Genomic DNA, 72089 nt, shown 5'->3' on the forward strand with positions numbered 1-72089 from the left:
CCCACCTGTCAGGTTGACCAGGTCAACTGCTGACGGCATGATGACGTCTGCAAACAATATTCTGGATAATGTTGATTTAAATAATTAAATAAATCCTAAAAATGATTTAAATCTTTTAAAATTAGTATAAAATAAACCGTAGCTCTGATGGAAAAACTTTGTACATGAAAGTTGCTCAGAACGACGAGACGAATCCGGATTCGCAGCCCATTCATCGGCGACGCATCCCTAGCATAGCTAACTCGCAACCTTTCCCCTCCGATTCATCTGTCCGAAAATGTGAAACACCGGGGATAATTTCCCGGATGTTTTCCCCTTCACCAGTACTCCCTCATACCGCGTTAGGGCACCCCTAGCACCGCTACTTGTCATGTCATGCATCGCTATGCATCTGTTTGCTTAATATTTATTGTTTCTTCTCCCCTCTTCTCTCGCTAGACACCGAGACCGACGCCGCTGCTACCCAGTATGATTACGGTGTTGACGACCCCTCTCTTGCCACAGCAACCAGGCAAGCCCCCCCCTTGATCACCAGATATTGCCTAATCTCTCTCTACTGCTTGCATTAGAGTAGTGTAGCATGTTACTGCTTTAAGTTAATCCTATTCTGATGCATAGTCTGTCATTGTTGCTACAACTGTTGATACTTTACCTGCAATCCTAAATGCTTAGTATAGGATGCTAGTTTATCATCAGTGGCCCTACATTCTTGTCCGCCTGCCGTGCTATACTATCGGGCCGTGATCACGTCGGAAGAGGATCACGGGTATATATTATACCTACTACACATGATATATGTTGTGACTAAAGTCGGGTCGGCTCGTTGAGTACCCGCGGTTGATTCACGAATTGGGGGCTGGAAGGACATACTTTCCCGATGGCCCTCTGTGTGGATCTTCGTGGCGGAGCGACAGGGCAGGTTGAGACCACCCAGGTGAGAGGTGGGCCTGGCCCTGGTCGGAGTTCGCGTTGACTTCAAGATAACACACTTAACGAGATCTTGGTATTTGATCCGAGTCTGGCTACTGGCCTATACGCACTAACCAACTACACGGGAACAGTTATGGGCACTCGACGTCGTGGTATCAGCCAAAGCCTTCGTGATGTCAGCGACTGAGCGGCGCGTGCCGGGTTGGACCGCGTAACGCAACTTCCTTTGTAATGGAGGTTGCTAGGTCTACTCTCCGGTCGCTCATGCAACATGCAGGTGTGCAATGGGCGATGGGCCCAGACCCCTGCGCACATAGGATTTAGACCAGCGTGCTGACCTCTCTGTTGTGCCTAGGTGGGGCTGCGACGTGTTGATCTTCCGAGGCCGGGCATGACCTAGAAAAGTGTGTCCGGACAAAGGGGATCGAGCGTGTTGGAAAATGTGGTGCACCCCTGTAGGGAAGTTAATCTATTCGAATAGCCGTGATCTTCGGTAACAGGACGACTTGGAGTTGTACCTTGACCTTATGACAACTAGAACCGGATACTCAATAAAACACACCCTTCCAAGTGCCAGATACAACCGGTGATCGCTCTCCCACAGGGCGACGAGGGGAGGATCATCGGTTAGGATTATTGCTATGCGATGCTACTTGGTGAACTTACCATCTACTCTCTTCTTCTGCTGCAAGATGGAGGTTACCAGAAGCGTAGTCTTCGAAAGGACTAGCTATTCCCCTCTTACTCCGGCATTCTGCAATTCAGTCCACATATGATACTCCTTTTCCATTTGATACCAATGCATGCATATGTAGTGTAGCTCCTTGCTTGCGAGTACTTTGGATGAGTACTCACGGTTCCTTTGCTGCCTCTTTTTCCCCTTTCTATACCCGATTGCTGCGACCAGACGATGGAGCCCAGGAGCCAGACGCCACCGTCGACGACGACTCCTACTACGCTGGAGGTGCCTACTACTACGTGCAGCCTGCTGACGATGACCAGGAGTAGTTTAGGAGGATCCCAGGTAGGAGGCCTGTGCCTCTTTTGATTTGTATCCCAGTTTGTGCTAGCCTTCTTAAGGCAAACTTGTTTAACTTATGTCTGTACTCAGATATTGTTGCTTCCACTGACTTGTCTATGATGGAGCTCTTGTATTCGAGCCCTCGAGGCCCCTGACTTATAATATGATGCTTGTATGACTTATTTTATTTGTAGAGTTGTGTTGTGATATCTTCCCGCGAGTCCCTGATCTTGATCATAGACGTTTGCATGTATGATTAGTGTACGGTCAAATCGGGGGCGTCACAATATGCCTCCGGGACGTGACCCCGGATTTGTCTTCCCACCGGAGCTCACCCAGTTGATCCTGCAGCAGAATGCCTTGATGCAGCTACTAGTCCAGAACCAAGGCAACAACAACAACAATAACAACCCACCGCCACCACCTCCAGTAGACAACTTAGCCTGTTTTCTGAGGTTGAATCCGCCGGTGTTTTCTAGTAGCACCGAGCCAATAGTTGCTGATGAATGGCTCTGCAGGATTCGAAGGGAGCTGACCACCGCAGGTTGCACATATGCTAAGAAGGTGCGCTTTGCCACACATCACTTGGACGGACCAGCAGCCTCATGGTGGGATAATTACACAACCACTTTTCCCATAGCCAATGTCACATGGGATCAGTTTCAGCAAGCTTTCTGTACCGCCCATGTTTCAACTGGAGCAATGAGTATGAAGAAGCGTGAGTTTAGCAACTTACGTCGGGGAAATCATATTGTGGGGCAGTACGTGGATGAGTTTAGTAAGTTAGCTCGTTATGCCCTGGACGATGTGGCCACAAATGCTGCGAAGCAGGAGAAGTTTATGGAAGGGCTGAATGATGAGCTAAGCATGCAGTTGATGGTGGCAACATTCAATAACTACCAGGATTTGGTAGATAGGGCCCTTATGATTTAAGGCAAGCAACAACAGATAGAGAGTCGCAAAAGGAAGCATGGACAAGGGAAGTATAATTCTGGAGCTCAGCAGAAGCCCCGTTTTACCCCGAACTTGGGAGGACACACTCATAACCATGGAGGCCATACCCATAATGGAGGTAGTTCGCATAACCACAGTTGCCCTAAGAATGGGAATGGGAATGGAGGAAGCAATGGACATAACCGTTCCAACCCAGCAACACCCGCCAGGAAGGATCTAAGTCACATTACTTGTTTCAAGTACGGGAAGACTGGACACTATGCCCTGAAGCAAAGAATGGAAATGGCAATGGAAGCTCAGGGAAGAAGCCAAACCCTTTCACCAGAGGTCAAGTGAACCACATCAACGTGGAGGAGATTGAGGAACAACCTGATGAAGTGATCGGTAAGTTTTTGATTAAGTCATTTACCGCTCTCGTTCTTTTTGATACGGGTGCATCACATTCATACATATCAAGGGGATTTGTGGACAAGTTTAAGTTTCCAACCTTAGCCCTTACGTCACCCATGTTAGTAATCTCGCCATGAGCAGAGTATATGGCCAGCCGATGGTGTGATCTGTTACCCCTAACCATTGGTAGCCACGTTTTCCCCTTAGACCTAATAATTTTTGAGTCCCAAGGACTTGATATAATATTAGGCATGGATTGGTTATCGAAGTATGGAGGAAACATCGATTGTGCTAGTAAGTCAATTTTATTCACCACCCCAGAGGGAAATAGGATCAACTATATGTCTAGGCATGCGGCAAGGAGGACCCAAGTGAATTCTCTCTCGGGAGTTGTTCAGGAAGAAGTGCCTGTTGTGAAGGATTACCCGGATGTATTTCCAGCGGAGCTACCAGGCATGCCGCCAGATCGAGACATGGAATTTTTGATAGAGTTGTTGCCAGACACTGGACCAATATCGAAGAGACCGTATAGGATGCCCGCAAATGATCTGGAGGAAATTAAGAAGCAGATTAAGGAGTTATTGGAGAAGGGTTATATCCGACCAAGTTCATCACCGTGGGGAGCCCCGGTGCTCTTAGTTAAGAAGAAGGATGGATCTTTGAGAATGGTTGTTGATTATCGGGCATTGAATGAAGTGACGATCAAGAACAAATACCCACTCCCGGTGATCAATGATCTATTTGACCAGTTGCAAGGAGCTAAAGTATTCTCTAAGATCGATCTTCGATCAGGATACCATCAACTGAAGATCCGATAACATGATATACCTAAGACAACTTTTACCACAAGGTACGGGCTATATGAGTACATGGTCAAGTCATTTGGACTGACTAATGCCCCTCCCTATTTTATGAATATGATGAACAAGGTGTTCATGGACTTTTTGGATAAGTTTGTTGTGGTGTTCATTGATGATATTTTGGTGTACTCGAATAATGAAGAGGAACACAAGGAACACTTGCGCTTAGTTCTCGAGAAGCTCAGAGAACATCAGCTATATGCGAAGTTCAGCAAGTGTGAGTTTTGGTTGAAGGGAGTTGGATTTCTTGGACATGTTATATCAGGAGAAGGTATAGCCATTGATCCTACGAAGATTCAGTCTATCACTGAGTGGTTGGCACCCACCTCAATTGGAGAGATCCGCATTTTTCTGGGACTTGCAGGATATTACAGGATTGTGAAACCCATGACAGATTTGTCGAAGAAGGACACCAAGTTCAAATGGACCAATGATTGTGAGGCCAGTTTTCAGGAGTTGAAGAAACGTTTGGTTACAGCCCCAGTGCTGATTCTTTCAGATATACGCAAGGATTTCCAAGTTTATTGCGACGCTTCTCGTTTGGGACTTGGAGGTGTACTTATGCAAGATGGAAGAGTTGTTTCATATGCCTCACAGCAGCTTCGACCTCACGAGTTGAATTGTGCCACACATGATTTGGAGTTAGCAGCCGTAGTGCATGCGCTCAAGACCTGGAGACATTTTCTGATTGGAAATATATGTGACGTGTACACGGATCACAAGATTCTGAAGTACATTTTCACGTAGAAGGAGTTGAATCTCAGGCAGAGGAGATGGTTGGGGATCATAAAGGATTACGATATGAAGTTGCATTATCATCCAGGAAAGGCCAATGTCGTAGCCGACGCTTTGAGCCGCACTTGTAAGCGTAGGATTACTGCAGGAGTTAGTAGATGATCTCAAGGAACTTTGTTTGCAGATAGTTCCAAGAGGCTTTGTTGCAACAATGGAGGTTCAGTCTACATTATTGGGAAAGATTCGATGAGCTCAGAAGGATGATAAGGAAATTGCTGAGATTAAGGAGAAGATGAGCAAAGGAAAAGCCAAAGGTTTTCGTGAGGATGAACACGAGACTTTATGGTCTGAGGATCGTGTATACGTGCCCAATAATGCGGAGATCAGGAAGTTAATACTTTAGGAAGCTCATGACTCGCCATACTCAATTCACCCCGGAAACACCAAGATGTATTTGGATTTGAAGGAGCATTTCTGGTGGACGGGTATGAAGAATGATATTGCTGAGTATGTAGTAGTATGTGACGTATGTCAGAGAGTGAAGGCAGAGCATCAGAAGCCAGCCAGATTATTACAGCCCATGCCGATACCCAATTGGAAGTGGGACAAGCTTGGCATGGATTTCATCACCGGATTACCTAGGACCCGATCAGGATATGATTCCATCTGGGTAGTAGTTGATCGCCTGACCAAGGTAGCTCACTTTATCCCAGTGAAAACCACCTATACAAGCGCGTAGTTGGCCAAGATATATACGACCTGGATCGTATGTCTGCATGGAGTTCCGAGGACCATCGTATCAGATATAGGGACATAGTTTACCACGAAGTTTTGGAATCAATTGCACCAGACTTTGGGTACTATGCTGGAGTTTAGTACAATCTTTCATCCGCAGACAGATGGACAGACCGAGAGATTTAATCGGATTCTGGAGGACATGTTGAGAGCCTGTGCGCTAGATTATGGATCTAGTTGGGATGATAATTTACCATACGCAGAGTTCTCATATAACAACAATTATCAGGCTAGTTTGAAGATGGCACCTTTTGAAGCCTTGTATGGAAGGAGATGCAGGACACCATTAATGTGGGTTGAAGTTGGAGACCGTCAGTTGTTTGGACCGGATTTCATCAAAGAGTCCGAAGAGAAGGTTAAGTTGATTCGAGATAGACTGAAGGTAGCTCAGTCCAAGCAGAAGAATTATGCCGACACTAAACGCAAGGAGGTAGTCTATGAAATAGGAGATAGAGCATATCTTCGTGTGTTGCCACTCCGAGGAGTTAAAAGATTTGGAGTTAAGGGAAAGTTAGCCCTGAGATTTGTAGAACCATACCAAGTTCTGAAATGTATGGGAGAGGTTGCCTACAATTGGAGTTACCCGAAGGATTGTCAGGAGTTCATGATGTGTTTCACATTTCCCAGTTGAAGAAGTGCCATGCTGAAATGGCCGATATTCCCCTAAGAGATACAGTGCCTCTCAAAGAAATTTAGTTGGAGAGTTATCTAACATACGAGGAGAAACCCGTCAAGATTCTAGAGTTTGCCAGCCGAGTTACCCGCAGCAAGGTTATCAAGTTTTGCAAAGTTCAGTGGAGCCACCATACCGAGGATGAAGCCACCTGTGAGCGAGAAGAAGACCTATGGAAAGACCACCCACACCTATTTTCTAGCCAACCCGAATCTCGAGGGCAAGATTCATCTTAAGGAGGGTAGGTTTGTAACATCCCAATTTGCAATTCGGATGTTATACATAGGTCATCATATGCATATCATATTTTATTTGCATATTTGGTTGTGATCCTAGAAATCTTAAGCAACTCAAGGACCCAAGGAGAGAGTTGGGGATTTCATACATTTTCATATTTGAGTTTTTCTCAAATTTGAAAAGAGGATCCATTTGGTTTTAATATTTTTGTCTCTAATTATTTCCAATATTTAAATTAAAAGAGAGAAGATAATATGACTTCTTCAAAAAGAGAGGAATATTGGAGGAGAAATTTTAAAATCAAATTTATAATTTATTTGGTTTTTATTTGATATTTTATTTGAATTAGAAAAATATGCATTTTTGGAAATTGCATTTTAAGCCAGAAAAATGTTCACTTCATTATAAATAATAGGTTTAGACGGTGAAAATTGTTTTTGGCATTTTTAGAACTTTTTTATATTTTATAAGGATTTTATTCGGGCGGAATTTTATTTCAAAAAAATCCTTCCCTCGCCCAACTGGGCCGAAGGCCCAGCCGACCGGTCCAGCAGCCCGCATCGCCGTTGCCTTCCTCCCGTGCGGGGACGAGACCCGCCACCGCATGCCGCAGAGGGGAGTCCGAGCCGGACTCCACCCCGCGCCACCCCCTCGCCCAAGGCCGACCCCCTGGCCTTTATAACCACCGACACCGCCGCTTCCTCCCTCAGCCCGAGCCGCCGCACCACCACCGCCAAGCCACGCCGTCGCCGCCTTTGCGCCGCCGAGCCATGCCGCTGCTGCCCGCTGCTGCCGGCCGCCTAGCCCACGCCGCCGCCTTTCCTCGCCGCCCGTCGGTGTCCGCTCCCGCCGTTTCACCGTTGCCGAGAAACGGTACAAACCGCCCCGGTTCACCGGTTTATTTTCGATTTTTTTTTCGATTCTCGGTTTAGATCGGTTTAGGATTAGGGTTTTCTCGGTTTTTTCCAAATGAATCTATTTAGCGAACGTTCTCTGTTCTGTTTGTTTTAATGAACACGTTCGTTCGTTTTTCCCTGACAGCGAACGTTCGTTCGATAGCCTTTTTCTTTTATTCTATTCTTGGCCAGGGACCTATCCGCGATTATTTTTATTGCAGATTAGCCCCTGATCTTCAAGCCCTCACACCTTTTTGCTCGCTCGTCCAAATCCAGTGAAACCAATGCCAAAATATTCGTATTGTTCCCCTCTTTCTAGTTAGCCAACTTGAATATGGATTTAAAAATTTAAAATTTGGTTGCAAGCAGATTTGAATTCGAACTTCTTTTGATCGTACTTTGAGTTTCGTAGCTCCAATTTTGTTGATTTTTTTGCAAACGAAAGCTCTTCATTTGAACTTTCAATTTGTATCTTTTCTCTTGAGTTTTACCCTTGAATCTATTGCTTGAGTGTTTATGTATGTTATTGTTTGTTTGCGATAGAGTTTCTGGAGTGCGAAGCGTGCTACTACGAGTCACTAGGGTTTTCAGATCGTCAGCAAGGCAAGTAACACTTTGATCATACCCCTTATTACCCAGTTTTTATGCATTAGTTCAATCCTGAAACACTGCATGGTTAGGACTTGAATATTTGTGGGTACTGGGAAGTAGTGATGAGGTAGTACCTATTGTCTTTATTTCAAACCCTGGAAGTTACTTCTACGTTGTGCTTATACTGCTATACTATGCTCGTAGACATGGTTTGGTTTGAGTGATCCATGATAGATGTGAGAGTTTTAGTTAATGGTTAAACTTAAGGTGGATACTTTAATACACATCTAGGTGGATTGGTTGAGGCAACCTAGAACACCCAGTGGTTGTCTGGGCACCAGGAGCAATCCAGTTTTGTCCTGGGATATCCCGGAGTACCCGTGTGATCATCCTACGGTTTGCCACCCAGGCTCAAAGGGATCATAAGATTATACATGCTGAAAACTTACGTGTGCAGCCACAAGCCATTATGGGCTCTGTCATAGTTGAGTAAGTTGTGTGACCTCTTTCAGTGGTATGCTAGCAGATGTAGGGGATGTCGGTGGTACTGTCTACCCAGAGTAAAGAGTTAATGCTTCTGAAAGACTGTGTCTTGGTCATCTATTTCTCAAACATCATGTACTGTGAGAAATACAATGGAGGAGATCGAGTCTTGTGGAGAAAAGTATGTAAACCTCTACAGATTGTATAAACTAATCATGGTTAGCCGTGTCCCCAGTTATGGACATCTTGAGTATCTGGTACTTGAATTATTGATTTGATCTCATCACTCTATTAATTAATTTGTTGGGTTGATGACTATATAATTTGGGATTGAGTTGGAGGAACCTTCTCAATGTTTCCAACAAACTTTGTAGTTAAATAAAATATATTCCTTTGGTGTAGGGAAAAATTAGCTTTCTGCAAAAATAACCATAGAGCTTCCACCAGCCAAGTATGCATATAGTTATAGCTGCTACATGTTCATTGCTCTATAGTGTTATTATTCCAGCATATTCCATGTGCTGACCCATTTCGGGCTGCAACATATTATGTTGCAGACTTTTCAGACGAAGAGTAAGGTGCGCTAGGTCGTTGTCGTGCACTCAGCAATGCCGTCGGAGTTAATGGACTCATTTTACCTTTGAAGCGTCCGCTGTTATCTTCATTAGATGGCCTTCAACCATATTATTGCAATAAGTACTCTCTTTTGAGATATTCGATGTAATAAGTGTGTGATTGAACTCTGTTATAAATCCTTCAAGTACTGTGTGTGTCAGCATTACCGATCCAGGGATGACACTTATACGCAGAGATTTGACCGCTTGAGGTCGGATCGCTACAACCAAGCCGGGCCGACCGGTCCGTGTCGGGCTTTTTCAGGCTTGAGCTGGATTTAGTAGGCCTGACGGTCAGGCTGAGCCAGGCTCGGGCCTAGGTTTTCAGCACTGGCCGTGGTGGAAAGTAGGGGTGGGGCGGTGGGGGGAGGGGCTGGATCTGGTGTCTTGGGTGACAGGGGCGATAGGTGGCAGGGAGCATGGGTGGACTGCCAGAGACGAAGAAGATGGCGGGGATTTGTGGTGCGGCTGCGAGGATCTGTGGGGAGTGGGGCTTGGGGCCGATCGTGCGGGGGAGAGAGTAAGATCGTGGGTGGAGTGGGTCAGGTGGGGTGGTCTTTATGTTTCTTTCTTTGGTGCACCTCAGGGTCGGTTCGGTGGGGGTGTGTGCAGAATAAGGTTTCTGTTGTTAGAATAAGGTCTTAAGGGGTGTTGTTCGAATAGACCCACTCAATTTATATGGCTTGTTCCCTATAACGACTATGATGAGGGATATTCTATGGCTTGTTCCATAGTGGTGTGGGACTTCCAATCTTTTTGATTAATTTCTCATTATTTGACGTGATAATGATTATTTATTTTTCTGTGTCGTGGCGATAAAATGATTTTAGCGACACAATGGAAAAAAGAGGCTAAATCAAAAATTATAAATAGCTTATTATTAATTTACTTGTATGAACTGAATCAGGTTTCACACAAACAATATAAGCATTCACCTTCATGCAATATTTCTAGTACATATATAAACTCATTTCATGGTACTTCTCAGTTCTTTCTGCAGCAGCATGTGCTACTACTGCCTTTAACACAACTGCTCTTATCCTTGTCATAACCTTGGTTAACACAGTTAGCTTTGCACGCAATGTTGCCACTAGCTCGGTCTGGTGGCGAACAATAGTCCACAGTTGTACACAGGTCAGTATCTGTGCACAAATCACAATAGAGATACCTCAATCAACACATATAACTGACCAGGAAAATATATATTTGTGTATCCAAAAACGAGTGAAGAGATTATGAAAGAAAGAAGAAAACCATACCTATGTAACGCCCTGCTGCATGACATGAGAAGACAGTGGTGGCCATGGCTACAAGAGCTACCAAGCACAGGGCCTGTGTGTAGTTCCGGATACTGGACATGGGAGATAGTTAGCTATTCCTTTTCTGCTAATGTTGTTCGTTGATTTTGCCGAACTCAGGTTCTTTGCCTAGGTGCTTGTTTTTATATTGAGCGAAACTAGCAGGCTTGGAGCTTAACACGGAAGAAAAACTTGGAGGAAATTTATTTCTTTCCTCCTATAGATTTGTAGTAAATAAATGCCTCTTTGTACAAAGGCTTGCTATAATCTCCACAATAAATTCTTGCCATTTAATCATATTATGTATTAATGCATCGTTATCTGCATTGTGTTAATGCTTCCTTATCCTCATTAATATATGCTTGGTATATGAGCCTATTATACATGTGGTTTACTTTATCCCATGGTAGTTCTGATATATAGTGCCCTCACCCACACTCATTGATACAGAAAAAGTAGAGTTGTCCTCATGAGTAGGGATGAAAACAAAGCAAAATGCACAAAACTTAGTCCTGCCACATTATGTTTGTATTTCTAAATGCATAAATGAATAACAAAACCAAGCAAACGAATATACAAACATATCATATTGGAAATAGATACATACCAAATATGCTATCTACACAAATAAAAAAGCTATGGATGGGTGGTTGACATGGTGCCATCATGACAGCAATCTGATGTCCTTAATACTTGGTTGCGCTAATACGCCTACTCGTTTACTTGATTTGGCAGTAGAACAAATTAGGTTGAGTTCATTCATCACACGGGGTGCAAAATAAGTTATTCTTCACTCGAGATAATGTTACATAATTTCATAAATAAATTATATTTGAAATACAAGTCGTTACATTCATATTGATTCACCGCGTAAAATGTGGCATAAGAAAAAAATATAGGTCATAATACCAGAAACATTGCATTCTATGTACATTTTACACTAAGTTTTTACATGTATATCTTACATAACATAACATATTTTTACGGCGATTATATATTTTCATACATTCTTTTTTTACATCTGAAATAAGACAAAATTTATGGAACATAAAAGTACGGTGCATTAATAAAATAGAGAGGGGTGAACAATAACTATTCCTCACCAAGGGTGACGAATATATAATTTTACGTTCTGACCACCACGCGCACCAACAAATTAAACTAAACTGTCACGCGTGCCTACACCCACCGTAGAAGCGTCCACTTCATTTGATAGTCAAACAATTACCATGTAGTAAATCTAAGCAACCCGATCATACAACAATTATTGTGTAGTAAAGTTTAAGAAATATTTCCTTCTAGTCGATGTTATTTCCATAAACTTCTAAACCTCCTCCGGAGGCAAAAAGAACTACACTGCAATATTAGCAGAAAAAATTGCATGCCCTATTTGGGTACTGCTTGCGATGTTAAACCGTTCGTTGGAAGGAGGCGTGTAATATACCATTGGAAAGCTATGGATTAGGCGCAACTGTGCCACATTGAACACTTTTCTATATTCATCACAGTTTAAAAGCAGTGTAAAAAATGGTGCGGCACCCGATGAGTTGTAGGGAGCGTATTTTCGTGTTTTTTCCGAATGGCTTGTTGGAATTATGCAAATCATATATTGTTGGAAATATATCATCGAGGCGCAACTTTTTAATATATAATACTCTCTCTAATTCTTTACGGTCTAAGAGTAGTTTCAAATTTACCAAAACACGAAAACTCTGTTTTTCAAATTTTGTGATTTTTCGTTCCGGTTTTTGCTGCAATTTTTTAACCGCGTGACTTTTGGTTGTCTTTTTCATACTTATCTTTTCAAGCGCGTGGACCTACCGAGTGGACAGCATGGACTGAGCGAGCGAATCGCACTGCATCGAGAAGTGAACCAAATTATTATTTTTGTTGTTTTCCTAATATTTTCGCATTTCACATTGGAAACAAGTGAACAACATCACTCTTGAAAGTGTACCACATGGCATAAACTAGTAAACTACATCTGAAAAGAAGTGAGCTTCTCACGATGTTTTTCTTTTTTCCTGTTTTACAAAGTGAACTACAGAAGATGTTTACACTGAACCGCATCCCAAGTAATCTTTTTCTTGTCAATACGGACTGTATCCCACCAAGTTTGGATTATTTTTCTACTGCATACGACAACCGAATTTTGAGCAATGAGCAATGAACCATGGTGGTTTCCCACATTCTTTTGTCTTGTTTTATAGGAGCGAACCACATAGTTGTGGAAAACGAACTACACTTGTGTTTTCTATTAGTTGGCCTGGAATCTAAATGAACCGCATCAGTTCTTTTTGTCTTTTTATAATAAAAAAATACAAATATATATGGACTTCGTGCTCAAACTTAGGAACTGCAATTGTTTTTCATGATTATGTACTATGGGGATCATTTCTATTTTTTTCACTTTTAGTATTTTATATAGAGGGGAAGAAAATGAACTGTAATACTTCTTTTTTTTCTCACGGGTGTGTACTGTAAAAATGGACCTAAAACAAATAATCAAGATTACAATCCGGTACTTTTGGACACGCCTTGGATGTGACTACTCATCACCATCCTCAGTTGCCATCGTGGCCGAACACCATGCCCCCAACTAGACGTCTTAGCGCCGGTAAGTGCACTGTGTCATGTCGGGATTCGAACTACAATGGTGTTGAACATAGAGCTCGCTAGAAACCAAGCCGTTGTTTGTCGTTGTCTCTCAGTGTGCCCATCAACTTCATAGAGACGCACACTGAACCACATCTCAAGCCCCCACTCCACCAGCATGTACAAACCGCATGCCACATGAATGCCATCTTCACGCAAATAGAGCTACAATCAAAATAAGAAGCACACTGTACTAAACATTGCCCAAATTAAAAATAGCGAACTACAAAAAAAATTAAGTTTTTTGGAAAAGGTGACGCACGTACTACACTTGGGTTTCCCTTCACACTGCATTGTCCGGGGTGCCTTGACTGCAAGGGGAGGAGGGCAACTCATCAAGTCATACTACATGGGCGTGCGATGATGATCAGCGAACTACACGTGGCGCGCTACCGAGCTGCACGAAAAAAAGGGGATGGAGGTCAGCAGGATGGGGCGCTCGTCAATCCAAGCTGAACAACACGGGAGGAGTAACCGAATCGCCTACAAATCCAACATGAACCTCGCCGAAGTGGAGGTGGAGTTCCTGCTGTGGTTTTGCCACGACAAATGTCCTTGTGAGAAGACTAAGTTGTGAAGCCATCGCCGCTAGAAGGAAACTTGGATGGGGTTGATCGCAACATGATAAGACTTGATTTTACCGAGGTTCGACCCCTCATGGTGGAGGTGAAAGCCTACATCCTGCTTGATTGCTATTCATTGTCATGGTCTCGATTACAAGGGCGTTATTTTCCTACCTTTGTCTCGAGAGCTATCAGAACACGCATCTGTCTCGAGACCTATGAAAACATCTCTCTCGATATTTATCTAGAAACTCGTGCTTCTCATGACCCAGGGACTCGCTTTATATCATAGTTGAGTCCATGGGGTTACAAGAGATTCCAGGTTATACCCACGGTTGAAGTCCTACTATAAATGCCCTAAATCCTCCATGTCTTCCAGGTCTGGCGTTTCCATCTTGTATTTGGACTCCTTGGTGGAATTTCATCTAAGTCCAGGTGATATAGCATGCCGGGTCCTGTAGCAGGCCAGGTCAAGATTGTAGCCAGGTCAAGATTGTGGTCGGGTCAAGATTGTAGTTGGGTCATGATTGTAACTAGCTGACTTAACTCCATAAATGACTTAACTCTAGAGATAACTTATCCTCAGATCCTGGTCTAGCCACGGGTAACTCCCCCGACAGTTCCTCTCGCTCCCGCCTGCATAGGGGTGCTGCATGTTGGCCACGCATTTTTGGAGGTAGCCTAGGATCTGTGATAGCTTGCACACGCGTCAGGATCCACCAGAGAAGGGGGAACTGGAAAAGGTTGCTTGAGAAGGGACGTGATATTGGGCCGACGGTGGGAGGCCAATACGTCTCCGACGTATCTATAATTTTTTATTGTTCCATGCTATTATATTATATGTTTTGGATGTTTTATATGCATTAATATGCTATTTTATATTATATTTGGGACTAACTTATTAACCCAGAGCCCAGTGCTAGTTTCTATTTTTTCCTTGTTTTTGAGTTACAGAAAAGGAATATCAAACGGAGTCCAAACAGAATAAAACTTTACGGTGATTTTTCTTGGATCAGAAGACAAACGTAGGACTTGAAGACCAAGGCAGAAGAGTCCTGAGGCAGCGGCAAGGGTGCAGGGCGCGCCCCAGGGGGGCTCCCCCTGCCTTGTGGGTCCCTCGAAGCTCCTCTAACCCTAATCTTCTGCCTATAAATTTAGAAATATTCCAAACCATCAGAGGCATCCACAAAAATACTTTTCCACCGCCACAAGCCTCTGTTCCCGTGAGACACATCTTGGGGCCTTTTCCGGCAATCTGCCGGAGGGGGATTTGATCACAGAGGGCATCTACATCAACCTTATTGCCCTTCCGATGATGCGTGAGTAGTTTACCTTAGACCTACGGGTGTAGAGCTAGTAGCTAGATGGCTTCTTCTCTCTCTATGATCTTCAATACCAAGTTCTCCTCGATGTTCTTGGAGTTCTATCCGATGTAATATTCTTTTCCGGTGTGTTTGTCGACATCCAATGAATTATGGATTTATGATCAGAATATCTATGAATATTATTTGAATCTTCTCTGAATTCTTATATGCTTGATTTGGTATCTTTGTATTTATCTTCAAATTATCGGTTTGGTTTGGCCAACTAGATTGGTATTTCTTGCAATGGGAGAGGTGCTTAGTTTTGGGTTCAATCTTGCGGTGTCCACACCCAGTGACGTAGTAGGGGTAGCGAGGCATGTATTGTATTGTTGCCGTCAAGGATAAAAATAGGGTTTTCATAATATTGCTTGAGTTTATTCGTCTACATCATGTCATCTTACTTAAGGCATTACGCCGTTCTTTATGAACTTAATACTCTAGATGCATGTTGGATAGCGGTTGATGCGTGGAGTAATAGTAGTAGATGCAGGCAGGAGTTGGTCTACTTGACACGGCGTGATGCCTATATGCATAATCGCCTTGGATATCGTCATAACTTTGCACGTTTCTATCAATTGCTCGATAGTAATTTGTTCACCCATGGTATGTTTTCTTTCAATAGAGAAGCCTCTAGTGAAACCTATGGCCCCCGGGGTCTATTTTCCATCATATATTTTTGGATCTATAAACCAAAAAAACCCAAAAATACCTTGCTGCAGTTTTTTTATGTTTTAGTAATCTTTTATATCTATCTCTATCAGATCTCACCATTGCAATTGATCATGAAGGGATTGACAACCCCTTTATCACGTTGGGTGCAAGTGTTTGATTTTTTGTGGAGGTGCATAGATTGGAGACTTGCTTGTACCTCCTACTGGATTGATACCTTGGTTCTCTAACTGAAGGAAATACTTTTCTCTACTTTGGTGCCTCACCTTTCCTCTTCAAGGGAAAAACCAATGCAAGCTCAAGAAGTAGCATGAAGAATTTCTGGCGCTGTTGCTGGGGAGGTTCGACATCAAGCCTACCAAGTACCCATCATAAACTCTCATCTCTTGCATTACTTTATTTGCCATTTGCCTCTCGTCCCCCCCCCACTTCTAAAACAATTTTTAGAAAACACCAAAATATTTTCCTTTTTTATTCTCCCTTCTCTTGCTCGTCTTTTCATTTACTTTTTGTTTGCTAGAATTCCCGTATGGCTCAACCCAAAAGCTTTGATCCTTATTTTAGGAAGTTGGAAGAGATTGAAAGTAATGCTAAAAGTTTCATGACTTTACAATATGAGTATAACAATTTCTTTAGAAACGAGCTTAAAGAACAAAAAACTATGATGGGGTATATTAATAAAGATCTTGATGACATGTCTAAGGAATTTTACGGTTTGAAATCTCAGTTTTCTCATTGAAAATTTAGCAGGCAAAATTTATGATAAACATGCTACTTTAGCAAATAAATGGCCGCTAAACCGGAGCCTTTGAATAATGATGAAGATCTTAAAGTGATTGATGTGACTCCTATTGAATCTTTGTTTTCTAATATAAATCTTGATAAAGATGGGACTGGAGATGAGTCAACTTTAGCTAGAAGGCATCCCAATGATTTGCAGTTCATAGATCTTGATGCAAAAATTGATAAAAGTGGGATTGGAGTGGTCAAAACTTTAAGTAGCAATGAATCCGCTCTTTTGGATTTAAAGGACTTTAATTATGATAATTGTTCTTTGATAGATTGTATTTCCTTGTTGCAATCCATGTTGACTTCTCCTCATGCTCATAATCAAAATAAAGCATTTACTGAACATATTGTTGATGCCATGATGAAATCTTTTGAAGAAAAACTTGAGTTGGAAGTTTCTATCCCTAGAAAGCTTTATGATGATTGGGAACCTACTGTTAAGTTAAAATTGAAGATTATGAGTGCCATGCTTTGTGCGATTTGGGTGCTAGAATTTCCACCATTCCAAAAACTCTATGTGGTGTGTTAGGTTTCCGTGAATTTGATTATTGTTTTTTAAATTTGCATCTGGTGGATTCCACTATTAAAAAACCTATCGGAAGGATTAATGATGTTCTTATTGTTGCAAATAGGGAGTATGTGCCCGTAGATTTCATTGTTCTTGATATAGATTGAAATCCTACATGTCCTATTATTCTTGGTAGACCTTTCCTTAGAACAATTCGTGCAATTATTGATATGAAAGAAGGAAACATTAGATTTCAGTTTCCATTAGGCAAACACTTTCTAAGAAAGAAAATTAAGTTGCCATATGAGTGTATTATGATAGCTACTTATGGATTGCATACCAAAGATAACAATACCTAGATCTATTGCAATATGCCTAGCTAGGGGCGTTAAACAATAGCACTTGTTGGGAGGCAACCCAATTTTATTTTTGTGTTTTTGTTTTGCTTCTGTTCTTGAATAAAATACACATTATTACCTCTATAGTAATTGTGTTTTGGTGTTTTTAATTAGTGTTTGTGCCAAATAAAGCCTTTGGGGTACTTTGGTATATCATTGATTTGATCTTGCTGAAAAACAGAAACTTCTGCGCTCTTTGCCAGCATTGTTAAAAATCACATAAGCGTGATAAAATCCTGAAGGTGGGGGGAGATGGGCCGTATCTGGTGGCTTCGGTGACATGGGGCGATAAGTAGCTGGGAGCATGGGTGGACTGCGAGAGACAAAGAAGATGGTGGGGATTTGGGGTGCGGCTGCAAGGGTCTGTGAGGAGTGGGGCTTGGGGCCGACCGTGCCGGGGGGGGGGGGGGGTGAGTGAGATCGTGGGAGGAGTGGGCCAGGGGTCTTGTTAGAATAGACCTACCCTATATATGGCTTGTTCCTTATAACGACTACAATCAGGGATATTCTATGGCTTTTTCCATAGTGGTGTGAGAATTCCAATCTTCTTGATTAATTTCTCATTATTTGACGTGATAATAATGATTTATTTTTGTGTGTCGTGGCATTAAAATGACTTTAGCGACGTAATGGAAAATAGATACTAAATAAACAATTATCATTAGCTTATTATTAATTTATTTGTATGAACTAAATCAGGTTTCACAGAAACAATATAAGCATTCACCTCCAGGCAATATTTCTAGTACATATATAAACTCATTTCATGGTACTTCTCAGCTCTTTCGGCAGCAACATGTGCTACTACTGCCTTCCATGCAACTGCTCTTATCCTTGTCATAACCTCGGTTAACACAGTTAGCTTTGCACGCAATGTTGCCACTAGCTCGGTCTGGTGGCGAACAATTGTCCATAGTTGTACACAAGTCAGTATCTGTGCACAAATCACAATAGAGATACCTCAATAAACACATATAACCCACCAGGAAAATATATGTTTGTGTATCCAAATACGAGTGAAGAGATTGTGAAAGAAATAAGAAAACCATACCTACATAATGCCCTGCTGCATGACATGAGAAGACAGTGGTGGCCATGGCTACAAGAGCTACCAAGCATAGGGCCTATGTGTAGTTTCGCATATCGGCCATGGGAGATAGTTAGATATTCCTTTTCTGCTAATGTTGTTCGTTGATTTTGCTGAATTCATGTTATTTGCCTAGGTGCTTGTGTTTATATTGAGGGAAAGCTAACAGTCTTGGATCTTAGTACAGAAGAAAAACTTGGAGTAAATTTATTTCTTTCCTCCTATAGTTTTGAAGTAAATAAATGCCTCTTTGTACAAAGGCTTGCTATAATCTCCACAATAAATTATTGCCATTTAATCATATTATGTATTAATGCATCCTTATCTGCATTGTGTTAATGCTGCCTTATCCTCATTAATACATGCTTGGTATATGAGCCTATTATACATGTGGTTTAATTTATCGCATGGTAGTTCTGATTTACAGTGCCCTCACCCACAGTCATTGATACAGAAAAAGTAGTGTTGTCCTCACGAGTAGGGATGAAAAGAAATCAAAAATGCACGAAACTAAGTGTTGCCACATTATTCTTTATTTTTTCTGAATGCATAATTGAATATAAAAACTAAGCAAATGAATATAGAAACATATCGTATTGGAAATAGATACATACCAAATAAGATATCTACACAAATACAAAAGCTATGGATGGGTGATTGACACAGTGCCATCAGGACAGTAGTCTGGTGTCCCTAACACTTGGTTGCGCTAATAGGCTACTCGATTACTTGATTTAGCAGTAGAACATATTAGGTTGAGTTTCTTTCATAGAGATTGACAAGGGCCTGCATGACAAGGCCTAATGGAGCCGTAATGTCCACACTATGATGGAAAGTTTTTTATTTGGGGAAGGATAAATTCCATTTCCATATCCATTCCACCAAAAATTTATGTTCTATCCACTTAAAGATTTATGTTTTTGTTTCCTTATTTGTGGAAAACATAAATATTGAACATTTAAGTGTCGATTTCATTCCTACTACTGAGAGTGCGCGTGTATGATGGGATAGAAATTTTTGGTATTTTTTCTGATCAATACAAAACACTTAATGAAGTTTCACGTTGTCGGGGAAACTGATCCTCGAACACCTATGGGGCCGGCGGACCGGGCCCCTTTCGATTCGGCGGGGGGCGGAGATCGCACGAAGAGCAGATCGAGGCGAGGCACACGAGCAGTTTACCCAGCTTCGGAGCTCTCTGGAGAGATAACACTCCTACTGCTGCTTGTCTGGTTGTATTATCTGGTGTTCTTGCTCTCCAAAGCGAGAGTGTGATGTTCTCTGGGCTACGGATGGATCGAAGCAAACTACCTGGGGCCCCGAACCTCTGAGCCAAACCCCCTCTACGTTGCACATGGGCCTCCTTTTATACGCTAAAGGGGTCACCGACAGGTGGCAATGCAGAGGAGGGTAAAAACGTAAAAAGCGAGGTAGTTGATACAGTTGCTTGTACAGTGCACCCTACCTAACCCCGACGACAGGGGACAAGGGCATTAAATGCCTGTCTGAGTCGCCCGAACAATGCAGAAAAGGACCGTTAGGGGCGCCACCATTCACCACGATGGCGATCTTGTCAGCTTCGCATGCCACTGCACACCGCTGGCTGCATAGCCTCTCGCCACGCACGCCCGGAGAGGCCCCTAGAGCGACACGTTGGTGGATGCGCTGGAGCATGGACGCAGAGTGGCCTCCTGCCGCGGCAAGCGCCTTGCCGCTGTTGTTATCTTGTCGGGTCCGGAAGCTTGTCGCTCACCGGGCTTCGAGGTACCTTGGTTTGTCTTCCCGGCAAGCTCCTCTTGCCGGGGCCTTGTCGCCTTGCCGGAGCGCGTGGCGCGTCGCGGCAAGTTCATTGGAGTGTCTTCGTTGGCCTTCCCGGCAAGCTCCTCTTGCCGGGGCCTTGTCTCCTTAGCTTAAATACTTTGTTCTTAGATGGCTCCAAGGGAACCTTGGGGGATCTTGGCGATCACCCGGCAAGCCTTTGCCGCGGGGTGCTGCAACTGCCCGTGCACAAGTTCGGGGTACTAGGGTACCCCCAATCTAGTACACCGACAGGAGCCCCCAGGCCTGGGCCAGACACGGTGCCGAGCGCTGTTGGTCCAGGCCAAGGACAGGGCACGGGCACACGCGGGCTGGGCCACGCCAAATCTTGTTCCGTATCCACCGCACTCTCCCATAACGGCATGCGTTGATTGCGGCATCGTGGGAGAGATCGTGGGTGGTTGTTTAAGCGGAAGGCCGAAACGTCCGCCCGTCCCTCTTTATAAGCAGAGGAAACAGGGGCAGTTCGTTCCCCCTCGCTGCTTGCTGCTACTCCTTCTTCACAAACTCCGCCGCTCCCCTGAAGCCGAGTCGAGCGAGGCCGGCGAGGAGGAGGCTGAACCTTCAGAGAGCTTGCCACAGGCGGAGCCCCCGACCCCGCCAAGGAGGTGCCTTCGCAGGGCCGGGGACGCAGCAGGGCGGCAGCCGGCTCCACAGCCACCGAGCCGCGCGACGCGCTCTACCGCGGCAAGTAATGTTGCCGCGGGACCGCCTCACGCAACAGCGGCAACTGGAGCGGGATCTTCCCGGGCCACCGCCACCGCCCCGCCCAAGCGGGCAAGGGATCCTACTCCTCCACCTCGCCGCACCGGAGGAGGGCCGGACTTCGATCTTTCCGCGCTCAGCTCCGATGAGGAGGAAGAAGAGTGAGTTTCTTCGGCGCCCTTATAATCCTTCAATCTTGCTGTTTATATCTTGTATCTGACTTGCTCCAATATGGACTATTTTCTTTTCAGAACATTGGCCCAGAGAGCGGCGAAGAGGGCCAAGGCCGCGGTGATCGTCATCGAGGATGACCCCATCGCGTCGGCAGGAGGTGGGTCCGAGATCACCTTTACGGACCTGGCAATCACCCCTCGTAGCAGCCCCCAGCGCAGCCCCCAGCGTAAGTTCATAGTTTAGCCTTCTGCTGTCGAGCGCGCTTGAGTGTTTTTTCTTTGTTGATATCTTGCTTGTTGACTTGTGCAGGAGCAGAGCAGCCTCATCAGGAGCGCCCGGAGGCCGGTCCCGAAGTGCCACCTGCTTCGACTGCGCCGCCAAGGGAGGAGTCCCCGGCAAGGGAGCGCTCTCCGGCAAGGGAGGACTCTCCGGCAAGGGACGGCACTGCTGATCCTGCAGCGACCGAGGCCGCAACTAAAGATCTTGGCGCAGGTAATCCACTTGCCCAAAAACTTTCCCTTGGGTTCTGCTTCTTCTGTTTTTCTTTCCTTGAATTTTTGATTGATTTTCCTCCCTTCTTCGTTCTTCAGACCCATCTTCGGCTGAGCCAATGGAGACAGAGGGCGCCGGCGAGGAAGGTGCCGGGGCTGATGAGACCGCCGGCGAGGAGGCCGCCGGGGCTGCTGCTGCGGGAGCCGGCGAGGGATCAGGCGATCGCACTGACGACCCCGAGGCCGCAGGAGCGCCGGGCGCTGCATCGACCGCCGAACCCTCTGCCGCTTCCGCAGAGCCGGGCTCCGAGGAGCCCCAGCCCGGCGCCTACTTGCAGTCCGGTGACAACATCTTCATCAAGCTACCCTGGGCGTCGAGCTCCAGGGCGCCAGTCGAGGGGGAGACTTTCGACGGGGAGGTGCTCGCCTCTGCTGGGCTATCATTGGTTGACGCGCCCGGCAGCAGCAGCGGCGAGCCTGAGGAGGAGCAGTTGCTGCAGAAGCTGCTGTCACTCTACCGCACCCGGCAAGCCAAGCTGGCTTCCCGGGAAGCGCTTGTCGCGAAGGCGGGAGTTGACATGGAGAAGCGCGCGGAGGAGCTTCGGGGACAAAATCAAGAAGCTCTTCGATCCCTGGAGCAGGAGCGGGAGCGAGTAGACGAGGAGCGCACGACCTTTCTTCTTGAGAAGGCCGAGGCTGAGGAGGAACAAAGGCTTGCTGCCGAGAAGCAGTCCGCGCGGGAAGGCGAGCTAGTGCAGCGGAAGGCCTACCTTGACAGCTACGAGGAAGAGCTCGCCGAGCGCGAGCGAGCACTTGGCGGGGCGCTCAAGGAGGCAAAGGATGCCGCGGCAACTGCAGAGGCCGCCAATAAGGATCTAGAGGAGAAGGTGGCGCGGCTGGAGGCCGAAATTGGGAAGAGTGGTGAGGAGATTGCCGGTCTCAAGCGTGAGCGCGAGAAGGATGCTGCCGCCCATGGTGAACTGCAAGGCCTTCTCGCTGAGAGGGGCAAGGAGCTCAGCACCGCCAAGGATTCCAAAGCAGACCTGGAGCTAAAGTTGGCCACACTGACGCAGACGCTAGAGGCCGCCAAGGAGCGGGAGAAGACCTTGGCGGAGAAGGTCAAGGCCGACGCTGCGCTGCTGGAGAGCATTGCAGTCACCCAGAACTCCTTCAGAGACACAGTGGAGCACTGGACCGAGGGTCTGGTGAACACTGCCGCCATCATCAACGAGGAGCTGGCGCAGCTGGGGATGGAGGACTTTGGGTATCCTTCCGACGAGAGCCTTCAGCCCAGCGCCAAGCTCAGCCTATTCTTCAAGGGCGTGGCGACGGCACTCCAGCGACTCCGGGAAAGGATCCCGAAGCAGCTGGCCGACGAGTCATGCAAAATCTGTGCTGGGGTTCTCTAGAAGGTGCTGATGAAAGTAGCCTTCCGCAATCCAGGCCTCAGCTTCACCAACGTCCTCCGATCCTTGCCGCCTGACGCCGATTTGGATGCACTCAAGGCCCTTGTCGCACCCATTGTGGACAAGGTGAGCGAGATCAAGCGAGTCGAGGGCGGACGCGTAGATTAGGCCACCCATTTCTTCTTTTCCCTTGTCGCTGCTAGTCATGTCATGAAAACAGTCTATTAGAGCTGCGACAAGTTATCTTTGTAATATAACTTTATTTCTGTCTATCAATTGCAATGTTATTTCCTCTACTGGATTCCTTCCTTTGTATGTTTTCACCCTACGCTTCTAGGGAACTTGTCGGCGCAGGCGCCCGAGCCGCGAGCGCTGAGTGCGGAACTTCAGCAGCCTGCTGGCGGCGCTGCTTCCGACAAGAAACCTTGTCGCGACTAGATGCAGCACGCTTAAGCTGTTGAGCGGACTCGAAACAAAGTAAGGGCGCAACTAGCCACGAGTTGGTTCCTCCGCGCACAGGTTTTCCATACAAAGCAGAGTCGTTCGAGGAAGATAACTCAAAAATTAAAAAAGTGATTGCTCAAACTTTGGCAACTTAGCTTTTCTGTCATTTGCTTCCCGGTAAGGCAGTCTTTGCTTGAACGACGCCTGGCCCACACCACAATCTTCTCCTTCCCCCCGGCAAACTTGTGTGCGAGAGAACCTTCTTTTCCTTTAAAAGAAAAAGAAAGAAGAGAAAATAATAATATGGAGCACTTCGGCTCGTTACTGCTTACCGGATGTAAGTGCTGCACAAAGTGTCAGATAATCACATGCAAGAAAGGAACTAACGCATGAAATGGACAAGCTGTGCGGAGCACATGGGTTTTTACTTATGCACGGGATCTGCGCCCGGCTTTGTACAAAGGATTACATGCAACAGCGGCAAGACTTGTACAAAAGGTGGTTGCCGGAACGGGTTCCGGCAACCGCGCCTTATGGGAAAAACTTACGAAGATGTTCTATGTTCCAGGAGTTGCTCACTGGAATGCCATCTTCGGTCTCAAGGCGGACAGCGCCAGGCCTTGTGACTCGTCTCACCCGATAAGGGCCTTCCCACTTCGGCGTCAACTTGTTGGAATTCTTGGCGGACTGAACGCGCCGAAGAACAAGGTCGCCTTCCTCGAAGCTTCTGGCTTTAACTTTGCGGCTATGATAGCGGCGCAAAGCTTGCTGGTATCGAGCAGCTCGTACAGCAGCCTGAAGACGATCTTCCTCAAGGAGCAGCGCGTCGTCTTGCCGCAGCTGTTCTTGCTCAAGCTCATCATAAGCGAGCACTCGAGGTGATCCGTATACGAGTTCCGTGGGGAGAACTGCCTCTGCTCCATAGACTAGAGCGAAAGGTGTCTGGCCAGTGGCTCGATTTGGCGTCGTTCTGATCGACCAAAGAACCACCGGCAGCTCCTCGATCCAGTTCCTTCCGCACCTGTGCAGCCTGTCGAAAGTTCTGGTCTTGAGCCCGCGCAGCACTTCAGCATTTGCCCTCTCTGCTTGACCGTTGCTTCTCGGATGAGCAACAGAAGCGAAGCAGACCTTGGCGCCAAGGTCTTGGACGTACTGCATGAAGGTGCGGCTCGTGAATTGCGTGCCGTTGTCGGTGATGATCCTGTTAGGGATCCCGAAACGGCAAACAATTGACCTGAAGAACTTGACTGCTGACTGTGCTGTCACCTTCCTCACTGGCTGCACTTCCGGCCACTTTGTGAACTTGTCGATTGCGACGTACAAGTACTCAAAGCCCCCGACAGCTCGGGGAAGGGGCCGAGGATATCGAGCCCCCAGACCGAAAATGGCCAGGATAAAGGGATTGTCTGGAGAGCTTGAGCTGGCTGGTGTATCTGTTTGGAGTGGAACTGGCACGCTTCACACTTGGTTACTTGTGCAGTTGCATCCTGGAGGGCTGTCGGCCAAAAGAAACCTTGCCGGAAAGCTTTGCCGGCAAGTGCTCTTGCGCCTATGTGGTGGCCACATATGCCTCCATGTATCTCTGCCAACAGCTTTTGTCCATCTTCCCGGCGAATACACTTCAATTTCACACCGTTGAGTCTTCTTCTGTACAGTATGCTATCGACAAACTGGTACATACTTGACTGCCGGGCTACTCTTTCCGCTTCTTCTTGCTCTTCGGGAAGTTCTCCTGTCTGAAGGAAATGGACAATCTGCTGTGCCCATGCTGGAGCCTGTGGCTCGACAACAAGGACTAAAGGCACATCTTCTGCTGCGGGAACATCTGCTTCTACGGCAAGGGACTTGCGGCCCTGCCGGAGCTTGATGTTCCCCGGCAAGCTTGCCGGAGCAAAACTTGTCGGGAGCGTCTGCTTCAACGGAACAAACCATAAGGCTTGCCGGAGCAGACTGCCCCTCAGCATCTGTGGTGTTGATCTTGGGGACTTTCTTGGCGGCGGCTTCGGGGAGCTCTGCCGGAAAGTAGTCACCAGAAACCAACTTCCTCTTTTTGCTTTGTCCAGTTGATGGTGTTACGGATGGTTGAGTCAACTTAAGCACAAAGATCCCTGGTTCCACAGGTAACTTTAGTGCGGCGCACTTTGACAAGCTGTCAGCAATATCATTCTGAGCTCTTGGGATATGCTCCATTTGTAGGCCGTCAAAGTGCTCCTCTAGCTTCCTCACTTCATCGACATACGCTTCCATCAACGGACTCTGGTAGTTCTTGTTCACTTGTCGGACGACAAGCTGTGAGTCACCCCTGACAATGAGCTTCTTAATCCCAAGGTCTGCTGCGATTCTGAGACCGGCAATCAATCCTTCATACTCTACAGTATTGTTGGTTGCTTGCTCTTTGGGAAAGTGCATATGGACTACGTACTTGAGGTGCTCTCCAGTGGGTGCGACAAGCAGCACACCTGCACCGGCGCCTTGCAGCGAGAAGGCTCCATCAAAGTACATCAGCCACTCTTTGCTTGCCTCTTTGACGGGGATGCTCGTTTCTGGAATTTCTTCATCTGGGGTTGGCGTCCACTCTGCTATGAACTCTGCCAATGCTCTGCTTTGGATAGTTGAGATGCTCTCAAACTTGAGGCCAAAGCTTGACAGTTCCAGCGCCCACTCGACAATCCTGCCTGTTGCTTCTGGATTTTGCAGTATCCTCTTTAGCGGAAAGCGAGTGACGACTGTGATCTCATGTGCTTGGAAGTAATGGCGCAGCTTTCTCGAGGCCATAAGGAGGCCGAAAAGCAACTTCTGTACACCAGAGTACCTTGATCTAGCCCCCTGCAGAAGAGAACTGACAAAGTAAACTGGGCGCTGCACCATTCTCCTTGGCATCTTATCATGCTCCTGCGCAAACTCATGTTTGTCGGGGCCAGAGCTTGTCGGTGAAGCCCCCTGTTTGTCGCTGGATGGATCTGCCGTGGTTGCTGGCTCATCATCTGCCTCCCTCTCCGCCACTAACGCAGCACTAACTACTTGATTGGTTGCTGCTATATACAGCAGCAACTTCTCTCGCGGCTTAGGTGCGACAAGCGTTGGAGTGGAGGACAGGTATCTCTTCAAGTCCTGCAGCGCAGCCTCCACTTCCGGAGTCCATTTCATTGGACCCGCCTTTTTCAAAATTTTGAAAAATGGCAGGGCGCGCTCAGCAGATCTAGAGATAAACCTGCTGAGAGCAGCCACGCAGCCGGCAAGCCTTCGTACATCCTTGACGCACTTTGGTGCTTCGATCTGCTCGATGGCTTTGATCTTGTCGGGGTTAAGCTTGAGGTTGATCTTGCGCAGGTTTGCAAATGTCTCATCTAAATATTGAATCAAGGTCGCTTTGTCCTTGCTCTTGACCACTATGTCATCCATGTAAGCTTCCACATTTCTGTGTATTTGTGGCTCAAAAGCATGGTGAACTACCCTTGCGAATGTTGAACCGGCATTCTTCAAACCGAAAGGCATCCGTACGAAGCAGTATGTGCCACACGGGGTGATAAATGCGGTTTTCTCTTCATCTTCTTCTGCCATGAAGATCTGATGGTATCCTGAGTATGCATCAAGAAATGAAAGCAAATCACATCCGGCTGTGGAGTCAACAATCTGGTCAATACGCGGCAAGGGAAATGGGTCTTTGGGACAAGCTTTATTAACATCAGTGAAGTCAATACAAAGTCTCCATTTCCCGTTAGCTTTGCGCACAACAACAGGATTGGCCAACCACGTGGGATGGAGTACTCATCTGACAAGGCCTGCTGCTTCCAACTTCTTGATTTCTTCTGCGATAAATTTTGGCGCTCTACTGCCTGCTTCCTGACTCTCTGCTTGACGGGCCACACATGAGGACAGACGGCAAGGTGGTGCTCAATCACTTTCCTGGGAACACCGGGGATATCAGACGGTTGCCACGCAAACACGTCGATATTCGCCCGCAGGAAAGCAACAAGCGCGCGGGTCAAGAGTGGCGCTGATGGTGAAGGTACCACCAGTGCCATCCTCCTTGGCAGACACCTTCTTGGTCTCAGGTGGAGCTGCCATTGCCTTCTTGCACTTGCCGGTGGAGCTCGATGGTGCGTCCTCGACGGTAGCGCAGCACTCTGAAGAGGTGCGCTTGCCGGAGTGGGCATCAGAGCTCTTGCCGGACTTGGTCTTCTTCTTCTCCCCGGGAGCTTCAGCGGCAAGTGCCCTTCGTTCTGCTGCGGCTGCTGCTTCCCGGTAGATCTTGTCGGCACAGATAAGAGCATCCTTCTTGTCGCCAGGGACAGAGATGACACTTATTGGGCCTGGCATTTTCAGTACGTTGTACGCATAGTGAGAGGCTTCCATGAACTTGGCGAGTGCCGGACGACCAAGGATTCCATTGTAAGGTAATGGAAAGTCGGCAACGTCAAACGTGACCCTCTCAGTCCTGAAGTTCAGCTCATTGCCAAATGTTACCGGCAACGTGATCTTTCCCTTTGGCTTGCTCCTTCCCGGGTTGATTCCTTGAAATGTGCCGGTCTCTTCGAGCTCGCTGTCAGGGATCTGGAGCTTCTGGAGCACCATGGACGAGATCAAGTTCAAACCGGCCCCGCCGTCAACTAGCATCTTAGTGACCTTGAGGTTGCGGATTGTTGGTGAAACCAACATCGGCAAGCACCCGACCGCAGTTATGCGATCCGGGTGGTCCTCAATATCAAAGATGATAGGCGTGCTGGACCATTTCAGAGGCTTGCGTGACTCGACGGGCGGTTCTGCTGCATTAACTACCCGCATCCACTGCCTGAGCTGGCGGTGCGAGGCATGCAGAGAAGCACCACCGTCAACGCACAGGACCTCTGTAGCTTTCTGGAACTCCTGCTCATCAGTCTCCTCATCATCCATATATTCATCGTCACCGTCATCTTCATCCTTGTCGCGGCCGCGAGGAGGTCTGTCACCTTGCCGCTGCTTGGCCTTGCTGCGGCGTCCTCCTCGGCCGGGACGTTTCTTGCCGGATCCACCAGCTCCTTCCTGGGCTTTCTCCTTGTCGCGCCGCTCGTATTCAGCTTTTTGTTGCTCAACAAGCTGCTCGACCCTCTTGCAGTTCTGAAGATCATGGCCCTTGGTGCGGTGAATCTTGCAATACTGCTTGTTGGTGCCGTCCTGCTTGTCGGCGACCGCCACCTCTGCGGCAACCTCCTTGCCGGAGTCACCAGCTTTGGCTTCCTTGGCACCGCCACTGTTGCCGGACTGCTCAACAACTAGCACTTCTTTGCCTTTCCTCCTTTTGTTGTTCCGCCGCCGGGTTTTCCTTGTTAGGGCGGCATCACTGTCAGATCCTCCCGCTCCTATATTTTCTCCGGGGAGTCTCCTACCTTCCTCAGCACGCGCGCACTTGTCGGCCAGTGCATATAACTCACTGACGTCCCTGATCTTGCACATCGCCATTTCCTCCCGCATCCTGCGGTTCCACACGTTCTGATGGAACGCGCTGATCACCACGGCAGGGTGGACATCTGGGATGTTGTGCTGCACGCTACTGAATCTCTGAATGTACTTGCGCAGGGGCTCTCCTTCCTTCTGGGCGAGCAAATGAAGATCACTCTCCTGGCCATGAGGCTTGTGTCCGCCGGTAAAGGCGCCGACAAACTGATGGCACAGATCAGCCCAAGAGGATATGGAGTTGTCCGGCAAGTGCATGAGCCAGGACCTGACATTGGGCTTGAGTACCAGCGGGAAGTAGTTGGCAAGGATCTTGTCATCTCATCCCCCGGCAGCTTGCACCGCAATGGTGTAGATGCTGAGGAACTCTGACGGATGCGTCTTGCCATCATACTTCTCCGGTATGTCTGGCTTGAAGTTCTTTGTACTGGGCCACTGGACTTGCCGCAGCTCACGAGTGAACGCAGGACAACCTACCTCATACGGTAGATCGCCTGGTTCCCCTGGCGCATGCATGTCAACAGAGGGCCCAGCGCGCTTGTCGGATTGACGTCGCGCTTCTCTTCGGCGCTCGATGCGGGTTCGAGCATCTTCTTGTTGTCGATCATGAAGAACTTGGCGCTGATCACGACGAGCTCGTGGATCCGACGATGCAGTGGAGTCGCTGTCGAGGTGGATCCGACGAGTCGGCGATCTTGGCCTTCGGGGCGGTGATTTCATGGTAGTTGCACCTTCGCCCGTTTCGTCGCCACCGGCTCGCGTCCGGCGGTCCTGCCGCGGCGGCGATGCGCTCGGCCGCCGTGGAGTGTCGCCGTTGGCGTAGCCGATGAGACTCTGAATGGTGGCTCTCCATTCGTCGATCTTGTCTGACGTCGGAGGGTAATCTAGGAGAAGTTGAGCTCGCGCCAAAGCTTCTGCTGGGGTAGTGGGTGGTAGTGGCGGACGGCGCGAGGAGCGGGACGTGCTCGAACTTCTAACTATGTTAGAAGGAGCAGTATCCCGTCTAGGCGACCGTGCCCCGCTCGTACCAGCGCGCTGGCGTGCATATTGGTCTTGAGCGCTCCGAGATCCACCAGATTGGTCTTGGGCTATCATGCGTATGGCATTGCTAGCGCCATGACGCTGTTGATCTTGCGCCTCCTGAGAGTGGCGTGGAACATGTACAGTCGCCGAGGTTTGTGCAGCCTTGTTCTTGGACCTGGCGGCATCATGGACTTCCTCGTCGACGTCCTTTCTTCCGCCGGCGTCCATCCCAGCACTCGTTTGCTCCAACGGTGGCGGAAGTGACGTGGATAGAGCGGCTGCCGCCGAAGTCTTCTTCTTCGGTGGCATGTTGATGAAGGGAATAAGGATCTAGCTCGTGTGAACACCGGATCAGGTTCACGCAATCTCGACGTTCCCTACCTGGCGCGCCAGAGATGTCGGGGAAAATGATCCTCGAACACCTATGGGGCCGGTGGACCGGGCCCCTTTCGGTTCGGCGGGGGGCGGAGATCACACGAAGAGCAGATCGAGGCGAGGCACACGAGCAGTTTACCCAGCTTCGGAGCTCTCCGGAGAGATAACACTCCTACTGCTGCTTGTCTGGTTGTATTATTTGGTGTTCTTGCTCTCCAAAGCGAGAGTGTGATGTTCTCTGGGCTACGGATGGATCGAAGCAAACTACCTGGGGCCCCGAACCTCTGAGCCGAACCCCCTCTACGTTGCACATGGGCCTCCTTTTATACGCTAAAGGGGTCACCGACAGGTGGCAACGCAGAGGAGGGTAAAAACATAAAAAGCGAGGTAGTTGATACAGTTGCTTGTACAGTGCACCCTACCTAACCCCGACGGCAGGGGACAAGGGCATTAAATGCCCGTCTGAGTCACCCGAACAGTGTAGAAAAGGACCGTTAGGGGCGCCACCGTTCGCCACGATGGCGATCTTGTCAGCTTCGCATGCCACTGCGCACCGCTGGCTGCACAGCCTCTTGCCACGCACGCCCGGAGAGGCCCCCAGAGCGACACGTTGGTGGATGCGCTGGAGCGTGGACGCAGAGTGGCCGCCTGCCGTGGCAAGCGCCTTGCCGCTGTTGTTATCTTGTCGGGTCCGGAAGCTTGTCGCTCACCGGGCTTCGAGGTACCTTGGTTTGTCTTCCCGGCAAGCTCCTCTTGCCGGGGCCTTGTCGCCTTGCCGGAGCGCGTGGCGCGTCGCGGCAAGTTCATTGGAGCGTCTTGGTTGGCCTTCCCGGCAAGCTCCTCTTGCCGGGGCCTTGTCTCCTTAGCTTAAATACTTTGTTCTTAGATGGCTCCAAGGGAACCTTGGGGGATCTTGGCGATCACCCGGCAAGCCTTTGCCGCGGGGTGCTGCAACTGCCCGTGCACAAGTTCGGGGTACTAGGGTACCCCCAATCTAGTACACCGACACACATCATCACAATGGAAAGGGGTAATAGTTATGAAAATCTTACATGGGTAATAGTTATGAAAAATCCAGTTCATAGGTTCATCATGGTCCAGTAACATGACCTCCAGAATAGGATTACCGTACCACTCTGGTGTGGATCTTACTCTGGTTAACCTACGAGTTTTGGTAGTAACTTGATCAGAAATTTCATGATCATCATCATTAGCTTCCTCACTTACTGGTGTAGGAATCATTGGAACTGATTTCAGTGATGAACTACTTTCCAATAAAGGAGCAGGTACAATTACCTCATCAAGTTCTACTTTCCTCCCACTCACTTCTTTCGAGAGAAACTGCTTCTCTAGAAAGGATCCATTCTTAGCAACGACTATCTTGCCTTCGGATCTGTGATAGAAGGTGTACCCAATAGTCTCCTTTGGGTTTTCTTTGAAGACACATTTCTCCGATTTGGGTTCGAGCTTATCAGGATGAAGATTTTTTCACATAAGCATTGCAGCCCCAAACTTTAAGAAACGACAACTTGGGTTTCTTGCCAAACCACGGTTCATAAGGTGTCGTCTCAACAGATTTAGATGGTGCCCTATTTAACGTGAATGCAGTTGTCTCTAAAGCATAACCCCAAAATGGTAGTGGTAAATCAGTAAGAGACATCGTAGATCGCACCATATCTAGTAAAGTATGATTATGACGTTCGGATACACCATTAAGATGTGGTTTTCCGGGTGGCGTGAGTTGCGAAACTATTCCGCATTGTTTCAAATGAAGACCAAACTCGTAACTCAAATATTCTCCTCCACGATCAGATCATAGAAACTTTATTTTCTTGTTATGATGATTTCCACTTCACTCTGAAATTCTTTGAACTTTTCAAATGTTTCAGACTTATGTTTCATTAAGTATGATTTCTAATAACTTTGTTGCTCGCTCCATTGTTCTGGAGAACAGAGTTTTAGTCATCTTACCTATGAGGCATCGTTCGCAAGTACCAAGTGATTTATAATCAAGTGATTCCATAAGTCCATCAGAATGGAGTTTCTTTATGCGCTTTACACCAATATGACCCAAACGACAGTGCCCCAAATAAGTTGCACTATCATTATCAACTCTGCATCTTTTGGATTCAATACTATGATCATGTGTATCACTACTATCAAGATTTAGTAAAAATAGACCACTCATCAAGGGTGCATGACCATAAAAGAAATTACTCATATAAATAGAACAACCATTATTCTCTGATTTCAATGAATAACCGTCTCACATCAAACAAGATCCAGATATAATATTCATGCTCAACGCTAGCACCAAATAACAATTATTTTGGTCTAAAACTAATCCCAAAGGTAGATGTAGAGGTAGCATGCTGACGGCGATCACATCGACTATGGAACGATTTCCCATGCGCATCGTCACCTCGTCCTTAGCCAATCTTCGCTTAATCCGTAGCCCCTGTTTCAAGTTGCAAATATTAGCAATAGAACTAGTATCAAATACCCAGGCGCTACTGCGAGCATTAGTAAGGTACATATCAATAACATGTAAACCTTTCACTTTTCCATCCTTCTTTTCCGCCAAATACTTGGGGCAGTTCCGCTTCCAGTGACCAGTCCCTTTGCAGTAGAAGCACTCATTTTCAGGCTTAGGTCCAGACTTGGGCTTCTTCACTTGAGCAGCAACTGGCTTGCTGTGCTTCTTGAAGTTCCCCTTCCTCCCTTTACCCTTTTTCTTGAAACTGGTGGTCTTATTGACCATCAAACAATTGCTTGGCTTGTCATCGGGGTTGTGCATGATTTAAATATTTTGTGTGATGAAGATAGAGCATAGCCAGACTATATGATTTTGTAGGGACAACTTTCTTTGGCCATGTTATTTTGAGAAGACTCTTTTTGATTAATTTCTCATTATTTTACGTGATAATAATGATTTATTTTTCTGTGTCGTGGCGATAAAATGATTTTAGCGACACAATGAAAAAAGATGCTAAATCAAAAAGTATCAATAGCTTATTATTAATTTACTTGTATGAACTGAATCAGGTTTCACACAAACAATATAAGCATTCACCTTCACGCAATATTTCTAGTACATATATAAACTCATTTCATGGTACTTCTCAGTTCTTTCTGCAGCAGCATGTGCTACTACTGCCTTCAACACAACTGCTCTTATCCTTGTCATAACCTCGGTTAACACAGTTAGCTTTGCACGCAATGTTGCCACTAGCTCGGTCTGGTGGCGAACAATAGTCCACAGTTGTACATAGGTCAGTATCTGTGCACAAATCACAATAGAGATACCTCAATCAACACATATAACTCACCAGGAAAATATATATTTGTGTATCCAAATACGAGTGAAGAGATTATGAAAGAAAGAAGAAAACCATACCTATGTAACGCCCTGCTGCATGACATGAGAAGACAGTGGTGGCCATGGCTACAAGAGCTACCAAGCACAGGGCCTGTGTGTAGTTCCGGATACCGGCCATGGGAGATAGTTAGCTATTCCTTTTCTGCTAATGTTGTTCATTGATTTTGCCGAACTCAGGTTCTTTGCCTAGGTGCTTGTTTTTATATTGAGCGAAACTAGCAGGCTTGGAGCTTAACACGAAAGAAAAACTTGGAGTAAATTTATTTCTTTCCTCCTATAGCTTTGTAGTAAATAAATGCCTCTTTGTACAAAGGCTTGCTATAATCTCCACAATAAATTCTTGCCATTTAATCATATTATGTATTAATGCATCGTTATCTGCATTGTGTTAATGCTTCCTTATCCTCATTAATATATGCTTGGTATATGAGCCTATTATACATGTGGTTTACTTTATCCCATGGTAGTTCTGATATATAGTGCCCTCACCCACACTCATTGATACAGAAAAAGTAGAGTTGTCCTCATGAGTAGGGATGAAAACAAAGCAAAATGCACAAAACTTAGTCCTGCCACATTATTTTTGTATTTCTAAATGCATAAATGAATAACAAAACCAAGCAAACGAATATACAAACATAGCATATTGGAAATAGATACATACCAAATATGCTATCTACACAAATAAAAAAGCTATGGATGGGTGGTTGACATGGTGCCATCACGACAGCAATCTGATGTCCCCAACACTTGGTTGCGCTAATACACCTACTTGTTTACTTGATTTGGCAGTAGAACAAATTAGGTTGAGTTCATTCATCACACGGGGTGCAAAATAAGTTATTCTTCACTCGAGATAATGTTACATAATTTCATAAATAAATTATATTTGAAATACAAATCGTTACATTCATATTGATTCACCGCGTAAAATGTGGCATAAGAAAAAAATATAGGTCATAAGACCAGAAACATTGCATTCTATGTACATTTTACACTAAGTTTTTACATTTATATCTTACGTAACATAACATATTTTTACGGCGATTATATATTTTCATATGTTTTTTTTACATCTGAAATAAGTAAGATTTACGGAACATAAAAGTACGGTGCATTAATAAAATAGAGAGGGGTGAACAATAACTATTCCTCACCAAGGGTGATGAATATATAATTTTATGTTTTGACCACCACGCGCACCAACAAATTAAACTAAACTGCCACGCGTGCCTACACCCACCGTAGAAGCAATCACTTCATTTGATAGTCAAACAATTACCATGTAGTAAATCTAAGCAACCCAATCATACAACAATTATTTTTTTGAAACCTGTGACAGTGGGAGAGGCTCCCACTGTGATATATTAATTTTCAAATTTACACAGTACCTTGTACAAGAGATTTACATAGAGCACCCCTTACCACTTTGTGGTTATTGGGGGGAGAAAAGGCTAGAAAACAAAACTAGTCATAAGGTAGAGAGTCGATGAGTAGGAAGATGAAATCCTTCATGGTATCTTTCACTCTATACTGAAGTAAGCCAAAATCTGTTTTAAATCTAGTTAGCCAGGAATTGTAGGAGGGGCTGATATTTCTGAAAAGCTTATCATTCCTCTCCTTCCATATACTCCAAGATGCTTGTAGAAAGGCCTCCATGAACATGGGTTGGTGCCAATTACGTTTTGCTGTTTCCAACCATGTCAGTCGAGTGGTATGATGTTCGGGGTTCATCCCAAGTTTTGACCAACAGTACTTGCTGAACGGGCAGTTCAGGATCATGTGGTCCACATCTTCTTCTGTTTGCCCGCAAAGGAGGCAGGTTAGGTCATCTCCCACATTATAGTGTCTTCTCTTGAGCATTTCTCTTGTATTGAGGCGATCTGAGAGGAGAAGCCAACCGAAAACTTTTATCTTGATTGTAACTTTGGATTTCCACAGCCAATGGTATGTCTTGTGAGCTTTGACATCCCTGAAGCAGAACTTATAAAATCTTCGTGCAGTATATTCTGTAGAGCCCCAGGAATAAGACCAGAAGTCTCTAGTGGTCGGGTCATCATTTAAGACAATATTGGCCACAAGACGCTGGATGTCACAAACTTCTGCATGGGCGAGAGGGGTAGTTGAAATGCCTCATCTAAGGAAGAGATGCACAGAAAATTTTGGACTGAGACATCCTCATTATTGGCAAACGAAAAGGCCCGCGGGTGTGAGTCTGCTTGGGGCTGATCAAGCCAGAGATCTTTCCACATGAGTATTTTATCACCACGGTTAACCTCAACTTTGGAGATGCCACGATAGATTGGAGTTAGTTTGAGGACATCCCTCCACCAAAGAGAGCCGCATGGATCAGAAGCATGCGGAATCTTGTCTGTGTAGTATGTGGACCAAACGAGATCAACCCAGGGGAGGTCATGCTGATTATAGAATTTGTGCAAATATTTCAGGAGAAGAGCATCACTTTGAAGTTTTAAATTGATGATCCCGAGGCCTCCACTTTCTTTTGGGAGACAAACCCTGCCCCAGGCAACCAAAGAGTTGCATTTCTCCCCCTGCTCCGTCTTTTTTGTCCAAAGACATCTCCGCCGAAGCTTATCCAGTAGTTCCAAGATTTTTGGAGGAAATTTGAGTGTGCATAGAGCAAAGATGATGAGCGAGGTGATGACTGTGTTTAGCAGTGAAAGTTTGGCCCCATACGACATCATGGAGAGAGTAGAGGATAATCTTCTTTCCATAGAGCATACCATCGGCATTAGATCTTGGACAGAGGGTTTACCAGTCCCCAAGGGAAGACCTAGGTAAGTGAAAGGCATTGTGCCAACTTTGCATTCAAAGATGTCAGCAAGTTCATTTGTAAGGGTATCGTCACAGTTCATCGGTATGAGTGTGGACTTATGGAAATTTATCTTAAGACCAATGGAAGTGGCGAAATCATTAAGGATCCCTTTCATAGTATGTGCTTGAGCTGGACATGCTGGCATGATAATTATTGTGTCATCCGCATATTGAATAACAGGGTAATCAAGCTGTCGTTGTCTTTCAAAGGGCAGGCGGATCTTCCCTTGTCGGAAGGCGTCATTAATTGCAGCTTGAAGGAGATCAGCTTCAATAACAAAAAGGAGTGGGGACAAGGGGTCTCCTTGCCGAACACCACTTTTGCAGTGGAATTGTCTGCCTGGAACACCATTTAGAAGCACAGAGGATTTACCAGAAGAAAAGATAGAACTGATCCATGAAAGCCACTTGTCATTGAATCCCATATGCCTCATAATCTCAAGCATAGCACCATGTTCAATTGTGTTGAATGCCTTGGCGAAATCAAGTTTGAGTAGAATTATTTCCTTCTTGGACACTTGGCATTGATGGATGTACTCGAATGCCCAAGAAAGGCAGTCTTGTATAGTTCTTCGCTTGATGAAACCGTATTGATTGCGATGAACCAGCTTGAGGATGATCTTTTGCAGTCGATTGGCCAAAAGTTTGGTGATTATTTTGAGACAGCAATTTAGTAATGTGATAGGCCGAAAGTCATTGAGGGTCTCAGGCGAGGGGACTTTTGGAATTAGTGTGATGAAACCCTCATTTATACTTTCCAGGTTGATGGTCCCTTCATGAAACTGTTCACAAAGATTGTAGAAATCTTCTTTGATTATGTGCCAGCAAGATTTAATGAAGTGACCCGTGAATCCATCGGGGCCCGGAGCTCTATCAGCCGGCATTTCTTTCACAACATCATCGATTTCTTGTTTGGAGAAAGGAGCAGTAAGCAGGTCCAAGTCATCTGATCATTTGATGATATTAGGGAGATCAAATTTCATAGAGTAGCCTCGAGAGGAGCCCAGCCTGTTCTTGTATGTATGGTAAATAAGGGCCTCTTTACCAGCATGGTCTTCCACAGATGTGCCATTGTCGTGGCGAAGATTGGTTATATTATTCCTTCTATACCTTTCAGAAGCAAGGGCTTTGAGAAATTTAGGGTCCTCATCACCAAACTGAACCCATCTAATTGTGCATCTTTTCTTCCAGTATTGCTGCTGATAGTTTAACAGATGAAGAATGTGTTTTTTAAGGATTGTCCTAAAGTTGCGTTCTGGAATTGTCAAAACCCTTTTATTTTCTCGAGCATTTAGATCTGCCAGAGTGGAGTTTGAATTTTCGATTGCAATGCTAAGTTTAGATATCCTTTTACTCTAGTGCTTGAGTTCATATCTTAGCATTTTAAATTCGCGGCAGAGCACAGTGGCAGCATTTGTAGAGTTAACTGGTCTATTCCAAACCTCTGAGACCAGCTCCATAAACCCCGGGTGTTGCATCCAGAAGGATTCGAACCTGAATAAGTTACTTTTTGGAATAGTAGTTTCAATGGTCACTACACAGGGAATGTGATCAGAGACTAGCTTGCCGAGGGGTTTTACCAAAGTCTTTGGATATGTGATAGTCCAATTAGTGGAAGTTAGAAACCAATCCAATTGTTCAAGTAAAGGTTGTTGTTGCATGTTACTCCATGTGTACGCCCTACCCTTAATTGGTAGTTCAATAAGCCCATGAGACCGTATAAAGTCATTGAATGTGATCATTTCATTAATGTTACCACCTGGTTTATTGCAATTAGAAGGACTTCGTATGTAATTAAAATCGCCCATTAGGAGCCAATCTTCAGAAGAAGGAATGTTTAAGTTCAGAAGCCAATTTGTGTAATCCACTCTGAGATCGCCTTGACAGGGTCCATAAATGTTCACTAGGGTCCATTCTTGGGCCGATTGTGTGGATTTGAACTTAATTACTAGAGCGAATTCTTCCTATATAAGTACCGTACCTGTGAAAATAGAGCTGTTCCAAATGGTTGCAATACCTCCAGAGGCTCCTTGAGAGGGAATATAGGCATATTTATCAAATCTTTTAGGACAACAAGACTTAAGGAACATATTATCAAAAGAGGGCTTTTTGGTTTCTTGCAAGCAAATCACGGCACAGCCACTAGAGGAAACAACATTCGATAAGGCCAAAAGCTTAGGGTCGGAGTTCAGGCCCCTGACGTTCCAACAAAGCACATTCTAGTTCGAAAGAAGTACCATTTAAAAGCTAGATAAGAAACAAGACGAAATTAAGCATTGGATGGGCCACCCTCCTGATCAGCGAGAAGCACCTCTTCAGTGAGTTCTTTAGGGGGAATGGCACACCGAGTGGATCCAATCTGCTGTATCTCCTGGATAGACAGTGGTGGGGGCACTTCAGCATCGTGGTCGTTAGATAATTCAGCTATGACAACTGCAGAGGCCATATTTGGGATCACTCTTGGCTTAACTTTGGAGGTCTTGGCCTTGCTATCAAAGATGAGAGGCACCTTGAAGCTGTCGTATTTGTTCGAGTGGTTGCTGTGGTGAACCTGCATGACAGAGATTGGGGCTTTGTTTTTACCACGCTTGCCCTTAGACACTCCAGCAGAGGAGGCCCCAGGCACCAAATCTGAACCAGTCAGCACTAAATCATCAGAAGGTGCCACCAGATCATCATTGAGCTCAGTAATAGTGACAGTGTTGGCCTGAACATTTGGAGATTCAGTATTAGCAAGAGACCAAAGGTGCGTGGAAGTGCCATAAGTACCTGCAGCATCAAAGGAGGCGACAGTAGCAGAAGCCTCTAACTGTCCATCTTCAGTGTTGGTCACCACTAACTCAATATTCAGACTTGCAGGATTAATACCATAACCATGTGCCCAGGGCCCAAAGGTGGCCAATGTGGGCATGATCCTTCTAGACAAGAAATTTGTAATAGGCACATATGACAAAGGCTCATTCAAATGCATTGAGCTGAGCATTTCAGAATCCGCAGCGAAGCTGATATTGATGCCAGCATTTGAAACCTGAATGTTTAACTAAAGGTGTTGTAGAGCCATTGGAGGGACAGAGAAAATCTCAGCGGGTCTGTTACTGACCACCAACTCCTGAGAGGGAGCAGGACTGAAGACCATGGAGCTGCTGCGCTGTAAGGCATGTAGAATGGTGACTGGGACAAGCACCATAGTCTCAGAGTCAGAACTAGTGGCCGAGCTGCTCTGGATGGAAATGGAGTCGTTCCAGGCTGCAGCAGGGCTGTCCTGGAGGTTATTAGACGGGAGGATACCATCATTAACCTGCAATCCTTCATTGTCTAACCATTCCTGAAAGTTATACAAAGCCGGGGGAGTGTGCGGAGGCGAAGGAGGCCATCCCCCCCAGTTTGGTTGGAATTCCACTTCCACATTCTGAGGACCTTCAACATTGTTTGCAGCAGCAGCATTGTTGGCAGCCCCCTACTGCGCAATCCAGTTATTGAGCTGCATCTGGTACAATTGCTCAGCAGTAAGTTCATCACCGTACAATGGATGCGGAATGCCATTATCAGGGGGAGGATCTTCTCCTGCAGGTGGAACTTCAGGTAGGTGCGCGTTCCAGTCACTGCTACGCAGCATGGTGACGCAAACAGTCCAACAGTGCCTATCGCCTCCCAACTGACGGATTACTAAACTCTTTGGGACAAGGCGAAGGTTAATGACTTTAACACGGACCAGAACAAATTTTCTGTCACCTCTAGGATTACGCCAATGAATCAGACTACCGAAGCTATCCACAGATCTATGCAGGTAATGGTAAGTCTGGTAATCATAGGGGAAGCCTACATACAAGATCCAAACTGCGGGGCCATAGGTGGTGAGCCTCATATTCAGAGCTTCATCATGTGGCACAAAAGAAACGATAGTGTTCATATCTCCTTCAACCTCAGCATCAATCTCAAAGGTTTTTCCCACAACGTTATCTCGTACTAGAGGATTGGCAAACCCAAAGATAGCAATGCCCAGGGGGTGACCATCTACTTCAGAAGGGAAGAAATGTGATTCATGTAGCAGGCCAGTGATTACCTCCCTTAGAGTTGCTTTCTGATGGTGTGGAACATGTCTATTGACCTCGGCAATGGCAAGGAAATCATGGTTGAGGGGAGGCACCGGATGCACCGCCATGTCGCCGCGAACCACTCTGTCCTGAGGCCCCAACTCGATCGTCATCCCCGTGGGGATGTAGGGGACGACATTCATAGGGTAGTTGGCCATTGTTGCAGGTGGAGGAGAGCTCGAAGGGGGGGGGGGGGAAACAGGGGAGGTGGAATGCGGAGCGGCAGGCTGGGTTGATTTGGGTTGCCAAACTAGGACCCCCGCCTCCCTCTTCCTCCAACAGGAGGTTGCCAAGTGTCCAGCCAGACCGCAGGCGGCACAGTTAATGGAATGTGATGATTTTCTTACTAGTTTTTGATGCAGTCCCGAGTGGACATTGAGCGTGGCAGGGCAAGTGGTGTAGTAAAGTTCAGGAAATATTTCCTTCTAGTTGATGTTATCTCCATAAACTTTTAAACCTCCTCCGGAGGCTAAAATAACTACACTGCAATATTAGCAGAAAAAATTGCATGCCCTTTTTGGGTACAGCTTGCGATGTTAAACCATTCGTTGGAAGGAGGTGTGTAATATACCGTTGGAAAGCTATAGATTAGGCGCAACTGTGCCACGTTGAACATTTTTCTATATTCGTCACGGTTTAAAAGCAGTGTCAAAAATGGTGTGGCCCCCGATGAGTGGTAGCGAGCGTATTTTTGTGTTTTTTCCGAACGGCTTGTCGGAATTATGCAAATCATATGTTGTTGGAAATATATCATCGAGGCACAACTTTTTAATAAATAATACTCTCTCTAATTCTTTATGGTCTAAGAGCAGTTCCAAAATTTACCAAAACACGAAAACTATGTATTTCAAATTTTGTGATTTTTCGTTCTGGTTTTCGCTGCAATTTTTTAACCGCATGAGTTTTAGTTGTCTTTTTCATACTTATCATTTTAAGCGCGTGGACCTGCCAAGTGGACAGCATGGACTGAGCGAGCGAATCGCACTGCATCGAGAAGTGAACCAAATTATTATTTTTGTTGTTTTCCTAATATTTTTGCATTTCACATTGGACACAAGTGAACAACATCACTCTTGAAAGTGTACCACGGGGCATAAACTAGTAAACTACATCTGAAAAGAGGTGAACTTCTCACGATGTTTTTCTTTTTTCCCGTTTTACAAAGTGAACTACAGAAGATGTTTACAATGAGCCGCATCCCAAGTAATCTTTTTTTTGTCAATACGGGCTGCATCCCACCAAGTTTGGATTATTTTTCTACTGCATACGACAACCGAATTTTGAGCAATGAACCATGGTGGTTTCCCACATTCTTTTGTCTTGTTTTATAGGAGCGAACCACATAGTTGTGGCAAACGAACTACACTTGTGTTTTCTATTAGTTGGCATGGAATCTAAATGAACCTCATCAGTTCTTTTTGTCTTTTTATAATAAAAAAATACAAATATATATGGAATTCATGCTCAAACTTAGGAACTGCAATTGTTTTTCATGATTATGTACTATGGGGATCATTTCTATTTTTTCACCTTTAGTATTTTATATAGAGGGGAAGAAAATGAACTCCAATGCTTCTTTTTTTCTCACGGGTGTGTAATGTAAAAATGGACCTAAAACAAATAATCAAGATTACAGTCCGGTCCTTTTGGACACGCCTTGGATGTGACTACTCGTCACCATCCTCACTGCCATTGTGGCCGAACACCATGCACCCAACTAGACGTCTTAGCGCCGGGAAGTGCACTATGTCATGTCGGGATTCGAACTACAATGGTGTTGAACATAGAGCTCGCTACAAACCAAGCTGTTGTTTGTTGTTGTCTCTCAGTGTGCCCATCAACTGCATAGAGACACACACTGAACCACATCTCAAGCCCCCGCTCCACCAGCATGTACGAACCGCATGCCACATGAATGTCATCTTCACGCAAATGGAGCTGGAAGCAAAATAAGAAGCACATTGTACTAAACATTGCCCAAATTAAAATAGCGAACTACAACAAAATTAAGTTTTTGGGAAAAGGTGACGCATGTACTGCAGTTGGGTTTCCCTTCACACTACATGTCCGGGATGCCTTGACTGCAAGGGGAGGAGGGCAGCTCATCGAGTCGTACTGCATGGGTGTGCGGTGATGATGAGTGAACTGCACGTGGCGCGCTGCCGAGCTGCACCAAAAAAAAGGCGATGGAGGTCAGCAGGATGGGGCGCTCGTCAATCCAAGCCGAACAATACGGGAGGAGTAACCGAATCGCCTGCAAATCCAACATGAACCTACCGAAGTGGAGGTGGAGTTCCTGTTGTGGTTTTGCCATGGCAAATGTCCGTGTGAGAAGACTAAGTTGTGAAGCCATCACTGCTAGAAGGAAACTTGGATGGGGTTGATCGCAACATGATAAGACTCGATTTTACCGAGGTTTGACCCCTCATGGTGGAGGTGAAAGCCTACATCCTACTTGATTGCTATTGATTGTCATGGTCTTGATTACAAGGGCACTATTTTGCTACCTCTGTCTCGAGAGCTGTCAAAACATGCATCTGTCTCGAGACCTATGAAAACATCTCTCTCGATACTTGTCTATCTAGAAACCCGTGCTTCTCATGACCCTGGGACTCGCTTTATATCATAGTTGAGCCCATGGGGTTACAAGAGATTCTGTGTTATACCCACGGTCGAAGTCCTACTCTAAATCCTCTAAATCCTCCATGTCTTCCAGGTCTGGCGTTTCCATCTTGTATTTGGACTCCTTGGTGGAATTTCATCTAAGTCCAGGTCCTGTAGCAGGCCGGGTCAAGATTGTAGCCAGGTTAAGATTCTGGTCGGGTCAAGATTGTAGTTGGGTCATGATTGTAACTAGCTGACTTAACTCCAGAAATGACTTAACTCTAGAGATGACTTATCCTCAGATCCTGGTCTAGCCACGGGTAACTCCCCCGACAGTTCCTCTCACTCCCGCCTGCATAGTGGTGCTGGAGGCATGTTAGCCGTTGACGCATTTTTGGAGGCAGCCTAGGATCTGTGATAGCTTGCACACGCGTCAGGATCCACTGGAGAAGGGGGAACTGGAAAAGGTTGCTTGAGAAGGGACGTGATATTGGGCTGATGGTGGGAGGCCGATACGTCTCCGACGTATCTATAATTTTTTATTGTTCCATGCTATTATATTATATGTTTTGGATGTTTTATATGCATTAATATGCTATGTTATATTATTTTTGGGACTAACTTATTAACCCAGAGCCCAGTGCTAGTTTCTATTTTTTCCTTGTTTTTTAGTTTTATAGAAAAGGAATATCAAACGGAGCCGAAACGGAATAAAACTTTACGATGATTTTTCTTGGATCAGAAGACACACGTAGGACTTGGAGACCAAGGCAGGAGAGTCGTGAGGCAGCGGCAAGGGTGCAGGGCGCGCCCCAGGGGGGGGCCCTGCCTTGTGGGTCCCTTGAAGCTCATCTAACCCTAATCTTCACCTATAAATTTAGAAATATTCCCAAACCATCAGAGGCATCCACAAAAATACTTTTCCACCGCCGCAAGCCTCTGTTCCCGTGAGACACATCTTGGGGCCTTTTCCGGCAATCTGCCGGACGGGGATTTGATCACGAAGGGCATCTACATCAACCCTATTGCCCTTTCGATGTTGCGTGAGTAGTTTACCTTAGACCTACGGGTCCAGAGCTAGTATCTAGATGGCTTCTTCTCTCTCTATGATCTTCAATACCAAGTTCTCCTTGATGTTCTTGGAGTTCTATCTGATGAAATATTCTTTTCTGGTGTGTTTGTCGACATCCCATAAATTATGGATTTATGATCAGAATATCTATGAATATTATTTGAATCTTCTCTGAATTCTTATATGCTTGATTTGGTATCTTTGTATTTCTCTTCGAATTATCGGTTTGGTTTGGCCAACTAGATTGGTATTTCTTGCAATGGGAGAGGTGCTTAGTTTTGGGTTTAGTCTTGCGGTGTCCTCACCCGGTGACATAGTATGGGTAGCGAGGCATGTATTGTATTGTTGCCGTCAAGGATAAAAAATAGGGTTATCATAATATTGCTTGAGTTTATTCCTCTACATCATGTCATCTTACTTAAGGCGTTACTCCGTTCTTTATGAACTTAATACTTTAGATGCATGTTTGATAGCGGCCGATGTGTTGAGTAATAGTAGTAGATGCAGGCAGGAGTTGGTCTACTTGACACGGACGTGATGCCTATATGCATAATCGCCTTGGATATCATCATATTCGCGCTTTTCTATCAATTGCTCGATAGTAATTTGTTCACCCACGGTATGTTTTCTTTCAAGAGAGAAGCCTCTAGTGAAACCTATGGCCCCCGGGGTCTATTTTCCATCATATATTTTCGGATCTATAAACCAAAAAACCCAAAAATACCTTGCTGCAGTTTTTTTACGTTTTAGTAATCTTTTATATCTATCTCTATCAGATCTCACCATTGCAATTAATCATGAAGGGATTGAAAACCCCTTTATCGCGTTGGGTGCAAGTGTTTGATTTTTTGTGGAGGTGCATACATTGGAGAATTGCTTGTACCTCCTACTGGATTCATACATTGGTTCTCTAACTGAAGGAAATACTTTTCTCTACTTTGTTGCCTCACCCTTTCCTCTTAATGGGAAAAACCAATGCAATCTCAAGAAGTAGCATGAAGAATTTCTGGCGTCATTGCTGGGGAGGTTGGACATCAAGCCTACCAAGTACCCATCATAAACTCTCGTCTCTTGAATTACATTATTTGCCATTTGCCTCTCGTTTTCCTCCCCCCACTTCTAAAACAATTTTAAGAAAACAGAAAAATATTTGCCTTTTTTATTCTCCCTTCTTTTGCTCGTCTTTTCGTTTGCTTTTTGTTTGCTAGAATTCCCATACGTCTCAACCCAAAAGCTTTGATCCTTATTTTAGGAAGTTGGAAGGGATTGAAAGTAATGCTAAAAGTTTCATGACTTTACAATATGAGTATAACGATTTCTTTAGAAACGAGCTTAAAGAACAAAAACTATGATGGGGTATATTAATAAAGATCTTCATGACATGTCTAAGGAATTTTATGGTTTGAAATCTCAGTTTTCTGATTGAAAATTTAGTAGGCAAAATTTATGATAAACATGCTACTTTAGTAAATAAGATGGTCGCTAAACCGGAGTATTTGAATAATGATGAAGATCTTAAAGTGATTGATGTGACTCCTATTGAATCTTTGTTTTCTAATATAAATCTTGATAAAGATGGGACTGGAGATGAGTCAACTTTAGCTAGAAGGCATCCCAATGATTTGAAGTTTATAGATCTTGATGCAAAATTTGATAAAACTGGGATTGGAGTGGTCAAAACTTTAAGTAGCAATGAATCCGCTCTTTTGTATTTAAAGGACTTTAATTATGATAATTGTTCTTTGATAGATTGTATTTCCTTGTTGCAATCCATGATGAATTCTCCTCTTGCTCATAATCAAAATAAAGCATTTACTGAACATATTGTTGATGCCATGATGAAATCTTTTGAAGAAAAACTTGAGTTGGAAGTTTCTATCCCTAGAAAGCTTTGTGATGAGTGGGAACCTACTGTTAAGTTGAAATTACAGATTATGAGTGCCATGCTTTGTGCGATTTGGGTGCTAGCATTTCCACCATTCCAAAAACTCTATGTGGTGCTTTAGGTTTCCGTGAATTTGATTATTATTTTTTAAATTTGCATCTAGCGGATTCCACTATTAAAAACCTATAGGAATGATTAATGATGTTCTTATTGTTGCAAATAGGAATTATGTGCCCGTAGATTTCATTGTTCTTGATATAGATTGAAATCCTACATGTCCTATTATTCTTGGTAGACCTTTCCTTAGAACAATTGGTGCAATTATTGATATGAAAGAAGGAAACATTAGATTTCAATTTCCATTAGGCAAACACTTTCTAAGAAAGAAAATTAAGTTGCCATATGAGTCTATTATGAGAGCTACTTATGGATTGCATACCAAAGATGACAATACCTAGATCTATTGCAATATGCCTAGCTTGGGGCGTTAAACAATAGCGCTTGTTGGGAGACAACCTAATTTTATTTTTGTTTTTTTGTTTTGCTTCTGTTCACGAATAAAATACACATTATTACCTCTATAGTAATTTTGTTTTGTGATTTTAATTAGTGTTTGTGCCAAAAAAAGCCTTTGGGATACTTTGGTATATCACTGATTTGATCTTGCTGAAAAACAGAAACTTATGCGCTCATTGCCAGCATTGTTAAAAATCACATAAGCGTGATAAAATCCTGAAGGTGGGGTGGGGCGGTGGGGGGAGAGGGGCCGGATCTGGTGGCTTCGGTGACATGGGGTGATAAGTAGCTGGGAGCATGGGTGGATTGCGAGAGACAAAGAAGATGGTGGGGATTTGGGGTGCGGCTGCAAGGGTCTGTGGGGAGTGGGGCTTGGGGCCGACCGTGCGGGGGGGGGGGGGAGTGAGATCATGGGAGGAGTGGGCCAGGGGTCTTGTTAGAATAGACCCACCCTATATATGGCATGTTCCCTATAACCACTATAATCAGGGATATTCTATGGCTTGTTCCATAGTGGTGTGAGAATTCCAATCTTCTTGATTAATTTCTCATTATTTGACGTGATAATAATGATTTATTTTTGTGTGTCATGGTGTTAAAATGATTTTAGCGACGCAATGCAAAATAGATACTAAATCCACAATTATCAATAGTTTATTATTAATTTATTTGTATGAACTGAATCAAGTTTCATACAAACAATATAAGCATTCACCTCCAGGCAATATTTCTAGTACATATATAAACTCATTTCATGGTACTTCTCAGTTCTTTCGGCAGCAACATGTGCTACTACTGCCTTCCATGCAACTGCTATTATCCTTATCATAACCTCGGTTAACATAGTTAGCTTTGCACGCAATGTTGCCACTAGCTCGGTCTGGTGGCGAACAATTGTCCATAGTTGTACACAGGTATGTTTCTGTGCACAAATCACAATAGAGATACCTCAATCAGCACATATAACCCACTAGGAAAATATATGTTTGTGTATCCAAATACGAGTGAAGAGATTATGAAAGAAATAAGAAAACCATACCTACATAATGCCCTGCTGCATGACATGAGAAGACAGTGGTGGCCATGGCTACAAGAGCTACCAAGCATAGGGCCTATGTGTAGTTCCGCATACCAGCCATGGGAGATAGTTAGCTATTCCTTTTCTGCTAATGTTGTTTGTTGATTTTGCCGAATTCATGTTCTTTGACTAGGTGCTTGTGTTTATATTGAGGGAAAGCTAGCAGTCTTGGATCTTAATACAGAAGAAAAACTTGGAGTAAATTTATTTCTTTCTTCCTATAGCTTTGTGGTAAATAAATGCCTCTTTGTACAAAGGCTTGCTATAATCTCCACAATAAATTCTTGCCATTTAATAATATTATGTATTAATGCATCCTTATCTCCATTGTGTTAATGTTGCCTTATCCTCATTAATACATGCTTGGTATATGAGCCTATTATACATGTGGTTTAATTTATCCCATGGTAGTTCTAATTTACAATGCCCTCACCCACACTCATTGATACAGAAAAAGTAGGGTTGTCCTCACGAGTAGCACTACAAAAAAATACACTTCCGTGATGATACGTGTTTGTCACAGTAGGTCGCGTTTTTTGTCATGCATGTACATCCATGACGATTTTATGACAGAATCAAGATAGTCATACCTGTGCTGTCGTACAAGTGTTCCATGGCATTGCCAAAATTATCATCACCGAAGTGTCCACTTCCATGATGATAAATCGCGCGTCACAGAAGTGCTTATGTCAAGGGTGACCGACACGTGGCATCCATCGTAACAGAATGCCGTTAAGCTATCGGGTCGGATTTTGGATCCGATTACCCGTTAACAGCCCTGACCAACGGGAAATTTCCACGTGTAAAATTCTGATTGGCCGAAGGAAACATGTGTTGCCTCACCGTTGGGACAGATGTCATCCACTCATTGGACAGGAGGCGCCTATGATAGGTCGACACATGGCATGACCCAACAGTGGCCCATTCTGGTGAAAAAGGCAGGCCTAGTAAAAATTAGCAGGCCGGCCCATATAAGGCCTACTTGTGTCAGGTCCATTTAAGCCCACGGCCCATACGAGATGTGCCAATTCGGCCCGTCAATGACCCGTTAAAGATTTGACGCCATTGCAGCCCATCGTCAGTTCGAGCCCGTTAACAGCCCGCTATATATTTGGGCTCAATATCGGCCAATTTTCAGGATGTACATCTTTCGGCCTTTTAGCGACCCATTTAAATGTTGGGCTAATTTCTGGCCCGGTGTGTCTTTCAGCGTGTTGACGGCCCATAAATCTGATGGGCCATTTGTAGTCGGACCTGAGTTTCGGCCTTTTAGCGGCCCATTTAAGTGTTGGGCCAATTTCTGGCCCGGTGTCACTTTCAGCCTGTTGACTGCCCATAAATCAGTTGGGCCATTTGTAGTCGGACTTGAGTTTTGGCCCTTTGGCGACCCATTTAAGTGTTGGGCCAATTCCCAGCCCTGTGTGCCTTTCAGCCTGTTAACGGACCATAAATGAGTTGGGCCATTTGTAGTCGGACCTTAGGTTTGGCCTTTTAACGGCCCATGCCCTTCATGGTCCAATACCAACCCAGTTTCTCTTTCGGCCTGCTAAAGGCCCACAACACAGTTGGGCTGTTTACAATACGACCTGACTTTCGGCCTCTTAGCGGCCCATGCTATTCATGGTCCAGTACAAGCCCGCTCTCTCTTTCGGCCTGCTAAAGGCCTACAGTATAGTTGGGCCATATGTAGCCCAAACTTAGTAACGACCTATTAACGACCCGGGAGGTAAGAGGGCCGACCATTAACTTTCGGCCTAGTAATGGCCCATTAACTTAATGGGCCCACTAAAGTTCGTTCATGTCTTTAGACCAAATTAGATAATTTGAGCCCATTACTATGAGCAATTATGCACAGGACCAAAACCGATCAAGCAAAGGTACGACATACAGGGAATAACGTTGCACATCCAACATATATTATAGGAAATTACATCCACTGGGCAATCAAAGATTGATGCCTGTGCAAATAAATGAGCAGAACCTAACCATCTACAACGTCACAATCTGCAACCTCAGCACAGATGGCGCCCATAAGCATGTGGGCAAGTTCTTGCTGCTTTGCTACACTATCTCTGAAAACATTGATCATTTGTTGTGTCGCACGACTCTGCGCCTCTGATTCATCCACCATTTCCATCATTGCTTCAACCATTAATTGGTTCACAAACATACATACATTCCGTTGCATTCGAGATAGAGGATACTGAACAGATTCAGATGGCGACTTTGGCAGGCTTGTATTATTGATAGTGGAGAGTGTCTCGACCACTGCATCATAACATAAATTAGGATGGGAGCCAAACAGATTAATCATGAGTTATTGCCATATTACCTGGCCTAGATTTACTGGAAAGAAACAATGGGGTTGCCTTGCTGTTTTCAGAGTTTGTCTTCTTATCTTCAGCAGCCTGCACAAAATTAACACACTAGCATTGCTATCATTGGCCAAGTCAGATAATAAGAAAGCAACATTGACACAATAGGGAAACTAGCCTACACCAAATTAACACAATATGGCACAACTATCATCAGCCAGGTAAGGTAATACGAAAGCAACATTGACACAATGAATATATGGGCAACCAGAGAAGCAGTACAATTCAGTAATGTGCGTGATATGAGATAGTACATTCATGCAGCTCAGTATGCGAAACTACCAGACAGTTTTCCTTACAAAAATCAACATTGGCGCCTTTAACATTTTGCTACAACTAATTTTAGATCAGATAAAGGTTAGATTCACGCTGATTAACAAAATACATGCTGATGTAAAAATATAGTGATATACAATAGGTACTGTCGGGGATATACCCCGCGGTGTAAACCGGCCGGAAGGATAACCCGGCCGGACTAGGCGTTTCATTGGTAAACCGCCAGAGGATTGGCGGTTTACGTGTCTCGCGGTTTACGTGTCTGGCGGTTCACTGGTATGACGATTCACGAGCCTGAAGATTCATTGGTGACCCGGCGCGTATTCCAGATGCATGACAAGGCCCAAGGACCAGTAGGCCGGTTTAGGTTAATGGTGGGCCAGTTTAAGAGGAAAGGCATGAGGAACATTTATCTTACAAGGAGTTAAGACCTGGACTTGTATCCGGTTTGTATTAGAGATAGACTAGTCCTAATCCTAATAGGACTCTACATGTAACCCACCCCTCCAACATATATAAGGAGGGGCAGGGCTCCCCAAAAGGGAGAAGAGGGACAAGTTCCACAAGTTGGACAAGTTAGGTTTAGACAATAGCTCTCGAGTTAGAGCACTCTTGTAACCGTGATCATCATCATCAATATCAATGAGAAAGGATGTAGGCTTTTACCTCCACCGTGAGGGGCCGAACCTGGGTAAAACATCGCGTCTCTCGTCCCGCTCAACCCCTCTCAAGCTACCACATAGATGCGTTGGCCTCGCGACTAAGTCCTGACACTAAGGACATCTGCCGTGACAATTCCACGACAGTTGGCGCCCACCGTGGGGCCCGCGCACGATGGTGTTGAGTTCTTGAAGGGATTTATTTCAGGGCTCGAGAAGTTTGCAATTTACCGGATGAAGATGAGCCGGTTTGGAAGGATCTGCATCAAGTGCAAGTTTACTAGATTGAGATGAAAATAATTAGGGTTTGATGTTCTGTGCGTTGCCGGCAACGCAACACGATCCGTCAACATCAAGAAGCTCGCGATATGTTAGATAAGAAAAAGCGCCGGCATGGAAAGCGTCTAGGGTAATCCACCGTGAGATGATCTTCGGCAGAGCTGAAAAATTCAATGTTCATGTGCGATCCGTCGAATCCGAGTAGGATTTTAATTTTGGCTGTTACAGGCGCGTATCGCTGAGGCCGACAAAAAATTTCCTATAGCTACTGGACGCTGGGTCAAGTCAATCCGTATCAGCATACACGTGAGGAGGCAATGATCAAGTCCCGAGGCAGTTTTGAAAATTGATCCGCTAAAAGTCTGCTGTTATTGTTCGAAGTACTACTTCGGTCATGCTACTATTCGCTTGAAGGCAATACTACTTTGTTGTTGATATTCACGTAAGATATCCATCAAGTACTTGAGTACTATTCATGTTAAAGCTCAGATTTGGAGGAAGCAACCTATCCAGAGAAGAAATAATATTTGTTAAAGCAGCTTCACGTGAGCGTACGTCATTAGGCAAAGGATTACCACACCGGATCGGACTGGCAAGTCAACAGGTCTAATCTCCAGTGCACGGCCGTACGGTTCGTCTCTGCTGCTACCCCGCGTGCGTGTGTGTGCACAATCATTCGGCTCGCCTCTACGTGCATGCGTATGGCGATTTAGACTGAAAACCGCCTCCGCCGGCCTCAATCTACTACCACGGGTCTGCAGAGCCACCGACGCTCCCCGGCCTGAGCTGCCTTATCTCCAAGCTTCCTCTGTCTACACAGTGGCCAAAAAACTTGAAGATGGAGACGCCGCGTCCACGGACGACATCCAGCGTCGTCACGTCCACATCCAGCACCTCCGCGTTGACAGCCGGCCTTCAGCGTCGCCGCGTCCGCATCTGGCACTCCCACGCTGACGGACGGCCTCCAGCATTTTCGTCTGCTACTGCTGTCTTCGCCTCTGCCGCGTACCTGCCGGCGACGTGCCCTTACGATCTAGCATCACTGGCTATGGCCCTCTGCATCAAGTCGCTGCTACAGCTTGCCTCCACTGGTTCAAACCGTCGTCACTGCTTGCCTCGGCCTCGCGCTGCTACGGACGGCCGCCTTACATCACCTCCACCGGTCGTTGCTCCTGCAAAGGGATAAGGGAGACTGGTTTGAAGAAAAGTCAGGGTGGACAGCACATGTGTTGAAAAAATAAATCATGGACGCTGTATATACAGACCATCGGTCCTCCGAAGAAATCAGGTCATATCCATCTGACTCTATTTTATTAACACATATTATTTTTCATCAGGGAACAATTACTTGGTCTTGTAATATTTTCGCAGGATCATTACAAAAAGGTGTCGCCTAAGGGGGCGCGTCAACATCACTTTTGCACTGGTTTTTATCCGTGCTATGATGCTCAACGGATACACGTGCAAGTTGCCGCCCCGATGTTTGGATTACATCCGTCCGCGCCTGCGGCCGATTCATGCGTCTACACCGGTTAAACAAACATCATGTTTGACTCGCCGTCCGCGCCGCTTTACCATGCCATGGACGACTCGTCCATCTGCCCTCACGGCGGTTCACGCGTCGGCACCGGTTCACGCGTCCGCACCGGCTTATAATGCCACGGCCGACTCATCTGTTGTCTAGGTGAATCAGGTGATATCCATCCAAATTTGATTTATTAGCACATGTTGTTTTTGTCAAAAAAACAAGTTTATCTTTGCCTTGGTCTGCAATATTGTTTATGCAGGGCGACAAAAGGTGATATTATACCGCGGAGATGAAGGCACGCCAACATCTTTTGGCCCAGGTGGTCATCGTTATTCAACGAACAACCGCACCGGCTTACAGCGTCGTGGCCGTCTCTCGCGACCTCACCGGTTTACAATGCCGCAGCCGATTCTCCCATCCACACCGGTTTAAAACGCCATGGCCGAAAAATCTGTCAGCACCCATGGCCGACTCGGCCACGATTGTTTTCAGTTTCACCACGGTGATCATCAACTCCGCGGTGATAATTGCTGACCTGACGCATCAGGTGAAATCCATCCAGCATATTTTTATACATTATATATTGCTTTCTTTAAAAGAGCAATTACTCCGGTTTGCAAGTTGTCCCATGCAGGATTCAAACCGGTCTATATCACTGTTAATTATGAAGAATCTCAAGCCAACTCCTCAAGTCGCCTTGAGACTCGGGGGCTACAATGACATGACTCGGGAACTCCGGGTCATTGGAGGGAATGATAACCCGGTTCCGAAGGATACCACCATATTGATGAAAATTGAAAGGCCGTCAGAAAATTGTCGGTTCAAAATAAAGAATGCTGGTTTAAAATCCGATTCAAGGGAAAGATGTCTCCCACAAAGCTTTGAAGCTCTCAATATCCGGTTTAAGAATTTCCGGTTCAAGAAGAATTTATCTCTTGCAAAAAGTTAAAGGTTGCCCAAGAGGACCTGCTGCCTAGACACGCGGTTCAAACATGGGTATCCTGCCTTATGGGTTCATCTTCATATGATTACTTGGGGGCTTTCTGTTCAAACATAGGTGTATTCACCAAAGAGAACATAGCGTTACTACTTTCTTGATGCGGCTATCACGCCACAACAAAACTTGGGGGCTTCCTGTTCAAAAATAGGTGTATTCACCAAAGAGAACATAGGGTTACTACCCTCTTGATGCAGCTATCACGCCACAGCAAAGCTTGGGAGCTTCACACCCAAGGGGCCAAAGAGAGTCTTGTTGCTACGCACAACTCAAACATAGGCACCCATTGAGCACAACTTACAAAGTTACTTGGGGGCTCTTTGCGTCAAATACCAAAGAGTTTGAAAGGCCCTTGTAGTTGGGTATCGACCCACGGCTTGGAAGCCTGGTGTATTCACCTAAAACCCCGGGTTAACCTGCCTTCATCAAGTAAGCCACTCCTATCCAGGTAATCCTGGCACGACCCTTCGAACGTTTGACAGTTACTCTCATTGAGACCCTGAACTTGTCAAAGTTAAAACGATGATTGGTTAGTTGGAGGGCCATCTTAAAAGGATTTGCCAAAATGGTTTAACTCAGTGGCCTGGCAGCCCATGAAAAGCCTCGAATTTGGGCCTGGCAGCCCTTGAAAAGCCTCGACTACACGGTTTTATTTGCCTTTGTCAATTTTTTTCTCTTTTGATAAGTTTTATGTTGAACCGGTGTCTATTGAGCCGGCATGACTATCAGTCATCAAATCAGTCCGGTGATTCTTAGCCCGGTCGGCGTTGACTATAAGTTGCCAGCATGATTATCCAGTGTTTATTACAAACCGGCACGGTTTTATTACAAACCGGCAAAATATGACGGGAGTTATCATACTCAAGATTTGGGTTGTCACCCTTACTAAAAAAAGTTGGTAAACCAACGATGTGATTCAATGTCACAGGTATGATCTATTTCATATTTTTATTCTTAAGTGCAGCCTTGGTTATAAACCTAGGTTATATGTTGGGCATTATGACCCGTCCGGCGGTAAACCGCCAGGACACTTTAAACTTGTTGTATGCAGAAACAGGTTTGTTAAACCGGCCTGGCTTTGGACTGTAAGTCGCCAATATATATATATATATATATATATATATATATATATATATATATATATATATATATATATATATATATATATTTGGATTGCGCCATTGGAATCATGCGCTTATAAATCATTGGGTTATATTATTCAAATAGCCAAACTTGGCCGAATTTTCATTATGATATTGAATGAATAAGGTTTTCACCGGATTATATTATCTTGAATAGCCAACATGGCTGGCTTTTTATGGTTATTAATAATCGGTATTATTGAGTTTTCAAAGTCGCTTTAGCGCAATGGCTATTATTTTATCAAAGGATATGATTTATTCTACAATGGAAGGAATAGTCCCAAGTCGCTGCAGGCTTACAACCCGGCACTTGGGGGCTACATTATTCAAATTGAGATTACATGCAAGTCTCATATCGCTGCAAGCATGCACCATGACACTTGGGGGCTAATGCAAAGTCATTTTTACTAGTCTTATTGAAGACCCGACTCATCATATTATAATGAGCCGACCCTTGGGGGTTACACATCACTGCTAAAATCTACATAATTATATTTACAAAGTTCCTGCTCATTATTGCATAATGACCCGGCCCTTGGGGGTTAAACTGATTGAAGTTTTTATAAGCAATTACAAGTCCCAGGTTGCTGCAAGCATGACAACCCGGCACTTGGGGGCTACATATATGGAGTATTCAGTTTTTAGATGAACAAACCGGATTTCTTCAAGGTTGAAACACTTATTGGAGCAAGTCTTAAGTTATCACTATGTTCTTCTCTTAAGACTTGGGGGCTACAGGTATTATGCATATAAAGGAGGAACATCTTCATTTTATCAGTTTTGAGCAAATCAGGAAGATCAGTTACATGACCCGGTGTCGACAACAATTATGACCCGGTGCCGTCAATATTTGTAAACCGGTAATGATAAACCGGCAAGTTCAAGTCTTAAACCAGCACAGTTTAACATTCTCAAACCGGCAAGTTTTACATCTTCAAACCGGCTGAATATCAGATAAGTATTTCAAGACCCATATTTCTTAAACCGGCGCTTTGGGAGCTGAATCAAAGGAGTTATTCTTCACAATATTTCTGTGACAAACCAATGTCGGAAAATTGATTATGAAGCTGGTCTGTTGACCCGGACTTCCCAGAAGGAGGAAATAACAAGGACTTAAGGGTGATCAGGTACCGGTTTACAAGAATTCTTAACCCGGAGCACAACCTGTCAAAATTGTTCTTGTGTTTATTTTGCAGCATAAGTTTACCATGGATAAATCCAAGCTAAACTTGGGGGCTAATGTCGGGGATATACCCCACGGCGTAAACCGGCCAGAAGTATAACCCGGCCGGACTAGGCGTTTCATTGGTAAACCGCCAGAGGATTGGCGGTTTACGTGTCTGGCGGTTTACGTGTTTGGCGGTTCACTGGTATGACGATTCACGAGCCTGAAGATTCATTGGTGACCCGGTTGTTGGGTAACGTAGTAATTTCAAAGATTTTCCTACGCACACGCAAGATCATGGTGATGCATAGCAACAAAAGGGGAGAGTGTGATCTACGTACCCTTGTAGACCGACAGCGGAAGCGTTAGCACAATGCGGTTGATGTAGTCGTACGTCTTCACGGCCCGACCGATCAAGCACCGAAACTACGGCACCTCCGAGTTTTAGCACACGTTCAGCTCGATGACGATCCCCGGACTCCGATCCAGCAAAGTGCCAGGGAATAGTTCCATCAGCACGACGGCGTGGTGACGATCTTGATGTACTACCGTCGCAGGGCTTCGCCTAAGCACCACTAAAATATTATCGAGGATTATGGTGGAAGGGGGCACCGCACACGGCTAAGAATATGATCACGTGGATCAACTTGTCTGTCTAGGGGTGCCCCCTGCCCCCGTATATAAAGGATCAAGGGGAGGAGGCCAGCCGGCCCTCTATGGCGCGCCAAGGAGGAGTCCTCCTCCTAGTAGGAGTAGGACTCCTACTAGGAGGGGGAAAGAAGTGGGGAGGGAGAGGGAAAGGGGGGTGCCGCCCCCCCTCTCCTAGTCCAATTCGGACTAGGGGAGGAGGCGCGTGGCCCACCTTTGGCTGCCCCTCTCTCTCTCCACTAAGGCCCATATGGCCCATTACTTCTCCCGGGGGGGTTCTGGTAACCCTCCGGCTCTCCGGTTTTCTCCGAAATCACCCGGAACACTTCCGGTGTCCGAATATAGCCGTCCAATATATCAATCTTTATGTCTCGACCATTTCGAGACTCCTCGTCATGTCCGTGATCACATCCGGGACTCCGAACTAACTTCGGTACATCAAAACGCATAAACTCATAATATAACTGTCATCAAAACCTTAAGCGTGCGGACCCTACGGGTTCGAGAACAATGTAGACATGACCAAGACACATCTCCGGTCAATAACCAATAGCGGAACCTGGATGCTCATATTGGCTCCTACATATTCTACAAAGATCTTTATCGGTCAGACCACATAACAACATACGTTGTTCCCTTTGTCATCGGTATGTTACTTGCCCGAGATTCGATCGTCGGTATCTCAATACCTAGTTCAATCTCGTTACCGGCAAGTCTCTTTACTCGTTCCGTAATACATCATCTTGCAACTAACTCATTAGTTGCAATTCTTGCAAGGCTTATGTGATGTGCATTACCCAGAGGGCCCAGAGATACCTCTCCGACAATCGGAGTGACAAATCCTAATCTCGAAATACGCCAACCCAACATGTACCTTTGGAGACACCTGTAGAGCACCTTTATAATCACCCATTTACGTTGTGACATTTGGTAGCACACAAAGTGTTCCTCCGGCAAACGGGAGTTGCATAATCTCATAGTCATAGGAACATGTATAAGTCATGAAGAAAGCAATAGCAACATACTAAACGATCGGTGCTAAGCTAAAGGAATGGGTCATGTCAATCAGATCATTCACCTAATGAAGTGATCCCGTTAATCAAATAACAACTCTTTGTTCATGGTTAGGAAACATAACCATATTTGATTAACGAGCTAGTCAAGTAGAGGCATACTAGTGACACTCTGTTTGTCTATGTATTCACACATGTATTATGTTTCCAGTTAATACAATTCTAGCATGAATAATAAACATTTATCATGACATAAGGAAATAAATAATAACTTTATTATTGCCTCTAGGGCATATTTCCTTCAGTCTCCCACTTGCACTAGAGTCAATAATCTAGATTACACAGTAATGATCTAACACCCATGGAGCCTTGGTGTTGATCATGTTTTGCTCGTGGAAGAGGCTTAGTCAACGGGTCTGCAACATTCAGATCCGTATGTATCTTGCAAATCTCTATGTCTCCCACCTGGACTAGATCCCGGATGGAATTGAAGCGTCTCTTGATGTGCTTGGTTCTCTTGTGAAATCTGGATTCCTTTGCCAAGGCAATTGCACCAGTATTGTCACAAAAGATTTTCATTGGACCCGATGCACTAGGTATGACACCTAGATCGGATATGAACTCTTTCATCCAGACTCCTTCATTTGCTGCTTCCGAAGCAGCTATGTACTCCGCTTCACATGTAGATCCCGTCACTACTTTTTGTTTAGAACTGCACCAACTGACAGCTCCACCGTTTAATGTAAACACATATCCGGTTTGCGATTTAGAATCATCCGGATCAGTGTTAAAGCTTGCATCAACATAACCTTTTACGATGAGCTCTTTGTCACCTCCATATATGAGAAACATATCCTTAGTCCTTTTCAGGTATTTCAGGATGTTCTTGACCGCTGTCCAGTGATCCACTCCTGGATCACTTCGGTACCTCCTTGCTAGACTTACAGCAAGGCACACATCAGGTCTGGTACACAACATTGCATACATGATAGAGCCTATGGATGAAGCATAGGGAACATCTTTCATTTTCTCTCTATCTTCTGCAGTGGTCAGGCATTGAGTCTTACTCAACTTCACACCTTGTAACACAGGCAAGAACCCTTTCTTTGCTTGATCCATTTTGAACTTCTTCAAAACTTTGTCAAGGTATGTGCTTTGTGAAAGTCCAATTAAGCGTCTTGATCTATCTCTATAGATCTTAATGCCTAATATGTAAGCAGCTTCACTGAGGTCTTTCATTGAAAAACTCTTATTCAAGTATCCCTTTATGCTATCCATAAATTCTATATCATTTCCAATTAGTAATATGTCATCCACATATAATATCAGAAATGCTACAGATCTCCCACTCACTTTCTTGTAAATACAGGCTTCTCCAAAAGTCTGTATAAAACCAAATGCTTTGATCACACTAACAAAGCGTTTATTCCAACTCCGAGAGGCTTGCACCAGTCCATAAATGGATCGCTGGAGCTTGCACACTTTGTTAGCTCCCTTTGGATCGACAAAACCTTCTGGTTGCATCATATACAACTCTTCTTCCAGAAATCCATTCAGGAATGCAGTTTTGATATCCATCTGCCAAAATTCATAATCATAAAATGCGGCAATTGCTAACATGATTCGGACAGACTTAAGCATCGCTACGGGTGAGAAGGTCTCATCGTAGTCAATCCCTTGAACTTGCCGAAAACCTTTTGCGACAAGTCGAGCTTTGTAGACAGTAATATTACCATCAGCGTCAGTCTTCTTCTTGAAGATCCATTTATTCTCAATTGCTTGCCGATCATCGGGCAAGTCAACCAAAGTCCATACTTTGCTCTCATACATGGATCCCATCTCAGATTTCATGGCTTCAAGCCATTTTGCGGAATCTGGGCTCACCATCGCTTCTTCATAGTTCGTAGGTTCATCATGATCTAGTAGCATGACTTCCAGAACAGGATTACTGTACCACTCTGGCGCGGATCTCACTCTGGTTGATCTACGAGGTTCAGTAATATCTTGTTCTAAAGTTTCATGATCATCATCATTAGCTTCCTCACTAACTGGTGTAGGTGTCACAGAAACAGGTTTTTGTGATGTACTACTTTCCAATAGGGAGTAGGTATAGTTACCTCATCAAGTTCTACTTTCCTCCCACTCACTTCTTTCGAGAGAAACTCCTTCTCCAGAAAGTTTCCGAATTTAGCAACAAAAGTCTTGCCTTCGGATCTGTGATAGAAGGTGTATCCAATAGTTTCCTTTGGATATCCTATGAAAACACATTTCTCCGATTTGGGTTCGAGCTTATCAGGTTGAAGATTTTTCACATAAGCATCGCAGCCCCAAACTTTCAGAAACGACAACTTTGGTTTCTTGCCAAACCACAGTTCATAAGGCGTCGTCTCAACGGATTTTGATGGTGCCCTATTTAACGTGAATGCGGCCGTATCTAGAGCGTATCCCCAAAACGATAGCGGTAAATCAGTAAGAGACATCATAGATCGCACCATATCTAGTAAAGTACGATTACGACGTTTGGACACACCATTACGCTGTGGTGTTCCGGGTGGCGTGAGTTGCGAAATTATTCAACAATTTTTCAAATGTACACCAAACTCGTAACTCAAATATTCTCCTCCACGATCGGATCATAGGAATTTTATTTTCTTGTTATGATGATTTTCTACTTCACTCTGAAATTCTTTGAACTTTTCAAATGTTTCAGACTTGTGTTTCATTAAGTAGATATACCCATATCTGCTTAAGTCATCTGTGAAGGTGAGAAAATAACGATATCCGCCACGAGCCTCAACATTCATCTGACCACATACATCTGTATGTATGATTTCCAACAAATCTGTTGCTCTCTCCATAGTACCGGAGAACGGTGTTTTAGTCATCTTGCCCATGAGGCACGGTTCGCAAGTACCAAGTGATTCATAATCAAGTGGTTCCAAAAGTCCATCAGTATGGAGTTTCTTCATGCGCTTTACACCGATATGACCTAAACGGCAGTGCCACAAATAAGTTGCACTATCATTATCAACTCTGCATCTTTTGGCTTCAACACTATGAATATGTGTGTCACTACTATCGAGATTCAACAAAAATAGACCACTCTTTAAGGGTGCATGACCATAAAAGATATCACTCATATAAATAGAACAACCATTATTCTCAGATTTAAATGAATAACCGTCTCGCATCAAACAAGATCCAGATATAATGTTCATGCTTAACGCTGGCACCAAATAACAATTATTTAGGTCTAATATTAATCCCGAAGGTAGATGTAGAGGTAGCGTGCCGACTGTGATCACATCGACTTTGGAACCGTTTCCCACGCGCATCGTCACCTCGTCCTTAGCCAATCTTCGCTTAATCCGTAGTCCTTGTTTCGAGTTGCAAATATTAGCAACAGAACCAGTATCAAATACCCAGGTGCTACTGCGAGCTTTAGTAAGGTACACATCAATAACATGTATATCACATATACCTTTGTTCACCTTGCCATCCTTCTTATCCGCCAAATACTTGGGGCAGTTCCGCTTCCAGTGACCAGTCTGCTTGCAGTAGAAGCACTTAGTTTCAGGCTTAGGTCCAGGTTTGGGTTTCTTCTCTTGAGTAGCAACTTGCTTGCTGTTCTTTAGTTCCCCTTCTTCTTCCCTTTGCCCTTTTTCTTGAAACTAGTGGTCTTGTTGACCATCAACACTTGATGCTCCTTCTTGATTTCTACCTCCGCAGCTTTCAGCATTGCGAAGAGCTCGGGAATAGTCTTATTCATCCCTTGCATATTATAGTTCATCACGAAGCTCTTATAGCTTGGTGGCAGTGATTGGAGAATTCTGTCAATGACGCAATCATCTGGAAGATTGACTCCCAATTGAATCAAGTGATTATTATACCCAGACATTTTGAGTATATGCTTACTGACAGAACTGTTCTCCTCCATCTTGCAGCTATAGAACTTATTGGAGACTTCATATCTCTTAATCTGGGCATTTGCTTGAAATATTAACTTCAACTCCTGGAACATCTCATATGCTCCATGACGTTCAAAATGTCGTTGAAGTCCCGATTCTAAGCCGTAAAGCATGGCACACTGAACTATCGAGTAGTCATCAGCTTTGCTCTGCCAGACGTTCATAACATCTGGTGTTGCTCTAGCAGTAGGCCTGGCACCCAGCGGTGCTTCCAGGACGTAATTCTTCTGTGCAGCAATGAGGATAATCCTCAAGTTACGGACCCAGTCCGTGTAATTGCTACCATCATCTTTCAACTTTGCTTTCTCAAGGAACGCATTAAAATTCAATGGACCAACAGCACGAGCCATCTATCTACAATCAAGCATAAACAAGCAAGATACTATCAGGTACTAAGTTTCATGATAAATTTAGGTTCAATTAATTTACTTAAAGAACTCCCACTTAGATAGACATCCCTCTAATCCTCTAAGTGATTACGTGATCCAAATCAACTAAACCATGTCCGATCATCACGTGAGATGGAGTAGTTTCATTGGTGAACATCACTATGTTGATCATATCTACTATATGATTCACGCTCGACCTTTCGGTCTCCGTGTTCCGAGGCCATATCTGTATATGCTTGGCTCATCAGGTATAACCTGAGTATTCCGCGTGTGCAACTATTTTGCACCCGTTGTATTTGAATGTAGAGCCTATCACACCCGATCATCACATGGTGTCTCAACACGAAGAACTTTCGCAACGGTGCATACTCAGGGAGAACACTTCTTGATAATTAGTGAGAGATCATCTTATAATGCTACCATCAATCGAAGCAAGATAAGATGCATACAAGATAAACATCACATGCAATAAATATAAGTGATATGATATGGCCATCATCATCTTGTGCTTGTGATCTCCATCTTCGAAGCACCGTCGTGATCACCATCGTCACCGGCGCGACACCTTGATCTCCATCGTAGCATCGTTGTCGTATCGCCAATCGTATGCTTCCACGACTATCGCTACCGCTTAGTGATAAAGTAAAGCATTACAGTGCGATTGAATTGCATACAATAAGGCGACAACCATATGGCTCCTGCCAGTTACCGATAACTCGGTTACAAAACATGATCATCTCATACAATAAAATTTAACATCATGTCTTGACCATATCACATCACAACATGCCCTGCAAAAACAAGTTAGATGTCCTCTACTTTGTTGTTGCAAGTTTTACGTGGCTGCTACGGGCTTAAGCAAGAACTAATCTTACCTACGCATCAAAACCACAATGATAGTTTGTCAAGTTGGTGTTGTTTTAACCTTCGCAAGGACCGGGCGTAGCCATACTCGGTTCAACTAAAGTTGGAGAAACTGTCACCCGCAAGCCACCTATGTGCAAAGCACGTCGGGAGAACCAGTCTCGCGTAAGCGTACGCGTAATGTCGGTCCGTGCCGCTTCGTCCAACAATACCGCCGAAGGAGCTGAATATGCAACAGCAATCCAAGGACGCATACCCAGACGGAAACTATGTTCCCACTCACGACCCATATAACAAGCTGGCAAATAGGAGGTTTCCAAATTCATGCCCAAGTACTCATCACTTCTTGGGTCGTAATTACTATCTTGCTAGGTTCAGTTGTCATAGCTGTTCGGAATCCACAAACCATCCCGACCGACGGTCAGAATTTTCCAAAGTATGACATGCTGGTAAGCAGTATGACTTATATCGCCCACAACTCACTTGTGTTCTACTCGTGCATATAACATCAACATATAAAACCTAGGCTCGGATGCCACTGTTGGGTAACGTAGTAATTTCAAAGATTTTCCTACGCACACGCAAGATCATGGTGATGCATAGCAACGAAAGGGGAGAGTGTGATCTACATACCCTTGTAGACCGACAGCGGAAGCGTTAGCACAATGCGGTTGATGTAGTCGTACGTCTTCACGGCCCGAACGATCAAGCACCGAAACTACGACACCTCCAAGTTTTAGCACACGTTCAGCTCGATGACAATCCCCGGACTCCGATCCAGCAAAGTGTCGGGGAAGAGTTCCGTCAGCACGACGGGTGGTGACGATCTTGATGTACTACCGTCGCAGGGCTTCGCCTAAGCACCGCTACAATATTATCGAGGATTATGGTGGAAGGGGGCACCGTACACGGCTAAGAATATGATCACGTGGATCAACTTGTCTGTCTAGGGGTGCCCCTGCCCCCGTATATAAAGGATCAAGGGGAGGAGGCCGGCCGGCCCTCTATGGCGCGCCAAGGAGGAGTCCTCCTCCTAGTAGGAGTAGGACTCCTACTAGGAGGGGGAAAGAAGTGGGGAGGGAGAGGGAAAGGGGGGCGCCGCCCCCCCTCTCCTAGTCCAATTCGGACCAGGGGGGAGGAGGCGCGCGGCCCACCTTTGGCTGCCCCTCTCTCTCTCCACTAAGGCCCATATGGCCCATTACTTCTCTCTGGGGGGTTCCGGTAACCCTCCGGCTCTCCGGTTTTCTCCGAAATCACCCGGAACACTTCCGGTGTCCGAATATAGCCGTCCAATATATCAATCTTTATGTCTCGACCATTTCGAGACTCCTCGTCATGTCCGTGATCACATCCGGGACTCCAAACTAACTTTGGTACATCAAAACTCATAAACTCATAATATAACTGTCATCGAAACCTTAAGCGTGCAGACCCTACGGGTTCGAGAACAATGTAGACATGACTGAGACACGTCTCCGGTCAATAACCAATAGCGGAACCTGGATGCTCATATTGGCTCCTACATATTCTACGAAGATCTTTATCGGTCAGACCGCATAACAACATACGTTGTTCCCTTTGTCATCGGTATGTTACTTGCCCGAGATTCGATCATCGGTATCTCAATACCTAGTTCAATCTCGTTACTGGCAAGTCTCTTTACTCGTTCCGTAATACATCATCTCGAAACTAACTCATTAGTTGCAATGCTTGCAAGGCTTATGTGATGTGCATTACCGAGAGGGCCCAGAGATACCTCTCCGACAATCGGAGTGACAAATCCTAATCTCGAAATACGCCAACCCAACATGTACCTTTGGAGACACCTGTAGAGCACCTTTATAATCACCCATTTATGTTGTGACGTTTGGTAGCACACAAAGTGTTCCTCCGGCAAACGGGAGTTGCATAATCTCATAGTCATAGGAGCATGTATAAGTCATGAAGAAAGCAATAGCAACATACTAAACGATCGGGTGCTAAGCTAAAGGAATGGGTCATGTCAATCGGATCATTCACCTAATGAAGTGATCCCGTTAATCAAATAACAACTCTTTGTTCATGGTTAGGAAACATAACCATCTTTGATTAACGAGCTAGTCAAGTAGAGGCATACTAGTGACACTCTGTTTGTCTATGTATTCACACATGTATTATGTTTCCAGTTAATACAATTCTAGCATGAATAATAAACATTTATTATGACATAAGGAAATAAATAATAACTTTATTATTGCCTCTAGGGCATATTTCCTTCACCGGTGCGTATTCCAAATGCATGACAAGGCTCAAGGACCAGCAGGCCAGTTTAGGTTAATGGTGGGCCGGTTTAAGAGGAAAGGCATGAGGAACATTTATCTTACAAGGAGTTAAGACCTGGACTTGTATCCGGTTTGTATTAGAGATAGACTAGTCCTAATCCTAATAGGACTCTACATGTAACCCGCCCCTCCAACATATATAAGGAGGGGCAGGGCTCCCCAAAAGGGAGAAGAGGGACAAGTTCCACAAGTTGGACAAGTTAGGTTTAGACAATAGCTCTCGAGTTAGAGCACTCTTGTAACCGTGATCATCATCATCAATATCAATGAGGTAGGATGTAGGCTTTTACCTCCACCGTGAGGGGCCGAACCTGGGTAAAACATCGCGTCTCTCGTCCCGCTCAACCCCTCTCAAGCTACCACATAGATGCATTGGCCTCGCGACTAAGTCCTGACACTAAGGACATCTGCCGTGACAATTCCACAACAGGTACTTACATCAGCATTGGAGCACAGAGAATTCCCGCAAGATATTTTCCTTGAATACGATCCCAATGGAGGAATTCTTGTATCGTTTAACCTTATTTTCTAAAAGAGAGATGTGTAAGAAACATGTAGAAAATATGATCAGAATGCTATAAAATTTCATGATGCAAGGATACACACACGCTTCTTAGAATGGAGTTGACATTCTTTTACTGGACTGGAGCGGACTAGTTCTTTGGCCACTGGAATCTGCTTATTATCAGTGGGAGTTGGGTTTCTCTGTGCTGGAGCAGTATCTATGAAAAATGGAGTAGGTTTATTATCTCCTGGCATTTGGATCTTTTGCAAAGAGCTGGTTTGTAACCCTTCAGATTCTAACATAGATGTCTTCCCCTTGCATGCCTTATATAGAAGAATGGTAATTCAGTTATAAAACATGCTACAACAGAGATGGAATAGGTACTGAAGAATAGAAAGGCATGACATATTGACATGTATTCCCTCCATCCGAAAATAAATGGATGGGTCTAGGCGTATTTCAGTTCTAGATACATCCAGTTTTATCCATTTCTGCGACATTTAATCTGGACGGAGGGAGTATGATGTAAGAGCTAGGGATACGACAGGACAACACGGTAAGAAAACACTGAAAACCCCACTGCGGAACCAAAGTAATCAAACCCACTGATATGAGATAGTACACTCATGCAACTCAGGATGCAAAACTACCAGGCATTTTTCCTTGCAAAAATCAACATTGTGGCCTTTAATCATATATTTTGCTACAACGAAATTTAGATCAGATAAAGGTTGGATTCACGCCGATTAACAAAATACATGCTGATGTAAAAATATAGTGATATACAACAGGTACTTACATCTACATTGGAGCACAGAGAATTCCTGCAAGAATCTTTCCTCATAAACGATACCATTGCAGAAATTCTTCTATCTGTTAAGCTTATTTTCTAAAAGAGAGATGGGTAAGAAACATGTAGAAAATATGATCAGCATGCTATAAAATTTCATGATGCAAGGATACTCACATGCTTCTTAGAATTGAGTTGACATATTTTTGCTGGACTGGAGCGGACTAGTTCTTTGGCCACTGGAATCTGCTTATTATCAGTTGGAGTTGGGTTTCTCTGTGTTGGAGCAGTATCTATAAAAACTGGAGTTGGTTTATTATCTACTGGCGTTTGGATCTTTTGCAAAGGCCTTGTTTGTAACCCTTCAGATTCTAACATAGTCGTCTTCCCCTTGCATGCCTTGTATAGAAGAATGGTGCTTTAATTATAAAACATGCGACAACAGAGAGATGGAATAGGTACTGAAGAATAGAAAGGCATGACATATTGACATGTATTCCCTCCATCTGGAAAAAATGGATGGGTCTAGGCGTATTTCAGTTCTAGATACATCCTTTTTTATCCATTTCGGCAACATGTAATCTGGACCGAGGGAGTATGGTGTAAGAGCTAGGGATACGACAGGACAACACAGCAAAAAAACACTAGTTGAATGTAAAACTGTATGCGAGCGGAATACATACAGAAATAACTAAGGCAACACACACGTGTATGATTGGATAAATAAGATGGCATTGCAACAGAGCACTAGAACATCACTTAAATGTAAAAAATGGTATGGTAGACAGATGAAGTACATACTGATGAATAACAATGCATAAGATATTCAGAAGCATGATGTACAAATTAAGCAGATGGCATTGCAATAGAGTAGAATGACAGTACTTGAATTTGAAAACATGTTATCATGAATGGAATAGGTATTGAAAAATAGGAAGGCATGGCATATTTACATGCATGATCAGCATGCTAAGCACATGGCATTGCAACAGAGTAGATACACTCCAGGACATTATATGCATGTTGTACCCATATCACAGGCCAAGTTAGATCAAGGACCTTGTGGGGTGAAGAGGATTCATCATCTTTCTGCAAGTCTTCTGAAGAACTGCCTTTACATGTTCCATCATATTGGGTATCATTGACATCAAGTTTATTGGCCTTTACATTGCTCCGTGAGGTTCTTGTGGATATATCAGTGTGTGCAATTATATCCGACATGCATGGAAGACAACTAGTAGTTAGATTTATGTAATGAGTGCATGTAGGAGACGACATAAATAGTAGGACTGGGGTTAACTAGCAGCAACATGTATCATAAACTAAAGGAAGAACACAGATGAAAGCTACAGAATATGTATCATTTGTACTCAAGATTAACTAGATGGCACACAAAAGTATTAAAGAACAACATAGGTAATACTAGAAGTGGTATAATATTATAATCACCAGCCTGTGGGATAGCATTGGCTGATGGATGATAACTATGGAACAACGTTACCTAAAGAACAAGTATCTTAGCTGAACTATGGAACAATGTTAACTCCTGAACAAGACCCGTAAGAGATCAGCATGAATATACAGTGAAATGTGATGATCTATTTTCCATGCTTAGATGAATAACAAAGCCATAAATGTTGCACACAAGTAAGATGAGGGTACAACCTATCTGGCTGCCATCCATAGGAGTGAGCATCATCTGCTGACTTGTCGATGGCCCTGTAGTTGTTGTGGTTGTCCATGTCGGGCATGCGCATTCGATGCAAGGAACTGTTGAGTGGGGACTATAGCTCCCTTCTGGTGTATGCTTCCCTTGTTGGAGCAACTATGGTGAGTCGGAAGACGGTGTGTCTGAAGATGCAGATAACGCATAATGTTAAGAACGACATATCTCTTTGATCTGAAGAAATACACTAAGAGATCAACAACAAGGTACGAGAGTGGTCACGCGTCTGTTGACTGAAGACTAAATTGGGGTCACACGATTTTATTTTATTTTGGTACTGTCCGATCTATGCCGGATGGCTGGCCGTCTTGTGCCTCCCAGCTGACACTGTTCGGAATCTTCCCCGAAGAGCCAACTACCAACGGCAGAGCAGCCTGCCTCCGTCGTCCGTGGCCCCGGCCAAAACCCCGCTCCCTGCCCCACCGCACTGCCGTTGTTGTGCCGCCCCCGGGCCAATCCACAAAGACTCCCCGTCATCTAGATCCGGCGGCGGCAGTACCTTCAACCCACGCAACTCTAAAAGATAGCCATCTAAGCGCTACTTCCGCGGCGAACTTACGCCCCCCACCCTTACGTTAGACACCAGCCAACCGGCAGCCTAGGAGCTCCGCTGCCTCGAGGGGTGCTGCTTCCCATTGGGAATCGATTGGCCCAGAATAAAAATTTAGACAACTGATGCCTAAATAAAGTGATTTGAGATGAGGGTGCGACCTATCTGGCGGCGTGGTGAAGTAGGCAGGTCCAGCTGCCGAGTCGGTGAGGCCGGCACAGTTGCGGTGGCGACCGGCGGCAGTGAAAGAGCGATGTTGCGATGGTCGATGGCTACGCAAAAGCAGCACCAGGACTCTGGACGGATCCGAAGTTGGAGCCGCTCTGGCACCGTGAACAACGGCGTGGGTGAATCAGCTTCGGTATAGTTCACACGGCCGTCGTCGAGGCAGCACCAGCAGCACGGAGTAAGAGGCACATGGCCCAGTGCACGATGGCAAATGGACAGCGTCTCCAGCATTAGGGAGGAGGGCGGCTGTGAAATTGGTGCGGTGGGGGGGCGCCATGGAGGTGGGGCTGAGGTTTCATGGCTCGGGACAAGGGAGCTTCCCGGGGAGAAGGTGATTTGGCGCCCACGAGCTATGAATGGGGGGGGATTGGGAGTAGAGTGGAACCATGTCTTACGGACGCATTTGTCTGAAATGTGAGGGGGAGTTACAGTTCTACCCTTGCCTATAGGCTTCTCGGCTTGGGTCTATGTACTGAGGGTCGGGGATAGTAGAGTAACTTTGCTTCTCCCCAAATAGTGGGCGGGGGTGATTTCGGGCGAGCAGGGCGTGTTTTAAAGTATAGTGGGCGCGAGCGATTTTGGGCGTGGAGAGCGTGTTTTGAAATAGTGGGCGCGAGCTATTTTGGGCGAGGAGAGCGTGTTTTGCCGACCATGGTTTATGAATTATTCGGCACATGTCATTTCGGCCGAGGAGAAGGCGCGCTTGGATGAAGTTACGAACCTACCCTCGATGTACAACGGGCCAATTGATATGTGTCCCACATAGGACGGTAATTTCGCATCTCCCATTTATTTGCTCGGGCGAATTCCACCGAGCAGAGAGGATGTTTAACGGTTCGTTCAAATTTTGGGAGAACGAGCATCCACGTCTACCTTACCAAGTCGATTCGGATCAAATTTTGAAATATTAGCTTGCCACTTCATTTTTAGATGGAGAGATGATGCTCGGGAGTAATGTGTTTTTACATGCTCGTTGCTAGCGATTTACTATATGACAAATAGTTGACCCACTCAAAAACGCGAATCAAACCCAATATGAAATATCTCGATTCAATGAAATAGCTCGTTCAGTAGGTCAAAATAGTGAACTAAATCCAAAATTAAACACCTCAATCGAGTAGCATGTTGTACAGTATTATAGTACTCCATGAACATGTTGAAAGTCAAATTAATGAACTTGTTTGATATACGCATATGTTCGTTCATGTGTGGATTGCAGACAATTCATGTGTGGATTGCAGACAACATGTTCTCCAATTTAAATATTTGAATGCAAGTTTATATCGAAACATGGTTTATATCAGTCTTTGATGCATAAAACGCGACCTCCCCCTCTCCCGGACTCCTGTTCTCTGTCTCTCTCTCTCTCGCCGACAATCTTCAATTCTGTAGCACGCATCCGACACAAAAACCTTGTTAGTCCCTCTCCCTTTCTCTCCATCTCTCTCTCTCTCTCCATCTCTCTCTCTCTCTCTGTGTGTCTCTCTCTGTCTCTCTCTGTCTCTCTCTCTCTTTGCATGTGTGTGTGTGTGTGTGGGGGGGGGTTCTTTCTAGTTCGCATGCATATATACACCATCTATAGGTCTCTCTCGCACACTATGTATGATACTCTAGCTATACCAAGCTAGATATCTTGGGTGTACTCATCGTACGCACACAAATTCCTTGGATCTTTGCCCGTAACTCTCTCACGCACCACTATGTCGTCTCGAAGCTCTTCCCCCCTCTCTCAAACTCTCCATCCACCTGTGTCACACATACACATGCATATCTCACTCACACTTGATAGGCCCATCTAAAACTCTATCTCTCCCCCTTGTTCTCTCTCCATCTCACACGCGCACACACACAATCTCATGCCCAACTAGCCAAGTATGATGGTCTCTCACTCAATTGTAGGCACACACAGTCCCCCCTATATGTATATGACTAGCTAATCTTAGTCTCCATCACAAACATGTGCATGGTCTATCTCGATTTCTCTCGGGGCATCTTTCTATCGCGCACGCACTCCCTCGATCTCCCACCCATATAGTCCCCTCACGATCTCGACGGGATCTCTCTATCACAAACACACCCTCTCTCCCTCCCCATGCGTCCATGCCATCCATGTGTCCCTCTCGACCTTTGTTCCTTGTTGGCCAGACCTCTATTGGACATGTGCTACAGGGGTGTCTCTGTCGGATTTCGGGTTCCGGCAGACCCTTGAGGTTCGAACACTGGGGTGCGCACGAAGATCTCTCCCCTAGCGATCTACGTCCGATCCTCTCGTGCGAACTAAGCTGAAAATGATGAACAACACAGGAGACACGAGGTTTATACTGGTTCGGGCCATGGTTGTGGTGTAACACCCTACTCCAGTGTGTGGTGTGGTGGATTGCCTTTGGGGCTGATGATGGACAGTACAAGGGAAGAACAGCCTCGTGAGGGGTGTTCTTGAGCTTATGCGGTGTGTTCTACTTAGTCTCTCCTGGGTTTTTCCCCTCTCTTCCTCTTCTTCTCTCTTTCCCCCCACCTCTCCTTTGTGGAGGCTAGCTCTATTTATAGAGGCCCTGGGCCTCTCCCCGAATAATTGAGAGGGAAGGGCGCCAACAATTGGCCATTTTGAAGGGGAACATCTAGTACAAGTTATCCTGACCAAAGGTGGTCTTCGGTTTCCAAAAGCACTGGCGATGACACCGTCTTGGGCTCCACGGTGACCTCCGTCCGGCCGGTCGGCTGGTCTTAGTATCGTTGCACCGGAATGGTAACCTTTGCATGATACCCTGGCCTGTGCTTGCCCCCTTTGCACCAAAGGGGAAACAAGGACCCTGCACAGGCCGGC

Source organism: Triticum aestivum, chromosome 6A (assembly GCF_018294505.1).
Source record: "Triticum aestivum cultivar Chinese Spring chromosome 6A, IWGSC CS RefSeq v2.1, whole genome shotgun sequence".
Classification (NCBI taxonomy): domain Eukaryota; kingdom Viridiplantae; phylum Streptophyta; class Magnoliopsida; order Poales; family Poaceae; genus Triticum; species Triticum aestivum.